At 36.5% G+C, this 68,664-nt stretch overlaps 3 pseudogenes across 1 annotated transcript; all 3 read right to left on the reverse strand.

Annotated features, from left to right (window-relative positions):
• Nucleotides 1-15,400: 15,400 nt before the first annotated feature.
• LOC143649290 (olfactory receptor 9G4-like) lies at nt 15,401-16,338 on the reverse strand (annotated as a pseudogene).
• Nucleotides 16,339-23,095: 6,757 nt separating this feature from the next.
• On the reverse strand, nt 23,096-25,251 carry LOC143649725 (olfactory receptor 9G4-like; annotated as a pseudogene). Its single transcript, XR_013159150.1, has 2 exons — nt 24,209-25,251; nt 23,096-24,105 (listed from the first exon to the last, which is right to left on the reverse strand). The product of XR_013159150.1 is annotated as an olfactory receptor 9G4-like (transcript).
• Nucleotides 25,252-42,431: 17,180 nt separating this feature from the next.
• On the reverse strand, nt 42,432-43,174 carry LOC143649291 (olfactory receptor 9G19-like; annotated as a pseudogene).
• Between the last annotated feature and the right edge of the window lie 25,490 nt (nt 43,175-68,664).

Consider the following 68,664-nt stretch of genomic DNA (forward strand, 5'->3'; position numbering starts at 1 on the left):
ATGAATTTTGGTTTTGATAAAAATGACATGTAAAGGGAAAGAAAATACATGTCCAACATTTATGTTTAACTCTATGGGAAAAAGAAGTTTTGCTTTGGCATAATAGGTAAGATCAGTCCAACCAACTGACAAATGACTGGCTCTGCCTCAAGGAAATTGTGACATATTGAGAATATATGATTAGTCTCTGATACTGGCAATTTGGGCACTCAGCAGTATGGCTACCAGAACAGATTTGATGAACATAGGTTCATGGTCTTTGACTATAAATGGCCTCCAACCCTACTGTCATCATCACTTTGTATGGGATACAATTAAGCAAACACTAGTTTGGATGAGGGAATACTTGACTGAAATTGACAGATGGATCTTGTTGCCTGCATGATTTTTAAATCCTCCTTTTGTGGATTCCTTTTTGTGGGCATTTACAAGGGAGATGAATTGACTTCATAATCTGGGCTTATAAAGAGTGAACTGTTCATAATACCATAATGTCATACATACTGCTTTGCCAGTCTTGCAACTCATTTTTCAATACTTATTTTTTTAAATATCTGACCAGTGAAAAACACATTGCCTACTGGCCATGAACCAGAGCAAAAGTATAGACAAAAACCCAAACTTCCATGAAAAGTAACCATCATAATATTCTATAATATGTGAAAATGATCAATTTCCCACTAGACTATGTGATGACAGAAAACCAAAACTGTGACTTTGATTAAGAGGTGAATGTGACTCCCACTATTTTTGTAAGGAAAGTGGAAGTTTGATATATCCTTAAAAAGAAAGAAAAATTCTTCCATTCTCTCTGTCATTTGAAGTAAAAATCTCCTGGTTACCTTTGCTGTAGGAACTAAAGTGGCAATCCAGCAAACAGACTATTAAGGTACTCCCAGGTATTTGAGGAAACACATTTAGTCTCTGAATCCTAAGCAGGCATAGGTGTGTTGATAAATTCAGTTTGATCAAGTTTTATTGTTCATCCTGCTTGATGATATACTACCACACAAAATTAATCCCATGCATTTTCCCAACTTTGTCAATATATATTGTTGAGGTCCTATAATTCTTCAGTGTAGATATCTTTTAAGTGCAGGTTGAATTTCTTTATCTGTGTTAGTTGATATTTGACTCTCATTGTACAAGCAAAATGGAGTGGTGGTGCTGGCTGCTGAAAGATTTATATAAGCTTATCAGGCAATTTACTAATTGCAGTAATTGAAAGTCTATCCAGAGTAAAGCTAGTTTCCTCAGGTAAGGGAAAGTTAGGGACTGCCTGCACAGGAAGGTTTTTTTGGTTGTTAGTCTTATCCTTGACTGCCAAATACCCTTAGCACATATTTTAAGATCCTAACTCTTCCTTCCACCTATTCTCTCCAACTGCCACACAACCTCTGACAATTTTAGAACTTAGTTGGCATTAAAACTTTGCTTACAATCAAGTCCTGGCTTGAACCAAAATCAAATATCTCCTAAAGGACTACCAGAAATTAGAAATCCCTTAAGTGTTGCAGGTGGAGCATTCCAACTTCCCTTTCAAATTCTCAATAGGATATTATTAATAGATTTCAATCTAAAACACCCCTAATCTATATAATCAATATTATTCATGGCAGTAAGTCTGCACCATAACCAAATGCTGTCTCAGAACCTTGCCCTCTACATACACTTCATGGATTGACATTACTGAAAATAATTTAAATTATCTTATTGCCACTATACGCCATATGCCAAGCATTCCCAGTGTCCTGTTCACCCAACAAGAGAGTTTTCTGCATACTCCTTAAATGTATGAGCAGATTAATCCCCAAAACACCATTGAGGAATTGATTCTAGGGTTATTACAAATACCAATTGCTGTATCTGTCAAAATTCTGTCAGGACACAACAGGCCACTGAAATTGATTAAATACAGGATAATTAGTAAAGGGACCAATTGCAAAGATATGAACAGAGTATGGGAAGACTATACAAATACAACAGTCCTTTGCTACAGAATTTTACTATATCTAGGTCTGAAGGGAAAATAGGTAAAAAGGAGTGACCAGAACTATAGAGATTTTGTAGTGAAGGCAGAAGGAACAAAGCTGAGGCTTTTGTCAAGAGGTGAATGTGGCTTTCAAAATCATATTTTTGCTGGTATTAAGTACTCTGACCATAGACTTTTCTTTAATTTCTATTCCTCCTTACCTTATATAGTACTGTACATACAAGTTCATATTCATGAAGCAGAAAGCAGAATGGAAAAATATAAGGATAGATCTACAAGGGAAAATGGAAAATAACCCTTTAATGATATAGGAATGTCTATGTATTTATTAACAATCAAATGTATATATAAAGATATATGCATACAGTATATGTGTGAATATATTATATTTTCATTTGATGCCATCAAAACTCAACACGTAATGTGAAAAACCATTATAACTAAATGCATCTATGAATTGGGTATCACAGCATCCAAACAAAACCTTTCAAACTTACTAAATAATGTTTCAGTTTGCTAATGCTGTTGGAATGCAATATACCATAAATTGATTGGCTTTCATAAAGGGGATATAATAAGTTACATGTTTACAGTTCTAAGGCCATGAAAATATCTGAAGTAAAGCATCCAGAGAAAGATACTTTGACTCTGAAAGAAGGCTGATGGCATCTGGGCCTTCTCTGTCAACTGGAAAGGCATGTGGCTAATATCTGCTGGTCCTTCTGTCTGGGGTATCATTGCTCTCATCTTCTGATTCCAGTATTTCTCCAAGTATCTGTGGTTCCTCACTTAGCTTCTCTGGAGCAGACTCTGGGTTTCATCTTCTCAGCTTAGCATCTCCAAATATCTGTGTCTTGGTTTCATCTGTCAGCTATGCAAGAATCTCCAAATGTCTGTGTCTGAGTTTTCTCCCAAATGTTTCCTTATGACAGCTCTTTTCAGGAGTCCTGTAAACAAATGGAGACCCACTTTGAATGAGCGGATCACATGTCCATAGGAACAATCTAATCCAAATGTCTGACCCTACAATAGGCCTGCCCTCAGAAGATTTGATTAGGATTAAGAGAAGATGGCTTTTCTCTGGTGCATAACAGTTTCAAACCAGCATAAATAAGATTTTTCCAAGTTTCTCAAAGAATACTTTGGTTTAATTGTCTTTTTAAACCTTGCCCCAAGCTGGAAAACCATGAAGAATTCTTTGAATCTAGTACTCTTGGAATCCAAACTGTTTGAAAACATTCTGCTGCTGTCATTCTAACCATAGTTGATATTGTGGCAGATTGGAGACTCCATGGACAGACCTGATCAACTGAATTCTACCTGTAAGGAACAATGCCCCAGCATTGAACTTTCAGTGATCTATTAGGTGATACTTGATATTTCTGAATTAAATGCAACTGATTTATAAATGTTGCTCATGTTTCAAACCCTTTGCTAAGTAGTTCTAAAACATCATCACCTTTAATATTTACAAAATCTCCATATAGGTATTATAATTATATTCTACTTTTACACACAGGCAGCTGAGGCTTAAAGAGATTAAATAACTGTTATAAGGTCTCACAGGTGTTGAGCAGGGAAACGAACCTTGAAACCATGTCATCTCCTTGACCTGTGCTGTCTCTACTACTACACTGCCATCTCAGGTTTGACTCTCCTCAAAGTATGCAGACATGATTTTTAACTCAAGGTTCTTAATAACTTTTGTACATAAAAAGTAATCTGCTGTTCAATTGAAAACTGCCTCCCTCACAAGCCCATTCTATTAGGACATACAAATTGTTGGTATATTTCAATCATTAGACTACATATTATGTGACTATTTGTCCCTGTTTGTCTGGAACTTGGCTGTGAAGAGCACAAGAGAGCTAAAAAACCTACTTATTATGACTTTTGTAGGGAATAAGTTAAATAGGAAACACTAAGCCAGCACTTGACTCAAAGTGATGAAAATCCTTTGCTGTGATGTTTATAAGGGATGAAATTCTGGGATCATTAAGAGAATCAAAGAATATAAGAATCAGACAGGGTCAAAACTGTGATTGAGTCCAGGTGTTTGTAAACCTCTTCCAGAGGTAACCCCTTTTAGTTATCTTGGATTCCATGCTACCAAAGATGCTCCCAGTTGACAAAAAAGTCATTTTTGTCATTTTCACTAACTGATTCCTTTAAAATAGCCTAAGTGACTTCATAATCTACAAATGAACATGAGATGAAAAGTGAACTCCTGTTTCCCATCTGTGGTAGTTAGATTCAGTTGTCAACTTGGCCAGGTGAAGGCAACTCTTTCTGTTGCTGTAGACATGAGCCAATGGTATGTGAATCTCGTCTGTTGCTGATTACATCTGCAGTCGACTAGGAGTTGTGCCTGCTGCAATGAATGATGTTGGACTTAATTGGCTGGTGCTTAAATGAGAGAGCATGATGTAGCACAGCCCAAGCAGCTTGGCATACCTCATCTCAGCACTTGCAGCTCAGCCCAGGCCTTTGGAGATGCAGAAAGGAATAACCCTGGGGAAAGTTGTAACCCAGAGGCCTGGAGAGAAGGCCAGCAGAGATTACTCTGAGCCTTTCCACATAAGAAAGTACCTCAGATGAAAGTTAGCTGCCTTTCCTCTGAAGAACTAACAAAATAAATCCCCTTTTATTAAAAGCCAATCCATCTCTGGTGTGTTGCATTCCGGCAGCTAGCAAATTAGAACACCATCAAATCCAAATGTGGAAGAACACATTCTCATGAAGATAGGAGAAAAATATATACAGAAATGAAATATTTGTAATATAACAAAATGAGCTATAGTGGAAAAAATAATAAAGTAAGAAAAGGGTAAAAGAAATTAATAGGAGGCCACTTACTATGTGGTATAAAGGGAAGTCCATAGAAGTGGTAAGAAGATACATGACTATAATCTGATAATGTGAAGAACCTATTTATGAGCATACCTTGGATGAGTGTTTCAGAAACACAGAGGGACAACTGCAAAACCGTCAACCTGCTCCTGGTATTCTAGGTAAAGAATGGAGGGGAGCATGGCTGTAATATAGCAAGCACTGAAGGGGAGAACAGTGGTCAGGAGCAGAGAGAGGAAGATCAGGGCATTCAGCGCTTGGACATCTTTGTGATAATTTTGGCTAAGTTTGCTAGCTGTCAGAATGCAAAGTACCAGAAACAGAATGGCTTTTAAAAAGGGGAATTTAATAAGTTGCTAGTTTACAACTATAAGGCCAAGAAAATGTCCTAATTAAAACAAGTCTATAGAAATGTCCATTCAAAGGCATTCATGCAGGGAAAGATACCTTGGTTCAAGAAGGCCAATGGCATTCAGGGTTTCTCTCTCAAGTGAGAAGGCACATGGTGAACACAGTCAGGGCTTCTCTCTAAGATGGAAGGGCACATGGCCAACACAGTGTCGGTCTGCTAGCTTTTTACCCTGGCTTCTGGTTTCATGAAGCTTCCCAGGAGACAGTTTCCTTCTTCATCTCTAAAGGTAGCTGGCTCATGGACTCTCTGCTTCATGGTGCCACAGCATTCTCTTATCTCTCTGAATCTCTTATTCTCCAAAATATTTCCTCTTTTATAGGGCTCCAATAAACCAATAAAGACCCACCCAAATGGGTGGAGACATGCCTCTACTTAATCCAGTCTAACAACCACTCTTGATTAAATCACATCTCCAGGGAGATGATCTGATTATAGTTCAAACATACAGCACTGAATAGGAATTAGAATAAGTGGCTGCCTTCACGAAATGGGATTAAGATTAAAATATAGCTTTTCTAAGGTACATACATCATTTCAAACCAGCACAACTAACTCGAGAAGTCAGTGGAGGGTTCAGAACTGTGGAATAATAGGACTTAAATGGCATTTTAACAGGACTGCTCTGGCTTCCTGTTGAAAACTGAGTTAACTGGGCTGATGACAGTAATGGGAGATCATTCAGAAGCTTCTGTAATAATACAAGTAGAGATGACTGTGGCTTGGTCCAGGGTGGAAACACTTGAACTGGGGAAATCTGGTCAGTTCTGATATACTTTAAAGATAGAGCCAAGAGAATTTTGCTAATTAATCAGATATGATATGAAAGATAAAGAGGACAGATATTAAATGTCATTACATGATTTTCTCTAGACTGGATTAATGCCATTTATTGGAAAAGCAAGTTGGAGTGAAACATGACTGAGAAGGTTTGTCAGGAACTCAGTTTTGCTTGAGATTCCCAGTAGACATCCAGCAAGAGATGCTAAATAGGCATATGGTTGATGGGTCTGGAATTTGGAGGAAAGAAGGGGTCAGCAGATACAAAATTAAGACTCACTCAGAAATAGAGAACATTTAGAAGCTATCAGACCTGACAGATCACCAGAAAGTGAATATAGATGAAAAAAGGATAGAGGTCAAATTGTTGATTTAGGAACACTTCAAAATTCAAAGATTATGGCAATAATGCTGAGAACAAACAGAAAGAGAAATAGAAGGAAAACATGCACGTATGATGATCTAAGAACCAAGGGTAGAAAGTATTTCTAGCAAGAGATAATGATGAACTCTCAATAGCTTCAGATAGATCAAATCAGACAAGGATTCACATCTGATTATTTGTCTTATCTACATGGTGTTCATCGGACCTTGATAAGGCCATCTTTAGGGAGTTGTAGAAGCAAAACTAATTGGACTTATCTACCACTGTTCTATATTTTGATCAGCAAGAAGTACACTTAATAATGCCAATAATGAGATTCTAGATAAGCAGAGCACTTTCTTAGGTCCCAAGAGAATGGGCCTGCCACAGCTAATCATCATATTCACTGAGATTTATGTTTATTTAGCTACAAAATGACTGAGGTTGGTGGACAGTTAGTGTGACTAGAATGGCCCCTTAATTCAATTTTAATTTTGTAGTTTCTAGGTATATCACATCACACATACATCATTTATAATATTTCAATTGTGCTTGCAGATAATCCTAAAGAGGACAGAGAGATTTCTGTTTCAGATGAAATATTGAGTTTCACAATCATATTATAATGCATATATTTTTCTTACATTTTATAATGTAAAATACTTAATAAAATTTTAAAAATAGTAAAAATAAAAGTGATATGTAACATTTAAGAAATGAATTCCAAATTTACATAAATTTAAAAATGTTTTAAAAATTATTTTTATATTATATGTCTATTGTTGAGTATTGGCAAAATACATTTTATCAAATGAAACTTATAAACACATCATTATATATCATCCATCTTTGTACATGCATTTCAAAACTTTATATCTAAACATTTATTATTTCTTATAATATCCTGAATATTTCCTATATATACAGATACTATTTTGAAATATGAATCTAAAATGGTTATATGTATGTATGTATGGTTGTTCCAGAATGTATGTGCACCATAAGAAAAGTATCTGATTTACTAAGAAATATGTTAACAAATACTATGAAGTACAGTATTTAGGGAAAACAAATCACACTTTATCTTAAAAGTCACATACTTAGTGAAAACCAAATCAACATTAGGAAGAGAACCCAAACACAAGAAAATACGAATGACAAGCATCTCATTTAGTTTAATAATCACGTCTAGAAAAAAATCAATGAAATAACTTACAAATTCAGAATGTGCATTTGCAATTTTAAAAACTGAGTGACTGTTGCAAATTTAAAAATGTTAAATAAGTACTTGTATTGACTAATTTCTCTAAACTTCTAGAATTATCAATGATGTGATGTTATTTGTTTATCATATGTTCAGAATATGCAGCATATTGATTCATTATGGACACCAATTTTCCCCCTCTTAGGTGAGATTCTTTGTAGCCAGGGAGATGGGCAATCACACCATGACTCAGTTAATCCTGGTGGGCTTCACCACAGATCCTGTGATGCAGTTGGTACTGTTTGGGGTGCTCCTTGGCATATACTCTGTGATAATGGTAGGAAACACCACTCTAATTTGGTTGTACTGCATTGACTCCAGACTCCACACACACATATATTTTCTCATTGGAAATCTGGCTTTTCTGGATCTCTGGTATACCTCTGTGTGCACCCCAAATATCTTAGTGACCTGCAGCTCTGAAGATAAGAACATCTCCTTTGCTGGCTGTGTAGCAAATTTCCTCTTCTCCACTGAGCTGGCCAATAGTGAGTTTGTTTCCTGTTGGCTGCCGTGCCTTATGACCACTATGTGGCCATCTCAAAGTCACTGCTTTATTTTCTGGCCATGTCTGTGAAGCTATGTGCATTTTTGGTGGCAGCCTCATATCTTTGTGGCTTACTAACTCTGCTGTCATCACAAAAAGAACTTTTGCTTTGAAATTCTGTAGTGACAGCATCATTGATAAATTTTTCTGTGATTTCCTTTGCCTGGTGAAGCTCGGTTGTGGCAGGAGGATGGTTACCAGGTTGCAATGATCTTCCTCCTGACCTCCCCATTATGTTCATCCTGGCCGTCTACCTCTTCATCATCATCATCTTTTTGAGGATCTGCTCCACCCAGGGCCACTTCAAATCCTCCTCCACCTGCTCCTCCCACCTGATCTCTGCCACCTTATACTATGGTTCTATTTTCTACACATACACTCACCCCCAGTCTAGCTATTCCCTGGTTAGGGACAAAATATCTTCTATATTTAACACTGTGGTGTTCCCCATGTGAACCCCATGATCTACAGTCTGAGTAATAAGGATGAAAGAGACTCTGCATAAATTCCTCAAATAAATCCTTTTTCTCTACCACTAAAAATGTGCAAGCAAAAGTTTTGCTCAGATTATTTGAAACTCGAGCAAAAGTCATTTGTACCATCATGAGCCAGGACTCTTTTAAAGTTAAAGAATTTCCCACCCTGACATATGTCATTTCAGTAGATATAAGAAAAGAAAATAAAGGCAACCTCACAGATAAAAATCTAATATAAAACATAACAATTTGGAATGAATTACATGTTATTTACAAACAAACTAAAATAAAAAAGAACTCTCCTTTAAAAACAAAGTAAAAGAACAGTGCATTCTCTTTAACATAAGCAGAATTTTATAGACTAATACACATTATAAATAACTATACAATAACTTCCTAAATATAGGAAAAATAATTTGAATTAATTTATCAAATTTTCCTAGGATTTAAACTAGAGACCATTCTTACTTTCTATTCCCATTGGAGAACTTTAAGAATATTTTTATATGTGGTAATCCCCCTGAGCTTCAACACAGAGATCCATTGGCACCTAGGGATCAACTTGGTGTAAAATCAATTCAGAAAGCATGATCTCACCTATGTATTTATCTCTTACATATGTTTTTCCATTAAAGAAAAATTAGTAAAGCGCATATAGATTTTATTGTTCTGAATCAGTCTATAGGCTTACAGTTTACTTTTTAAAAGTAACTTAATGAATTTTTGTCATTCAAATTGTGATATTTTGAGCACCAAAATACAGTTATTATTATAAAATAGATAATAATTATTATGAAGTAATCAAGGAAAGAAACAAAAGTTTATGTGTACATGTTATTCAAAAGAAAAATGTTCTATAGAGAATGCAAACAGGTAGTGATTTTAAGAGGTTACGTATAATTTTTATTTCTTTTTTAATGTGAGGCAATGTTAATATAATTAATGTTTATAAAGGATAAACATGATCATGTGTCCATCTGTGTAAGCACTGTTAGCTATGTTCATTCTGTTAGCAATGTAATTTCAGAAAAGTAGGAATGCTACACAGAACCAGGAATGACCACTTAGCATGGAACGCCTTATGCATTGCTCTGAACAGTGGTACCTGGAGATGCATAAATTATCAGCTTTTGCCCACATTAAACTATGGGAAATCCAATAGAAGCAGTGGTATTCTAAAATGCTTGATTTATTCAAATGTTCTAAAAAGGAACACTGCTTATGCTGACTCAGGTGTTTTCTAAAACATGAGCGCTCAATAATTCTCATTACTGATATTGAAGTTCTTAGAATAACACATAATTTTTAAGTGTTAAAAAACTAAATAAGTATGCTACGATGACAGAAAAATTATTTAATATTAGCCAAAGTGAAGTAGAAAATACATCAACTGGAGAGAAATGCTGGCTACAAAAATTAAATTGATGTGACAAATTTTTATGTAAGATGTGCTATTATTATTACCCTGAAATTTAACTACAAAAAGGAAGCTCAAACTGATAGCCAGCCACTCTTATTTAATACTTTTAGGAGAAGGAACTAAGTTTCATTTTCCAGACAAAAATCAATATAAATCCAGAGACCAAAACTTTAGCTAAGCTAAATATATACTCTTATTGTTTTGTATCTGGAAAGAACATCTCAACTCTAAAATCACGTCTAAATAGTAACACCAAACCCTAATAAGAAGATAAAGAAAGGTGAGTAATAATCTTAGGGAGCCATAAAAATAAATATTAACTTAATCAGCATTTAATTAAAAATCTTAAATCAATGTCTTAAAATATATATATTTAGCAATAGGTTTTTAATCACTGTTCTGGAAGTAGGCCGTCTATAGTTTATGGCTTTAAAGCATTCAAAAACATCTGGCATATTAAGTTGAAGCTACAATATAAATAATGAGAAAATTTAATTTTTTAAATTATAAATAATAAATTTTAAAAATTAAATGAAATTTGTTTATAAGATATGTCTTTTAGATATGAGTTTTATGAATTAAATGTTACATGAATTAAAAATTTTTATGTGTGTTCATATAAAAATCTCTGGAAACTCAGTCCTTTAGAAGAAAATATGCAACTCTTGATGGTCTTTTAGAGCAGGGCCGTGAGCCAGGAGAATTTCTGGATTACAGTTATAATCCCCCACCATATACTCTGTTTTTTGCATTCACAATCAACGTTGTGTCTGAATAAAAGACAGAAGGAAGTGAAGTAACAAAGATCTATATAACTGATGCACACAAAATTGTAACTATCCAGTAAATAATTGTGTGTAAAAATTATTGTCCATGGGCCTGCTTGGCTGTGATCTATTCATTCTTTCCCAGTCTCAGTTGAATGGGAAAATTTACATGGTTAATATCCCAAACCTTCTTTCATATGAGATGTGAATGTTTAGCAGTCTTGTTTTCATTGGGCTATAGAATGTGTCCTTTCAAAAGGTATATGTTTTTCTTTGAGAGTCCTAAGAGAATATTAAGAGGTACACTGCTAAATATATGGATTACAAATAGAGATTTCCTTGGCCCATTTTGTAGCATTTGCTCATTTCCCTCTGGTGATTGGGATCAAACACACTTCTCAGTAAAGCGATCCCACTCTCAGGGCCTATAGAGTCCTAGATGGTCAGGGGCATTTCAGATTCCAACTGATGATAACATTGATGATGATGCTTTGGTCAAGAACTCTTCCCTTGGGCACATAAGCCTTCCTAATCAGTGAGCTTAAGGCTATATAGAAAGGAAATAAAATTCTAGTAGGCTATTTCATATAATAATAGAGACAGTGCAACCCTGAGTACTCTGAAGAATGAAATGAAAATGTCATTAAGCATGCAAGGATTTTATTAGGGGAAGCAACTGTGGCTGTGCAAGGAAAGTGGGGAGGAGACAGAATGGTCTAGATGTGAGAGAAGAATAAGATGCAAGTCTGACTCTCAAGTGAAGGAGAAAAGGAAGGAAGGATAGGTGAAAGCAACTGGTACCATTTTCAATCTAAGGGAAACACAAAAGTCAGCCAGAAGGCCACAAGCTAAAGACAGCTGCTATAAGAACAGTTTTGGTTTTAACAAACCAGGCCTTCCTTTGTTTTTCTGTCATACTCACTTATTGACTCTCAATATTGTTTAGGGGGAATGACTTTGTGGCAAAGGTAAAAATGAAAGTCAGCGCCCAGCAGGTAGGTCCTTTGGTCAACTTTACTCTCTGAACTTGGAGGTCTGTAAGGCTCATCCTCCTGGCCACTATAGGGATCATGTCTACTTCACACCCTTAGTTTCTTGAGATGTATATTCTTGATAAAGAAAGATGACTTCATATATAGGCTAGCATTTTAAAACATATAGCATATCTTGGAGAACACCTCAACAGTTATGACTGAGCCTTTTTCTAACTATTTCATTATTCCATGAAACCTATTTTTTTCTGGATTATAGGCTGATAATAAAACCAATATTTTCTGTATACAGGAATCTAGTGCATCCTTTCATCCAGTTAATGCGTGGTAGGATACCATTTTGATGAATAAGGCATTATAAAGTATACATCTAGAAATTAAGACAGGAAAAATGAAGAAGAAAATGGATATATAAAGCAAACACAATGAGAAAAATATTCCTGTTCCTAGAGGAAAGAGGAAAATCAATGCCCCAGCATTTTTGGATTAATAGAACTAGTCTAACCTAGTAAGCTTACTTCTTATGGGTCAGCGATCCTCCCAGAAAATGATGGTATATCAGAGGCACAGAGGTGGTGTAGTGCAAAAACCAGGAATTAGGCGGCAGGCCTCTGGGAACATTCTGCAAAATTATAACAGGCCGAGACTAAGGGTCCATAGTTTCAGGAAGCAAGTAATTTATTGGCTCATGTGCATGGAGCTCAGCCAAGTCAACTCAAAAGTCTCGCCCTGAACAAAAGGCAACCTTAGTTTTATAGACAGTATTACATGCTACAGACAAGTTAAACTTAATATGGAGACTAGCAATATTAAAGGAAAAGCAATTGGTCAGTTTAAGGCACAGAGCGGGTTACAGAGCAGATGAGCTGTTAGAGGAGGGGTCTCCATCCCAGGAATGTGTCTTATTTCACTTGCTTGCAGTTTCACCTGTTCCTGTAGATCAGGAGAGGGGGTCTTTATCCCAGGAATGTGTCTTATCTCACTTGTCTGCAGTTTCACCCATTTCTGGAGGTCAGGAGAAGGGGTCTGGGGATTTTCTACAGAAAAGGCAGCTGAATAAGAAAAAGAAGGGGTGAAACTTGTTTGCTACAGTGGCTTACTTTGTAGGAACTTTGGATACTGTGCAGTGGAGGTGACCAAATCAACCTTGATGAGTAGAATCCATGTGGTAGAGTCCATACCAAGATATGGCCATTTTGCATCGGGCCCAGTGAACGTGAACTTTGTGTCTGTGGAAAGAGATTGAATGATATGCATAGAAGATGTCATCCCATCCACCTGATTAGTGGAAACCTCCCTACATATGCACGTGTGGATGGAAGTATGTCCATATATTTGAATACATAATATTTGGGGCATCTTCCAACTCTGTCAATGATTTTGTATATTGAGTAAAATGTGTCAGTCTTTCAGAATCCTCAAGTAAACCAGTAACATCAGCGTGCATTGCTTATCCATCAAAGACTACAACTGCTTAAAGCTAATTTGAGCCTCTTTCAGTTGTAAACTTGTTGTTATTCCACTCAAGTCACACAGAACTATAGCTTCTGCATTATATGATGAATGAGAACATTCTCCCTGTCTGTTGTCTCCTGTACTTGAATACCATCAACATCAGGAAAACAGCTCACCAAATTAAAGGGGATTGCACAAACACATACCAAGTTACTACTGTCAATTCTGTACATATGTATCATTCAATCACGTGTTTGAAGAAAACACTAACCTCTGCACTTCCCTAAGGTTTGATTTTGTTCATTATGTTGGCAAAGTATTTCTAGAGGGAAAAATATTCAGTAATTCCATGTAAACCTTCAGACAAAAATTATCTTCATTCTAGGGTATTTTGATTTAATACAAAGTAGAAGCATATGCAATACATCTGGGTTCCAAATAATTAAATTTTATTGGACTCTCTCTATGATTGTTCAAGTATTCTTCTCACCATGGGATGGGTTTTAAGTGAATGTAAAAAAAAATGAGTTTTTCAGATCTGGCAAATATACCCAAGCCCCCCTTGCCAAGCATTTTGAGGGCTTCTGTAGTGATAGAAGAACAAGTAATAATAAGAATTTTTTTATGAAAATAAGGGGACAGCAGTAAGGTGTTAGAAAATATGTGCAAGTGGAAGTAAAGATCAGAAATATGAATGTTGAAATTCCTATGAATATTTACACTAAAATTTTATTTTTGATCTTTTTGTGAATGTGCATATTACAGAAAAAGCTATTAAGCTCATACTAATAGAAGCTTATTTAGAAGCTTAACTAAATTCCAACTTCTGAGCTTCTAGCTACTCACAATAATCCTTAACATGCAGTGTTATTGGGAGTATTGGACAAAAAATCTACTAAAGATTTGATATATGCCAATATAGAATGGTAACTCTCTTCATAAATTCTTCTGGTAAAATAAAACAATCATTAGGTCTAGAATAAGTGAAGTTTATTTGTTTGTGTGTTTGAAATTACTCCAATTGTTCTTATTTCCCCTAGAGGGGTTATATATGATGCTGTTCCTTGAAAGAGAGTACTGTGGAGTGCCCATTATCTGAGAGAGAGGTCACTTTTTACATTGATACACAGTCCTAAAAGAGTCAGGATATTTTTATAGCATAAGCAACTCTTAAACACTTTGGCAAATATTATGTTAAAGTAAAAGACAGAGTTAAAGAGCTATTTTCTTCATACACAATTTGATCTTTATAAAGGAATTTTGAGGGGATACTGACAGATTGGATTATAAACCTCAGGGAAAAAAAGTTTACTTAGTCATAATCCATTCCTGTTAGTCTGAACCCATTGTAGACAAGTTATTTTTAGAGAAGTTGTGATTCAACTGAAAGAGGTTGGGAATAAACACTAATATGAGAGGCTTTATAAAGAGAAGGCCACTTGGAGGAGTAGAAACTGGAAATCAAAAGAACAGTGAGGACATTGCCATGTAACATAAAGGTCAGGGGACATCAGTGATTACCATCTCTCCAGAATGCTACTGACTGAGGAAGGAGCAAGGCTTTCAGCTCAGAAAATGTCAGAGAGAATTTCATGTTATTTAAGGCAAAACACTATTTTGACATTTAGTTTAGCACCCAGGAAACTAAGACAGACACCTTACTTAAAATAAATATTTTAAAATCCTGATCACATTTTCAGTAGTCTAACCAGTCTATACTTCCTCCAAAAACAATATAGTTTGTTTATCAAACTTCAACATCAAAACAAATACAAAAATTAATCTAATTCCATTTATTTCTCTCTAAGAACTCCCCCAAAAGCAAGAGGGTAAATTTTGAGGCGAGCCTAGTACTGAAAAGAGGCAAAATACCATCAGGGAGAATATCAACAATTCAATATTTTAGGTTTAAATTATTTTGCAGCATGACACAATAATAACAATTAAAGAGTGGTTTACACACTAGTTCATTATTTTCAGTATAATATATTTAATTTAAATATTGTGAGGCTTAAAAATGTACTTCTAAGGCAATAATTTGGAAAGTTCAAAGCGAATGTTCAGCAAGAAGAAAAATGATATTTCATCTCCATACTGTTTTTCTGAAAGCCTCTTTGACATCTTTGTTCCTCACACTGTAGATGAGAGGGTTGAGTAATGGATTCACCACAGTGTAGAACAGGGCAGCCACTTTATCTCTCTGTAGGGAGTAGGTGGAGCTTGGTCTTGAATACATGAAGAGCATGGACCCATAGAGCATGACTGAGATCAGGTGGGAAGCACAGTGGAGAAGGCTTTGCACCTCCCAGAGGCAGAATGGATCCTCAGGATAGCTAGGAGGATGCTGAAGTAGGAAATGAGGATGGCAAGGATGCTGGACAGTACTGTGAAGCCCACCATACCTAGAAGGACTTTTTCATAGATCTGGGTGTCTGAACAGGACATTTTCACCAGTGGTGGGACATCACAGAAGAAGTGATCAATGATATTTTGACCACAGAATTTCAGGCGGAAAGTGTTGGCAGTATGAGCGATGGCATTCAAGAAACCTCCTGTGTAAGCCCCAGCAACAAGGCCAGTACAGAGAGAATTGGTCATGGTACCTAAATAGAGTAAAGGGTTACAAATTGCCACGTAGCGGTCATAAGCCATGACTGCTAGGAGATAGCATTCAGTGTAGGCTACAGCACAGGAGAAGAAGAACTGGGCCCCACATCCTTCCAAAGACATATGTTTATCTTCAGAGACACAAGTGGCCAGGATTCTGGGGGTATACACAGATGTGTACCAGAAGTCCAGGAAAGATAGACTGCCAATGAAAAAATACATGGGTGTGTGCAGGCAAGAATCAATCCAGATTAAGATAACAAGGGTTATGTTCCCTGACAAAGTTAGCAAGTAGAGGATCAGAAATATTCCAAATAGAATCAGCTGCAACTGGGGGTCTGATGTGAAGCCCAGCAAGATGAATTCAGTTAGGAATGTATGATTTCCCACTTCCATGTCTACAGAGAAAAAAGCCTGATTGAGATTACAAGCAAAAAAATGAGTTTATCCATGCAACAGTTAAACAAGGACATCAATTAATTCAACAGTTACAAAGAAGCTTAATTTTTATTGCTCAAAGAATTATAGAAATTTAGTCACTGAAGCTATTGAAAGTTACTAACACATTACTAAAGTTACATGATTGAGTAAAGAAGACATACATGAAAACACCAGCTCCAAATTTGTCATAGTGAGAACTCATAAAATCTCAGCATTGTTCACATAATTTACATTCTTAAGTGCCTGGCACTTCTGATATTTATATAATACCCATATTGTGCTAACACTCCTGCTGTTATTTGTAATGTGGCAAAATTACATATTACTCAAAGGGGCCAGTTACTATTATTTTACTCTTAACCAACTTTATTCATCACCACAACCATTAAGGCAGAAATTATGATTTTCTACTTAATTAATGAAACAGAAAACAGAGAGCTTAAATAACTTTCAAGTTCACTGGTCTGGAAAGAAAACATCACATGTTGGAACTCAGAATTTTCTCAATGAAGAGGTCATGCTTTTTAACTTCTGTTATAAGTGTATAATTTTCTCACTTGTTCTCCTAACAAAGGCAAAGATGTAGCCTTCTATGGTGAAAACCCAAATTTCTTTACTTTTTAAAAACAGCTTTAAAAATATTCATTTTGAGATAAAGTAAGTGGTGTGTTTTTCTTTCCAGTAATTGGTGTGGAATTCATATGCATGGTTAGTGCATTTTTTGCTACCATGCATGCTGAATATTGGGACGAGAACACAAATCCTTCAAAGATTATGTCCTTAAGTCCAAAGCTCCCCAGAGAAGATAAGAGGGTGGCATCCATTTGTAAATATTACCATTAACAAATTAGAGTCATGATCTCAGTAGCCAAGTGACATCCTCTCTGATTATAATGGCAGTAGGAGGAAGCTGAAACCAAGGAAGGATTGAGAGTTGTTTAATGTTTAAAACATTTAACTTTGAGTTGTAGCTAAACTGCCAACAGAAGTCCTTTACTTGAGATGTAGTATAATTGCTTGTTTGGAAGAAACATGTGGGTGTAATTTTTCAAATCAACCTGCAAATGTTCAGAGACATTGCAAGTTGAATAATGGCACTGAGTAAAACAGCCCAAAATCTGGAAGGCCAATCTATTTCTCTGACTCTTAGTATGAGTAATATCTACTCATTAACATAGAATACAGATGCCATAGCAGATACCCAAGGTTCTTTACAAGCTGCTTTCAGCTTACTTTTACAACTTTCTGTTTCACTACTTTTATCTTTATCCACTCAGCATTTCAATGAAACTACATGACACACATTATCAATTTCTCTATAATAATCTCAGACATTTTCGGAGATTCATAGTTAGACACATAGCACCATTCTTTTGTATTCTAAAATATTTTTTTGGAACTCTCCAGCCTCAAATCAGGTTATCTTGACAAAAATTATTCTTTTAAACATCATGTGCTAAATGTGTTATAAAGTCACTGCCTCAATGTTTACTCAGACTGTTCTTTATCACTTATATATTGGTTTTTGCACTCAATGTTTAGACTTAAACATACTGGTGGTGTATCATGTTTTCTACACGGAAAGTCATAGCTGGGACTCATTTAAATTAAATATGATTTGGGCAAAAAATTGGTATATCTGGATAGAACCAACTACTATTCTTCCCTTTTTGTCTCTAAAAAGAGTAACAATGGGTAAAGTACATTTTCTGGATTACTGTTCAGAAAGTCTCCCTGGAATAAGAAACATTAATATGAGATCTGAAATATGAGATGCATTGATCTCTCATTGTAGGAGAGAGGGAAGATCAGACACTTCAGAAGAAAAAGTATTTATCTGTCTTTCATGTGGGAAAACAGCCTGGTAAGCTCAGGGACCTAACAAAGATTAAATAAAAATAAGGTGGTGCAAGGTGTCATTGATGAGCCAGAAGGGACACCAAATCAAGGCATTCATAAGAAGTCATATTGAGGATTTTCATCTTTAAACCAACATGAATGAAGACATTACCATGATGGGGGGGGTGACATTAACAGATATACTTAACTATCTTGTAAAATACATCATAAATATAAGAATAGATAACCTTAAATGTGAAAATATGGTGTTGGAAAACCAATTAATAATACTTTTGTATGCCTATATCTATGCATGCATAGGAAGTTATCACTGTCTTTTTTGAAGTAAACAACTGAATGTATTGAAAACAACAACATTCCTCCTCCTTCAAAATCTGCATACTTACCAGTTGTTTACCTAAAAGTCAATCACTTGAACTTGTGCATATCCTCTAACCTTTGTATTCCTTGACTTTTTATCTTCAAATGTCAATGAATGGCCTTAACAGTTTGGAAATATGGTGCTCTTTAAGAACCTGAAAAAAGCAAAGAAGGTCCCATCAAAATGCACATCTGTATAAACATAGCACTTTAGAGTATTTACAAATTCCCGGAAATATACCCAGGAAATTTCTGCTAAAGATACATTAAAAATCCTACAACTGGAAGATGCCTAAACTTCTTTCCAGTATTAAAATTCTATAATTTTAAGAGATGTGAAACAAATATATCAAAAGCAACATGTTCAAAACTTAATTCCTGCATTTCACTTCCAAAAATTGATCTACTTCCCTACTCAGGTCTCTTTAAAATTCCATGAATTCCTGGCACCCTTATCTTCATAATATATCCTGAATCTAATCAATACTGAGCACCTTCACTGCTACTATTCCATCCAAACACTGTTACTTTTGATAAGCATATTGCAATAATCTCCTAACGACTACACTCTTCTCCCTTTCTACTTCCAGCCTGCAGCCTTTTTTTAAAAATAAAATCAGGTCATATTTCCTGTACTTATAAAAATGGAAAGAGCTCCCATTTTACTGGAAGCTAATACCAAATTCCACAAAATGGCCTTTCATTCCTCCTTTAGTGACCCTCCATTAACCGACCATCCTCATCATCTAACACACTTACCCTCATTCACTCCTCTTCAGACTTGCATGCTTCCTTGCTGTTTCTCAAAAATTCTAACTTCGTCCCAGTATTAGAGATTTTGAACTGTCTCTACCCACTGACTGGCACATTATTTCCCCATATAATGCATGGCTCACTCCCATCTCCTTTAAGATCCTTTCACTGACCATTTTCTCAATTATGCCTATCTTAATCATCTGTTTATATTGTTACATACCCCATCCTTACTATTTTAGTCAGAGGTTGCTGCATTTCCCATTCCCCACACCTATTATCTTTTCCAACTCTTGTTTATAATGTTAATTGCTACTTTTTTCAGACAGGAATGCAAATTCTACAAGGGCAGAATGAAGTATTTTCTTTACTGCTTAACCTCCAGAATAATGAACAGTTTCTTAGTAAATAATTTGTAATCCATAAAAAGTATTGGATGAATAAATGGATAGCTACCTTCATATTTTGAAACTGTTTATCCCAAAACACTTTCCACTTCTAAGCTAGCTCAAAATATTCAGGAAAAAAGTTGTATCCAGGTGGACCTTCTTTATAACATAAGACTTCTAAGAAGAAAGGGTTAAAAAAAGAAAAGGGAGAGAGAAGGTTCATTTCCCAAACCTCAAATCATCTTGAATTTGAAACAATTTCAATTCATTTGGAAATGTGATGAAAGGAGAATAAATATCTGAGTCAATCATGTTAAAGCATCCCATATAAATGGAATCTCAAGATGTGTCTCCCTGTAGCAACACCATTTTTACTAAGAGTAATCTAAATTCTCCTCCTTTGGAAAAAGTAATTGGTCCCACTGGCACATGAAAATAAAGAACAGGGAGTGAAAAGATTATCTACTGCTAACCTGGACAGCCTGGACAGTACAGAATAATCACTGTTAGAGTCAAATTAAGATCCTTGTTTTCTTTTCTGTGGGAGTGAATATATGAGGAACCCAGTGAATTTCCAATTCTAGATGTGGACCAGATACACCATTGGCTTGTACCCTTTTTTTAGGAAGGAGCATATGAGCATGTGAGTGAAGGTGTGTGCATACATGTGCTTGCATGTGTGTGTGTTTGTATATGTGTATGTTCAGCACAGGAGTGATCCTTTGAGGGCAAGACCAGGTTATGCATTCCCATCCCTAATTTCAGCTCAGGGTACAGAGAGCTCAAAATGTTTAGCTACCCCTGATCTTAGGTACCTACCCTTGTTGAGAAAGGCAATGCCCTGGAAATGAATATCTTTTCCCTCTCCTCTGATGTTTTGCCTGCCTTTGCTGCACATGATATGTGTATTTCCCCAAAGGTCCTTTGGGATTCCTTCCAAACAGCCCCCAGAAATATTTACCTCCATCTCCAAAGACTCATTTATAATTCCTCATTCTCCATGGACTTAAATGGAATTCATCTGCAGTTTGGTATGTTATATCAATTAGGATATAATGAAATAAGGGGAATTTTATTAATTTCATGAGTCAAAACATAAATAGGAAGTGTGGCTGTAATAGGAGTTTTCTGAATTTGTACTAGGTAGATATTCTAAAATATGTCATGTACACCAGAAAATTTTTCATTTTATAAACTTTTCTCTGTCCAGGTTAGCCACCTGTTTTTTCCATCAGTAAACTCCAACCCATACTTGGAAATCAGCAATAGGTTCATTTTATATTGGTACAAACTCATTTTTGTATGTAAAACTATTACTACAATTAGGAAATATGCTATATCATACTAAAATTTGTTTTCCAAATTAATCATAACATTAACATATATTAAAATGAGAAAGAAAAGAAAGAAAAACATCCATAAAACCTTAGTTGTTATACATCACTGCTTCACCCAGTAGAAATTTCCAATCTGAATATTCCCTTAGATTTAATATTTTTTAAAAATCTATCTGTCAATCTATGCCATCTATGTCATCTATATGTCTTGCTATATTTTTAACATTGATTCTTTAATTTTGGATTCATGACTTTACCCTTTATTTAATATTGTATTCTTATATTTTGAATCAGAATTATGGTAAAGTAAAAATTATTCATAAAAGCAAAGAGGATTGAAATAAGTAAATTTTAGTTCCCTTCATATTTTAGGGCTGTTCAATGCTGAAGACCCAGAATCAAAAAAACAAGGCTCACTTTTAATTGGCTGCTGCCAAGTTTAAATAAAATCATCTCTAGAAACATACTGCCTCATATGCTTTTATTAATTCAATGAGACTTTTTATAGATGAGAGCACAGATTTGAGAAAGAACTTGGAAAAATTAGGGGTTTAAAACTAAGTATTGCATATCTATGATTTCATACTTTTATCATCTTAGAAATTCCTCCCTCAGATATATTTGCATTAACCCCCAAGGATTTCCAAATGTACCCATATATAATGCCCATTGTTTCTTATTTTATCATATAGAAATTGTCACTCTTAATTGTAATGTTTTTACAGAAGCTATGCAATTGCATTGAAGGTGCCCCCAGAAGAAGAAATAAGAGAGAAAATATATTCAATTAAACAATGGCAGAAAATTCCCAAATTTAATGAATATACACATTTAAGAAGTCCAATGTATTTAAAGAGGAAAAATACTAAGAGACAGATTCCCAGCCAGTAGTCACACTGACAAATGCAAGGACAAGGTTAGAGTTCTGAAAGGTGTAGGAAAAACAACATCATATTCAAAGGTGTCTCAATAAGATTAAGCGCCAATTTTTTATTAGAAAACTTGAAGGCAAGGAGGTTTTGGGATGAAATATTTAAAATCCAGATTGAAAGCAATTGCTAACCAAGAATTTTATATGCTATGTACGTCATTTTAAAATGAGGGAAAGATTAAGATATTCTCAGGCAAACAAAAGACAAGGAAGTTCCTCACCACCAGACCTGACAAATGATCAATGCTTAAGAGAGTTCAGAAGACTGAAAGGAAAGGCACTTAATAGTGGATTGAAGTGGCATAAAGAAATAAAAGCCTTTTGTAAAGTTAACTTTAAGGGTAAATATAAATGACAGTACAATTTTATTACATTTTTTGGTAATTGTACTTTTAACTTCTTATAGATTCTAAAGTGCAAGTGCATAAAAAGTTACGATAAATCAAATATAATTTGTAAGACATACAACAAAAAAGTAGGGGGAAGGTAGGGTATGAAAGTGTATGTGTATGATATTGAAGGTAAGTTATAACAAATTAATGTGATCATTTTAAACTTATGATATTAAAGTTAAGATACATGGTAACCACAATGATAATATATGAAAAATATATACAGAAGAAAATGAGAAGTGTCTATAAATGGTACACTCAAACATCAGATAAATATGGAAGCAAGCATTCATCGAAGAATTAAGGGACAAATCAAAAAGTATAAGAGTTAAAACGTGCTACCAGCCCCAGGAGTACACAAAACTTCCAACCTCTGAAATGGTGAGACATATGTAGTACTTATCATAACAGCTGATAAACTAAGATGAAATCTCATAAAATTAATATTTCTAAAATCAAATTTCCAATATTGAAACAATATCATGTGCTCTTCTTACACAATATAGTTTGATTGCCGAGCTTCAAAATCAAACAACATACAAGCAAAATGATTTTTTATTCCTCTTATCTCTGCCCAATTTCAAAACCCAGTATTTAAGATTTAAAATATTTTACATTAAAACGAAATAAAAACAATGAAAGAGATATTTACTCCATATTTCATTATTTTGTGCATAATTTGCAAATTTAATTGAAATCTTACAATGTTTGCAAATATATCTACAGGTTGAGAATATGGAAAATGCAATAAGAATGCTCAGCAAACAGATCAGTTATGACATTTCATCTTTGTGGTTGCAGAGTCTGTATTGCTTTTCTGAAAGCCTCTTTGATATCCTTGTTCCTCATGGTATAGATGGGAGGGTTGAGCAATGGGTTCAACATGGTGTAGAACAAGGCAGCTCCTTTGTCACCTGCCAAGGAATAAGAAAAGCTAGGTTTTGAATATATGAAAAGCATGGGCCCATAGAAGAGGGTGACAGATGAAGTGGGAAAACAGGTGGCAAAGGCCTTGCACTTTCCAGATGCAAAGTGGATCCTCAGGATAGCCAGGAGAATGTTGAAACAGAAAATCAGGATGGCAAATATGCTGGACAGTACTGTGAAATCCACCAACCCAGGAGGACTTTTTGTAGACCTGGGTATCTGTGTAGGACATTTTTATCAATGGTGGGACTACACATAAGAAATGGTCAATGATATTTTTACCACAAAATTTCAGGTAGAAAGTGTTGACATTCAAGAAACCTCCAAAATGTGAGGCAAAAATGAGGCCAGTACATAGAGACCTGGACATTTTACCTGAATAGAGTAGTGGGCTACAGATTGCAACATGGTGGTCATATGCCATGACTTCTAGGAGATAGCACCCAGTATAAGCTACAACACAGGGAAAGAAGAACTGGGCTCTACATCCAGCCAAGGGCATACGTTTATCTTCAGAGACACAAATGGCCAGGATCTTGCAGGTGTACACAGATGTATACTGGAAATCCAGGAAAGTCAGGTTACCAATGAAAAAGTACATGGGTGTGTAGGCAAGAATCAGTGTGAGTTAAAATTACCATGGTCATGTCTCCTGATAAGGCTACCAAGTAGAAGATCATAAATATTCCAAATAGAATGAGCTGTAACTGGGAATCTGAGGTGAAGCCCAGCAAGATGAATTCAGTCAGGATGGTGCGATTTTCCATGTCCATGTCCTCAGAGGAGAAAACCTGATTGATATCATGAGAAAAAACAATTTGATGATTTATATTGCAAGGGCATCAGTTAAATCAACTAATATTTAGAGGCTTATGAATTTTCATTACTTATTACCTAGAACTGTAGCGCATTCATGGGAGAGGTGACTCATACTGAGGCCTCTTATCTTGCCTATGTGTGCTTTCATCCATCCTTGGGTCCTGGGAGACTTTGCAAAGAGGAAGTGGCCTGAGTAAACAAGTAAGCTTGTCCACACCAATGAGCAGTTGCATCACTTATAGTTCATTTTCTTCTTGTTGCAGGTGTTGGTACTGGTATTTCCATACAGCCAGGACCTTTGCCATGGCTTGTTTTTCCACTAAGCCTGCAACAGAGCATTGCGAACTGCCTACTAGGAGTGGCAGGAGACATGGAATGAAGATGCATATGCCTAGCAGGCCTAGGAAACCACAGTGGTTTTTACCACTTCCCCAGAATAAATAGTGTGGAGACATGCCTGGCCCTGAAGGGGTCATGGGGACAAGGAGCAAACTTATGAGGGTGAGGAACATGATGGCAGTTACAGAGTACCCATGTAGAAAGGATCTCACCAGATTAAAGTCTTGGGGAAGAACTCCAAGCATCCTGCTTCTAAGAGGGCTAAGGCTGCTAAATGAAGAACAAATGCAAAGGACAAGAAAAAGGTAATAAGTGCACAGACCCAGCAGGTCGGGATGTCCATGTGTCAATCCCTCAATCTTTGGCCATGTGTAGATCGGTCAGCTTCGAGGGTGACTAAAGTAGGATTCAGAGGTCTCCTCAAGCTCTGGGCATGCATTGATTAGTTGCTTCCAGTGAGCTACAGCAGGGAAACGATGGTTACAAAGCTCTCAGTCATGGGCTGGTCAACTTATCTTGGCTGCAATGGATAAGGGCATAGTGGCTTCCAGAGAATGATGTATATCAGGTGTTCAGGATGAGGGGTGAACTCCCAGGGGTCATCTGTGTGGCCCTCTTGACTCAAGAGTGGTGAATCCATGGGATGATCTTCACAACTCTGACAGGTGTTTGGGTTGCAAAACAACATGGTAAGGTCCTCTCCATTGAGGCTGGAGGGAAGTTTTTTCCAGTCCTTCATCCATACTAAATCCTTGGGTTCAAATTCATATATGGGAGAGGGTAGGTGCTGAAAGGCTCAGGCACTGCTCCCAATGCTTTCCCTTTCAGCTCACATAGAATCCATCCCAGCTGAACCAAGACCCTGGTGAGGGGTGGTGGCCTTCCATATACCAATTCAAGGGAGATAAATCTATTTTCTTTATTGGGGCAGATCTAATTTTAAACAGAGCTATAGGGAGCACCTGTACTAGGTCTGTTTTGTTTCTTGGCAGATTTTCTTCAATTGTCCACTTAGAATTTGATTCATCAGTTCCACCTTTCCACAGCTTTGAGGTTGATAGGCAGTGTGGAGCTTCCAAATTAACTGCAAGCCTTCTGCTAGCTTTTGGAGGGTCTTGGCTACAAAATCAGGGCCACTGTCAGAGCCAATGGTAAACAATATTCTGTACTGAAGAATGATGTCTTTTAGGAGGGGTCAGACCACCTCTCAGGTTTTTTTCCAAGCAGGTGGGTTATGCTTCTACCCAAAATGAGAAGGTGCAGATGAATACCAGGAGATAGTGATATTCCTGGGCCCATGGCAGCTCTGTGAAATCTACCTGTAAATCTATGAACAGACTTAGATCTGTTAACTGGTTGTTAAGACCTCCATCCTGACACTGGGCTGCTTGGCATTGTTTCTCTGACAGGTGACACACCTCTTACATGCTAGCTTCACCTGAGAGGGGAACTTGGGTATGTAAAGGTGGTGAGTGCCCAAACTAGCAGTGAGGACCTTTTCCCTCAAATGAATTTAATAGAGAACATTTTTTCTATTCTAGGGGCCAGGTTAGGATTTCAGGGATGGCAATATTTCTGTTGTGCAGGATGGACCATTCATCATGACATTTCTTCCCTTTCCTCCCGAGGCACTCACCTTCTTACTTGGAATAGCTTGTCTTTTCTTTCCACCACTGTAATGGGTGGAGGATGAGGAGAACAAAGAGCAGTTTGTGCTCTGAAGGGAACACCAGCTGTCCCGTGTGCCACTTGCTTGGCAGCTGAGTCCACCTTGTGGTTGCTTTTTGCAGTTATGGAGTTTCTCTTCTGGTGGCCATGGCAGTGGATGACAACCACAGCAGACTGCCTCCATTAAGACCAGGATTTCTGGCCCGTGCTTGATATGCTTTCCCCTTGCCATTATTGGCCCTCACTCTTTGTGCACATTTAGTGTTGTGAATGCATATTTTGAGTTAATGTATATATTGGCTTCTTTTCCTGCCACTAACTACAGTCCCTGGGTGAGTGCTATGAGCTAGGCCTTTTGGGCAGATGTTCCTAAGGGTAGGGCCTCTGCTTCTAGTATGCCTACTAGGGTGACAATTGCATACCCAGCATAACATATTCCATCTTTTACCATACTGCTTCTATCGGTGAAGTGTTCAATGCCAGGACATTTTAACAGTTGGTCTTTCAGGTCTGGATGACTGGAGTAGACTTCATCCAGAGTCTCTATGCAGTTGTATTTTGGAGGCCCAGACCTGACTTGTAGCATAGTGGTGAGGTTAAGGGTTTAGCAGGTGCCAAGGTGCAAGTTTGGGGATTCACAGAGTGGCATGGTACTTGGTGAGTCTTGCGTTTGACAACCAGAGGTGTCCCCTTTTGCTACATAAGGCTGGTGACTGAATGGGGAGCCAGCACAGTCAGTTTCTGCCCAAATGTGAGCTTTCCAGCCTCATGAACTAGGAGGGTGGTGGCTCTTAAGCAGGATGACCATCTTAGTGCTACATTGTCCAATTGCCTGGGGAGATAAGCTATAGGCCTTTTCCATGATCCAAGGATCTGCATTAAGATCCCAATAGCTGTCTCTTCCCACTCATGGCTGAACAGGGTGAAGGGCTTTTCTAAGTCCAGAAGGCTTAGACTCAGGGCTTGTGTGAGTGCCATCTTTAGACACTGGAAGATGTGCTCTTGTTCCACCACCCATGGGAATTTGTCTTTGTCACCCCCCCTTTGTGACTTCATAGAGGGGTCTCACTTAGGAGTGCATAGTTCGGGATCCAGGCTCTGCACAACCTGGTTGCCCCAAGAAACTCTCTGACCTGTTTTCTGGAAGTTGGTGTGATGATGTCACAAACTACTCATTTGTGTTCCATTCCCAGGCTCTGGGTCCCTTGCTGTAGGTAGAAACTCAGATATTTGATTTGCTGCTGCAGATTTGGGCCTTCTTCTGAGATACACGGTAACTTCATCCCTCACTCACAGTCACTGAGGGATTCTGCAGCAAGCAGGAGGTCATCTGTGTATTGTAGCAATCACAGGTACTTTCTCTAGCACTTGCCCAAAAATAGTGGGGGAATTATTGAACCACTGAGGACTGTTTTCTGTTTCTCACAGAGGATCTTTCCCATTCAAAGATGAATATTTCCTGGCTGACTGGGGCTACCCAGATGCAGAAGATGGCATCCTTCAAGTCCAAGCATGAGAACCATCTGGCTTTCTCAGGAATCAGGCTGAGGAGGGTATGTGGGTTAGGAACCATGGTGTGAATGGTTTCTGTAGCTGCATTGACTGCCAACAGGTCTTGGACAGGGTGAAATTCCCCTGTTTGAGTATTTTTCATGGGTAGGAGTGGGGTGTTCCACAGGGAGTTGTATGGCCAGATGATCTGGTAGGATTCCCGTTGCACTAAATGGCTTTGGATCCCTTCAAGGGCTTTATGGAGGATCAGGTACTGTCTCAGTGCCACCGGATATCCCATGGACTTCAGGGCAATCATCACCAGGGTGCAGTGTTTTGCTAAGCCCAGCAGGTTGTGCTCAACCTAGACACTTGGAATGTCAGGAAATGGCAGGTTAGGGCAGACCTCCCTTCCTGCTTTAGGCTCTTCATGCAACCCCCACTCTTCACCCACTGATGTGGTTAGAAACAGGATTTTTTGTGGGTCATCAATTTTTAAAGAGGCTTCTCCTTCATGGCCAAAAGCAATCTGTGCATGCAACTTTCTGAGGAAGTTCCTTCCTAGTAGTGACAGTGGGCATTCAGGAATATACAGGAACTGGTATGATGCAGAGTAGCCCCCAATGTTGAACTCTCTGACCTTCAGGAATGGCTTCTTTTGCACTATACTGATGGCACCCACTATGTCTATTGTATGGCTAGAAAATGAGCAAGCATCTCCCAGGGGCTGGGTTATCCCTGAGTGTTCAGCACCAGTATCTACCATGAAGTCCATTGCTTGGCCCCCCAGTTTCACTCTGAACATGGGTTCCAAGGGGCCTAAAAATATAGAACCCAGTCTGTTCTAATCAGAGAGCTCATAGATAACTACAGTGATGGTGTTGGGATCCAGATGAGGACTGGAGCCTGTGTCCCGTTTTCCCCTGAGTGTTGATGAGGCAGTCTTATTGGGACACTTTCCAATGCCACTCTTCCTTACATTAAGCACACTGGTCCCTTCCCAAGGGCACTTGGGCTCACTGAGTTGTGCTCAACCAGGGCCCTTGGTCTTGCTTTTCAAAGGCAGCAGGTATTATTTCTGCTTTTACCCTGAATTCTCATATTTTCCTTGGCCCCCACTTTGTCATGGCTTGGGAAGCTCAGGGATGGCTGGGCTCAGTAGGGCCTCAGGTGATGTCTCTGAGCTGCTGGGGAGGTCTGGGTTTGCTGTGGAGATGCTCAGCAAGGCCAAGGTTGTTGGTGGCATGAAATAAGGTGAAGGGGTTCTCTTCTTCTGGTGTCCTGGATAGAACCAGGACCTTGGGCTTGCTGATCAGTTCCTTGTGAAACCTTTCCACCACTTGGGTGAGAAATGCCTTACACTGCCCATCAAAACAGGTCTTTATCCCCCCAGCTTCTGTTTTGCAACTTCCAGCCAGGCGGCAATGTAAGGAAACTGATCTGGGTGCCCAGGCATCCTTGTCACTCCACTACAAACTGCCTTCACCTTTTCTAACTCAAAAGTTCCTTCAGATGGGCAATCTACCTGAAAGGTGGTCCATTTTAGTTCACACAGCTTCTTAAGTTGGTTGAGTGTCAGCTTGATTCCCCAATCATCAGTAAAAGCCTTCTTAAAGTTGGACATCATACACTGTAATGGTGTCTTACTGACTTGCTCTCCCATATTCGCATCACCAATGATTAGGGAAAGTGCTTACAGATGGACAACAAGGGGTTTTGAACAAACTGTCACTTCATTCAGTCTTGCCTGGCCCTTAGCAGCTTCACAGGAATCACAGGGTCTGAACTCAGTGGTGGTCTGGTGCATGGCTCCTATGGCCCAGGACTTCCTTTCACTCACACAGTCACACACACACACTCCAACACCCCTCCTGCATGGGCCTTCCTGAAACCAAACCTGAAGACTTCCATTTCCCCTGGTCCTCTGGGTGCAGATTTGTACTTGGAGAACCTTGGGAGGTGACTAGTCTCCCCTTCCACTCTAATTTATTAATAGACTCGATATTTCAAGACACAATTGCTTTTATTGTCTTGTTAGTCATTCCCCACTCCATGAAAATCCTGAGGAGTTGCAAGAATCTTGGGATTTAGAAATTTGCATAACAAATCCTATGACAACAGATTTGATCATTCAAGGTTCTGGTGTTCCTCAAAATTTTAGGTAAGTTGCTCACTTCAAATGGAAGAGATAGGTAGAAAATTCTATTTCATGCTGGCAAACTTTCATTAATAGAGTATCAGTGGGGCACAAACCTAATTTTTTGACATAATACATAGACCACCAGAAAAATCATTCTTTTTATTAAATGTATTTCACAGAAAGGAATATATTAAGGGTTACCAACCCAAGTCAAGTGTTACTGCTTACATTTCCCTGCCTCTAATTGTTGCATACCTGACCATAACACATGGTCTTGGATGAGAGGAATACTTAATTTGTTATCTATTGAAACAATTAATTCTTCTCTGCTCCATTTGTAGGTGAGGTCTCTTTAATGATGGACAGAGAGAATCAAATTGTGAATAAACTCATTCTACTGGGCTTCACTATAGGTCCTGTGATACAGTTGACCTTATCAGTGGGTTTCATATACATGTACTCAGTGACTGGGATATACCACACTTATCCTATCAATCTGTAATGATTCCAGGCTACCCACCCCCATGTGTCCTTTTTCATTGGGAATCTGTCTTTCCTGGATCTCTTTATTCCTCTGGCTACAATTCAAAGGTCCTAGTAACCAGCATTTCTGAAGACAACAGCAACTCTTTGCTGGTATGAAGGAATTTTGTAACTCAGAAAATCCATGTCCTTTAATCCTAACTCAATATTGCTGAGTGGAGTATTTTTATTGTTTCCATGGAAATGTGACCCAACCAATTGTAGATGATAGCTTTTGATTAGTTGATTTTCATGGAGATGCATCTCCAGCCATTCAACATGGGATTACTTACTGGAGCCCTTTATGAGGGGACCAATTTGGAAAAAGCTAAGAACAAAAAGAGTCCAAATAGCCAGAGACATTTGGAACAAAATGAACATGCCAACAGGGAAGACTTATGAAATAAGGAGAGGAAAACTAGCAGACATCATCATGTGCTATCCCAGCTGAGAGAAAAACCCCAAACTGCATCAGCCTTTCCTTTGGAATTAAGATATCTTTTCCTCAATGCCTTAATATGGACATTTTCATGGCCTTAGACTGTAAGCTTTAGCAAACTAAAACAATGTCCTTTGCTGGCTCCATAGCTCAATTCTTCTCCTCTGCTAGGGTGGGCTACACTGAGTGTTACTTGTTGACTCCATGGCTTATGAAAATGATTTTGCCATTTCCAACCCTCTGCTTTATGCTCAAGTTATGTCAAAGAAACTCTGCATCTGTGTAGATGTATATTCCTGTGCTGGAGGCTCTGTTAATGCAATAATACTGACCAGCAGCACAGTCATATACGATTTGGGGGTGACAATAGCACAGATTACATTTTCTGTGATTTTGCACACCTAGTGAGGTTAGCATGTGATGTAAAAGACAGCCACCAAGCTATGCACTTCTTCCTCATGAGCTCCAATGTCATCACCCCCACTGGGCTCACACTGGCCTCCTACCTCTTCATCACTGTCACATCATGAGATTCCATTCCACATAGGGCCACCTTAAAGCTTTCTCCATCTCCTGCCCCTTCTTGATTTCTGTCAATTTTTACTGCAGCTCTATTTTTCTCTATCTGCTCTTTCCCAAGTTCTTGCTAATGCCTTCAGAGGAACAAACTGGTTTCTACACGTTGCTGCAGTCTTCCCCATGTTGAACTCCATAATCTACAGTCTGAAGAATGAGAATGTGAAACAGGCTCTGAAAAATCTCTTTAAGTTTACACAATTTAAAGTTTACATTGATGCAATTTTTTTAGGGCAGTTCTAAGATTTAATGGACAATGCTCACTAGATGGTTGGGGAACTAAGGTTAAAAATTATCATTTTTCTATTAAAAGAAATTCAGTGAGAAATACATACCTTCATTGCTTTAGATTCTTTATTTTGCTTTACTGATCTAATTCTAATACGGACTGTAGAATATAGACCATTTTAATCCTACTATAGTTTTTTTTTTAAAGCAGTATTTTGATTTAATATAAAACAGAAGGATATTAATATCTAGGATCCCAATGAATTTAATTTTATTTGACTGTCCCCTATGACTGACAGAATATTTTGTTTTTCTTCTATGATAGGAAGTGAATGTGAAGAAAATTTTAAATATTGTTGAAATTTGTGGAATAAACTCCAAACCCTTACAGTCAAGGACACTCAGAGCTTCTGTTATAATTGAAGAATGGTAAGAGTTTTATGAAGAAAAAAAGAGAGGGTAGTTAAGAATCAGAAAAAAATGCAGATGAAAGGAAAGATCAGAAATATGAGCTAATACAAAATACCTACAATTTAACTTAAATTTTACTTTAGATTAATTTTGTAAAAGTGTTCATTCAAAAAGCACTACAATCTTTCAGAATCCTAGTTCTCAGTACTGAATTTCAAGCTCCTCATTTGTAAAATATAAATAGTAATCTTTAACTTGCAATGTTTTAAATAGTATTAAATAAAATACCTTCAGATAATCTGCCTAGAGCCATCATTTTCAAAAATTTTACAGAGAAATCTTCACACACATATAGTCCATACATGGAATGCAATCAATGGCTCATGGTATCATCACATAGTTATGTGTTAATCAACAGGATCTTTTTTAGAACATTTACATCACTCCAGAAAAAAGAAAAAAATACTCATGCATCCTTTATCTCTTAACTCTCCCTCTCACTGACCACTACTATTTAAGTCTATCCATTTTTTATCCATTACCCCCTCCCTATTTTTTTATTATTTTTTTCCTTATATGTTTTTCTCATCTGTCTATTCCCTGGATAAAAAGAGCATCAGACATAAGGTTTTCACAATCACCTGGTCAAATTGTAAAACCCCTATTGTTACACCATCATCTTCAGGAATCAAGGCTACTGGCACACAGCATAACCATTTCAGGTATTTCTCTCCAGCCACTCCAAAACACCATAAACTCAAAACAGATATTGATATAATACATAGGAATAACCTTCAGGGTGATCTCTTGACCCTGCTTGAAATCCTTCAGCAACTGAAACTTAATTCTGTCTCACTTTCCTTTCCCCCTTTTTGGTCAAGAAATCTTTCTCAATCCCATGATGCCAGTTCCTGGCTCATCCTGGGAGTTCTGTCCCATATTGCCAGGGAGATTTATACCCTGCAGAATAATTTCTACATAGGGTGTAGGGTTGTGAGTCCACCTACCAAGTTGGCTTAGTGAGAAAAGCCACATCTGAGCAACCAAACAGACTCTCTAGGGGTGACTCTTAGGCATAAGTATAAGTAGACTTAGTTACTCATTTGCAGGGATAAGTTTCATAGGGGCAAACCCCAAGATCAAGGGCTCAGCCTATAGAGCTGGTTGTCCCCACTGCTTGCAAGAATATCAGGAGTTCCCTAAATGGAGAACTTGAAAATTTCCTCCTTTCTTTCCCCTTCCTCAAGGGAACTTTGCAAATACTATTTCATTCTCTGCCCGTATTACTCTGGGATATACCGAGGCATCACACTAACCTGTACAAAACAAGATCTCACACCCTATTCAAGATTCCATGTACTTCTGGCATGCAGTTAATTCAAGTCAAATTAGATAATGCATGGAGTGATTTATTGAGCTGCCAATTTTCTTCATATGTGGAGAAAAACAATCATTGTGTGTAAAATACTGTGGGTGTTTGTTTTATTTTATAATGCTTGTTCATATTTTTCCCTGGTGGGTTTATATATGGTGTTGTGCCAGGATAATGAATGTACTGTGACATGCCCTTGTATGAGGGAGAGAGCCCTCTTCAGATTGAAACACAGTACTAAACAAGACATCATTCTGCAGTTTTACAACAATATTTTTATAGTCTAAAAATTCTTAAATTCTTTATTTAATTTGATAATTTAGAAGGCAGAAAGTTTAGGCAGATATATTCTATATAGTCCATTCAAGCTCTAGGAAGGAATTTTGAGAAGACACCTTACTTAAATATTTGCAAAATCTAGAGAAATTTTCCAAAAGGCTAAACACTCTGTTTCTTCTCTTTATCCAATACAGTCTGTGACCCAAACGCTGAAGTTAAAACTCATACTTTAAAAATGCATCCCTAACAATTCCTTTCTTTCCAAAAACTATGAAAGGAAAGCAAGAGGATAAATGTTGAGGAAAATCTAATCCTTGAGAATATTAATAACCAGCATTATAGGTTTAAAATGCTTTACATCACAAAAATAAATATAAACCAAAGAATGTCTTATTCCTTATTTCATTGTTTTATATACAATTTCTTGAATTTAATTGAACTATAACAATGCATATATATAATTTGGGAAGTGCAATGAGAATATTCAGCAAAAAAAAATTGACAACATTTCATCTTATTGGTCATAGCCTATGTTGAACTCTTGAAAGCTTCCTTTACTTCTTTATTTCTCACACTATAGGTAATAGGGTTGCAATATGTTTAACAAGGTAGTGAACTGGTAGCCACTTTGTGTCTCCCCAGGGAATAGATGGAGTGAAGACTTGGTCAGGTGGGAAGTACTTTATTTTCCTCATTTAAAATTTCTAGAGGTGCCCAGAGAGGGAGTTGGGTCCTCCATATTGAGTCCTATGTGAGTCTTTACAAAGTGGCTAATTAATTCCTGAGAGGGATCCTTGGTGATCAGGGTATTTCTCCAGGGTTCAAGGATAAAAAGATTGTGGGTCATTGAGTTAATATTGGTGAAGGTAACCAGTGTGGCCAGGTAGGCCATGGCCAAGGGTTAGAAGTCATCAATATTAGCTGAAGGCACTAGCTTCCTGGGCATTGGGCTGAGACAAAGCCATTGCTTCTGGGTGTAGGGGTGAAGTTCAGTAGCATGGAGATCCAGTGTCCAATCATCATGCCTGGAACAGAATGGGGCTTTCCAATCTTGCTCTACCAGTAGCCCTGGCACAATTGGATGATGAAAACCATGGCCATAAAAATGACCTCATGGATGAAGATGGAGCCTTCCATGGAGCACTTGACTCCCAGTCCAGAGAGGCCATTGTAGTCCAAGATGGCAACAAAGATTAGAACCTAGTTCTCTGTTAAGCATGGATCTGATATTGCACAGGGGTAATTTTGAAAACTTCATCCTCGAGGGGCACGTCTGAGGTCACAGAGCTAATTAAGAACACAAAGCTGGTATTTCAGTGCAGACATTTTTTATTCTAGGGTCCATGCTTTCAACAAATAAGCCATTCTCCCTTCTTAGAAAGGAATGCTTTTCACTCTTGTTCTCTTGGCAAAGGCAATGCTAATAACATTTTGACAACTTGAATTCTCTTTCTATTAAAAACAGCTATACAAATATTTTTGTTAAGAATACTTTTGTTAAGCTTTCCACTGTCATGTAATTTTTTTTTTGAGATTTACAGGAATAGTTGGGGGACTTTTTCATACCGTAAAATGGAGACCATTAAGAAGAACCCACCTTTTTTGTGTCAAGGTCTCGAGAACCAGCGAAACCTTCAAAGTTTATGTTTTGTACCTCCAAAGATTTCAAGAAAAACTGAGAAGGTATCTATGTAAAAATAATTTTCTCAAATTGGAGTTGATGTACTCAGAGCCATTTGACATTCCATCTGTCTATAACAGCAGTGAGAAAGCTGTGACTCCAAGAAAGGACCGTGATTTATTTTAATGATTAAAATATTTACACTTGAGCTCAATAGGAAATACTGTTGAACCTAAAATGCAAACCCAAGTCTCTAAGTTGATTTCTAGTGTTCTGACTTAACAGGTACTGAGATGCTGATAACCTCATTTTTTTCTAATATAATTAGAGAGTTTCCAAAAAATGTAGCTTGAGTGCTGACATGGATAAAAGTGGCCTGGAATACTGAAAAGTATTCCGTTCCTCCAACTGTCTATATATATAAGGGATCTCACCTGAATAGGACATCAAGTGTTAATGCTTTAACCCTACAACCCAGATTTTTATGACCAGGGTTCAACTTCTCTTTACAACCATCTGCCTCACTACCTGTTTATATTCACTCAGGATTTCACCCAAACTAGATCATTCATATGATTGGGTTCCCCATAGTAATATTGCACAACTTAAGCATCTCAAAGTTGGATATACAGCACTGTTCTCTCACCATTTTTACACTAAAATCTTGCCCTGATTGACATAAGCTTGAAATCATATAATCCTGGAAAGAATTTATGATTTTATGCATTATCCAGAACGAGTTGGGTTTTAAAGATGCTGTCTCAATGTTAGCCTGAAATTTCTGTGCCAAGATAGCATATGTTAATATAAGGAAACATATCTGGGACATTTCCATCACCCAGTATTTTAAACACTATAACTTGGGCAAAGCAAAGATGTCTGGACAAAGCCAATTGCTATACTCTCTGTTTTGTCTCTAAAGAAGCAATAAAATAAATTGTGTGGTCTATTACCCAAAATTTTTTCTAATAGGGAGAAATAATTTAATTAGACCTCACAAAATGAGATGAACTGATCCAGATGACAGCTCATTGTAGGAATATGGAGAACACCTCCACCAGGAGTGGCAGAATGTATCACAGCCCTTGCATAGAAATGAGCTGGTGAGTTCAAAGAAATAAAAAAGATTAAATAAAGATGGCATAGAGTGAGGTGTCTGCAGAATTGTCACCTATTCACAAAGCTTGTTTGGAACCATGCTAAGGATGTTGGCCTTTAAACTATCATGAATGGAAATAACTGCATAAAATTTATTCACTCAAATTTCATTCTGGCTACAAGCTAGAAATGAATTGCAATGAAACAAGACTTCCATCGTAATGAGGCATTCTGTGAAATCTTCATTCATCTGTCACCTATTAAGCCTAATTCTTTCATAAAAACAAAGAAAAGAGGCATTATGAAGTTCTAGGAAGAAATATTTATGATTTGCAGAAACAGTGACCTCATCCTAGCATGAAGGACCCATAAATAGTCAGTGTCAACTCTCTGCCAAACAAGAATTTATAATTATGTACTCAGAGTAATGAGAAGGTACCTAAGACAAGTTCCTTTCAAATTATTCATTGGTCACAAAAGCTTATTTCTTTACAGGCCTTGATGTCAAAAGTGGAGACTTTTTTCTTATCCCTTGAAATTGGGATGGCATTTTGGTTTCCTTTGGCTTATAGGTTATACCAAAATCTATCCTTGTGAGTTTCCAGACAACCTGGGTCTCAGAGTATCGAAATGCCTCTTTCTTCACTTTTCAAATCCTACCTCTACCATGTAAACAAAGCAGGGTTAGCTTTCTAGATATCTGGGCAGTGTCTCCATGTTCTTCCAACTGACAGTAAGATGGCACCACAACATGTTAGTGAGACCATAATATATTATCCATCCCAAATGAATGGAGGGCTGAGAACAGATAATTCAGCAAGTCTAGCTGAGAGTGAACAGGTCTGGCAAAGCGAAATGGTATAACAGAAATGACACCTTAGCATATCTTCTACCACTTGGAAGTGCTATAATCTTGGGAGAGAATTTAACAACGTCTCCACCTAAGTTCCTTAAACTTTAAAAAGGTAAGAAAAACACCTATGCAAAAAAAATATAGCAAGGATTAAGGAAAATATAGATGAAATATATGTTCTAATGTCTGATATGAAATGATACTTTAAAAATGGGAGCTAGTTTAAATCTGAGTGAGAGGATTAATACCACACCTATTCATGATAATTGAGATTTAAGAAGAAAAATAGAAGCCCAAATGAGTTTGTCATTCAGAATCTTCCTAAAATAAATGAGTTTATTATTTTTGTAACCTACTCGTTGTCATTTGAGGAAGGAATGTTAGGCTCCAAAGTATGATGTTCACTGGCCTAGAGCTGAGAAGTCTTTTGGTTGAGACTCAGCCCTGATACTAAACGCTTCTGTTATTTTAAGAGCCTCACCATTCCTCCTTAGAACACAATTCATAATATGAAAATTGTATGCTCACAGAAACCACTTTTCTATTATTTCGATTTGTTAACATCTCTTTTGGAATCCATCTTAAAATAAGAATAGAGAAAAAGCTCACTTGTGACAATATGCTGTGGGAGAAGAGATTAGCAATTTTTCATGTGCATGTTTCTTTGCATACATGGGAAGTCATCACCACCATCTTGTTTGAAGGGAGAAACACAATGTACTGAGGAAAACAGCTTTGTTTTTATTTCAAGATATGTATTGTTTAGCAGTTTCACTAAAAATCAGTCATGTGAACTTGTGTACATTCACTAACTCTTGCATTCCTTGACTTCCTTATCTGCAAATAATTAATAGCTCTTAACATTTTGGAATCATGACTTATTTAGGAACTGAATAAAAAAAATAGTCCTACCAAAAGGTACATCTGTATAACCATAAAATATTAAAGGATTACAAATTATCAGAAATCTACCCATAGAATTTCTGGTTATGGCACCCATATGAGCCATTTCATGCTTAAGAAATCTTCTTATGGTGTTAACATTCTATAATTATAAGGGATGAGTAGTATATACATATCAAACTTAGCATGTTTAAAACAGAATTCCTACGTTTAATTTCTCCCAGTCTATCTGCTCATTCCACAACAGTAAATAAAATTCTACACTTCCAGGTTCATGGAACAAAAATCTGGCATTATCCTACTTATTTTCCTCCATTAACCTCTTCAATATTTCCGTTTGTCACCACACCCACTACTACTTGAGCTCAAATATTATTTTTGTGAAACATATTGCAATAATCTCATAACTGGTTCACATTCCTCAAACCCTATTGTCTACAGCCTATAGTCTCTTAATTTATAAATGTGACATCATGTCTCTCCTGTACGCTGAAAGCACTCCCATTTTACTCTAATGTCAAATTCCATACAATGCACTCAAGTTCCTCTATAAGATGGTTTTCCATTAATAAGTATTTTCATCTCCTAATGCTTATACCTTTTATATTCTTCGAACTCCCACTTATTAAATTTATTTTCTTTGTTTCACACCAGGTACAACATCTTGAAGATCAGAGCAATTTATACTTTTAGTGTCATGTGCCTAGCACATTAAACAGTTCTACTAATTAAAAAGTTGGGCCACAAAGGGTAGGAAGCACTATCTTACTTCTAGCTCTTCTCGTGATGCCAGGAACTCCGTCACTGATAAGGAAGTTCTGACACCTCTACCTTGCTCACTGTGGACCATCTCAGCAGAGCACTAAGGTCAGCTCCAGGTGATCTTGCCCAGATTCTTAGAAGAGTATCCAAAACCTGTGGATGGAAATTTCCCACATAGGAGACCAGCCTGATCCCCTGGAGAAGACTGAAACCAATGATTCAGTTCTCAGGAGCTCAGATGCCCAGTTTTGTTCAGAAAACCCCATTTCTCATAAGGCCCACATGGCTCAGAAGAAGCTGACTCTGTCCGCAGTGGCTGATCTGAATGATATAAGCGTGACTGCATCTCCCAAGCCTTGGATTTGTTCATAAATGGGCATATAACCTTTTATGCTAATGAGACCCAAAATGAAGTCTGTGCGTGCTTTTGGAAAAGTTCTTTCTTATTCATCTAGGACCTATGAATATTGCTGTGGGTAGATTAAGTCCTAGGATGGCTTAAGATGTTGTTATTAAATTTTTTCCGAGGATGAACTGTGCATGAAGAAAAGATGGTTGAGCCAAGATGACCTCAGTGTCCAATCAAGAAGACTGTTTACCTCTACATTTCTGGTTTTATGAGCCAACAAATTTCTTTATTGTTTAAGACAGTTTAAGTTGATTATCTGTTAATAATAGATGAAAGCATCTCGACACCTAAGGGAAATCATTTAAAGAATTCATGATGTAGTAGAAAAAATATTAAACAGGATGTCATTTTTATTCTTGTCCATACTGCTGAGCTATTAGCATGACCCGCCTCCTAAAGTAGCAAACTAGGTCATATTAAATCATTCTGGCCTCAGAGGCAGAGGCATACCACTCACTCAGAATATCTAGGACTTATGGGAACACTTTAGATCAGAGGTTTGTAGAGTCTCCGTAATTTTTTCATGTCACAATAGTTCCTCTTTGGATTTTGCGTTGTACTTACTCTCACGACAACAACTGCTGAAAATCCAACTTTGTAAAGATATAACAATATCAAAAGGAATGTAGTGCGCTCTAATATGAAAACTAAACTACCCTGAGCTGGTAGTTTTCATGGTGCTGAACAGATTTCATCATCCCTTAAATTTAAATTATCCTGTAGTGCCCTGTAAATTCACTCCTTGTTGCCTTGGCACACAGTTTGACATTTCTGCCATTACACAATGCGTCTCTAAAACTTAAATAATAACAACCCTCTTCTTTACTATACTTTCCTCTAACATCAGCACAATGCCTAATGTGTAGTAGGCATTGCATACATGAACATGTAACAGGTTCTCTCAATCATTCTATTCTGTTCAAGGAGATTTCAAGAAGAAAATATTTTGAAACTTACACCAGTCTCGGTAGAGGACACTTTGAGTGTTTTAAAGCTTCCCAAAGGGATGAAGCATCCCTTCATCCTTCAATGAATTTTCTGCCAAGTTTAGATGGGTCAGCGTCTTATTACTTCTGAGAGAAGAGAAAAGAGTTTTTACGAGAAGACTTTGTGAGGTCTCAATTCTCCAACCTGTTGAAGAATAACACTCAGATGATACAATTGTAGTCATTCTCATGACTGGGTTTTCCAAATTTTCATTTGGGCTCTCCTTCTGAATGTAAAAGCTTTATTGTACCTCTGTTATTATCTCTTAGGGTTTCCAGGTTTTAGAGGAAAGGGTAGTGTCTTTGATGTGAGCAAGGTAGGACAATGGAATTGGGGATCAGGAAAAGAATTATATAGAGGGCTTAAGCTAGAGAAGGAATAGGTCAGCAAGACCAAAGAATACATAACAATGTGGAATATGACCTAGGTTAGAAAAATAATTCCAAAAGTTAAAAAAAAGAAAGATGGGTTAAATACGTGAACAGGCAATATACTTGAGAGAAACCCAAATGAACAGTAACGTTATGAAAAATATGTCCATTAGTAATTAAAGAAACGCAGATTAAAACAAGATAACATTTCATATTCAACAGAATGGTGAGACAGTAACAAAAATACTGACAGTAACAAGAGTTGAATGAGTATTTGGAGTGATTGCACATTTCAAACACACTGCTAATGGGACTACAAATTGGTGCAAACACTCTGGGAATACACTTGGCAAAACTGAAGACAAATATTCTCCATGGTCAAACAATTCTATTCTTATAATTAGTGTAGAGCTGACAACTAGAAGAAGTCTAAAAAAAAAAATTGGCACTTGGTAAATATTTCCAGGAAGAATAAATTTATAGTTACATTTATATTCAGGAAAAATTACACCCTCAAGTGACCTTTCACAGCTCCATGTGCCATAAGACTAATAAAGAGGAAGATTAAATGAAAGAGAGGACTCATTTCCAAGATCTTAAATCCATCTTGAATTTAAAATAAATTCAATTAATATGTGAGTAAAAGGCAGACATGAGTAGCTTCTCAACATGTTTCTTGCCTGTGACGGCCCTGCTTCCTACTTCTTTCAAAATTCCTTCATGGAATTCTAATGCTCTTGTACATAAAAATTGTGTCAGCAGTTGAAAATGTCATCTTCTGGTAAATTGACAAGCACCATTAAGCATCAAAACACATGATACGCTTTTTGCTCCCCTTGATTTCTCCACTATGAAAATGAATATATGATGGCACTAGTGCAACTAGCAGACTGAATTTCCAACTTGAGATGAGGGCCAGATACATCAATGTATTGTGCCCTACTTAGGAGGCAGCCTGTGAGTGTGTACTAGTGTGTGAGTGGGCATGTGGATGTGTGTGCTTCTCTGGGGGTGTGTTTGGCACAGCAATGATGCTTCGAGAGTCTGGCCAAATTCTGCAGCCCAATTCCTATCTCATCTGAGGGCACAGAGAGGCCAAAATGTTTTGCTACACCTATCCCAGTTCCTCACCCTTTATCAGAAAGGCTATTTCCTGGATATGTCACTCTTTTCCCTCTACTCTCATGTTTAAGATTGCCTTTGCTGGATGTGATACATGTATTTCTTCCACAGGCCTTCCACATTTCCCAACTCATTCTCTCTCCCAACAAGTAGTACATTCCCTTCAAAATGGAATTTCTCATTTTACCCTCCTGACTTTCTCCTATGAATGACAATTCAAAACAGATATCAAAAACATCTTATCCTAACAATGATTCCATAACAAGTTGTGTTATTCCAATTTTCACAGGGGATTAAAACATACATACAAGCTATTTATAAACTGTCAAATGGAAGTAAAAGTAGATGAGCTGTTCTTTTAAATATCCCAAAATAACAGCAGTTAAAAAGAAATAACAGTAGTTTTATGGACTATGTTCCAAACAAACAGATAGCCATTTTTAAAAAGCCACAGCCCTATTTATCCTACAATATTTTGAAAAAAGACTCATGTACATTAGTACACACCTTCAAAATACAAAATCAAACTTATGTTTCTATATATAACTGATGTCTAATGAAATTCAGTTTTCTTGGTTCATTTATTTCTGAGAGTTTCAGACCATAACATGGAAATAGTTTGTTGAAAAAATTAGTACCATTATTTAACAAGTACTCTGATGATACCTTGGTTCTATCCAATATTTTCTTCAGGGCATTTTATTTCTTTATCTATAGATCAAAGGATTTAACATTGGAATCACCACAGTATAGAATACAAGCACCACTTTATTCCATTCCAGGGCATAGCTAGTGCTTTGTCTGGAGTAAATGAAGAGAATTGAACTGTAGTACAAGGCAACAGCTGTCAGGTGTGAGCCACAAGTGGATAAAGCCTTCAGAAATTCTTGGGTAGAGTGGATATTCAAAATGGCCACAATGATGAAGAGATAGTAAGCAAGAATAAGTATGGTGGGAGTGAGGATGTTGTAGGCAAGTATGAAATAGAACACAGCCTGGTAGCTTTTATTCATATCACATGCCAGCTTCCCAAGACGGGGCAGATCACAAAAGAAAGCATCAATGACATTGTTTGCACAGAAGCTCAGGGTAAATGTATTGCTAGTGATGATATTGAGTTAAGAAAGCCACCAAACTATGAAACTGCCACGAGACTGTCACATATCCTCAGGGATATTGCCTGGGCATAAAACAGGGGGTTGGAGATGGCCACAAAGCAGTAATAAGCCATGACAGCCAACAGCTTACTCTTACTAAAAGCCACCCCACCAGAAATGAAAAGCTGAGTCAGGCAGTCAGCAAAGGAGATGCTTTTGTCTTCAGAGATGCAGGTCATCAGGATTTGGGGGACATAGACAGAAACATACCAGAAGTCCAGGAATGAGAGGTTCCCTATAAAAAAATACATGAGTGTGTGGAGTCTAGAATCAGCAGAAATCAGATAACTCATGGTGATATTTTAAGGAGACTGAAGATGTAAATGATGAGAAAGATTAAGAAGAGTACTCTCTGTAACTGCAAGTCAGCTGTGAAACCTAAAAAAAATGAACTTCTTCACTTTGGTGAAATTTTTCTCTTCCATTGATTTTAGATATGTTTAGTCCCTTTCTGGGAAAAGATCAATAATTATGTTGGGACTTAAGATATCATCAACTACCTCTTCCCATCATTGCCATTTTAGATCATTAAAAATCCCAAGTGACACGCACCATCATGGTTCATGATGAGTCAGTCATGTCGAGCTGGGTGTTACTCTTTTCTGGATAGCTGGGGAATCAGTTCTGTGTTGCTGTCTTAAGATCTCTCTTAGCTATGTTGCCCACTATGCAGTGTATATCACTTTATACTTTTAACTTAAGTTTTCTTTATTTCAGGGGGATAGGGAGTAGTTTATCTTCTCTTCTACTTATACATGGATGATTGCAGGCTATGTAAACAATATAATAAATAGAGTTTGAAAGGGCACTCTGATGTCTCTTCCCTTTGTCTGTTTCCAAAGATTTACATGAAGAAGTCAATTTATTCAACTAACTGCATTTGGATCTGGAAGGTCACTGAATTTTACTTTCTTTGAAGTCTGTAACTATATTTAATTCTACATTTTTCTCTATAACCAAGTACAAAGGTTGGAATGAAGAAACAGTGAAATTTCATAATAGATCAGATTCCCTTATATATTTTTATTTGAGATCATTGTTCAAATGAATGTATTATTTGAAATATACCTTCATATATTATGAAGGTATATTTCAAATATACCCTGAGGAAAAGAAGGAAAATATTAATTAATGGTTATTTATGCTAATATTATTGGTTGAATATTCTAAATGATTAAGTGCTAAAAATCACTCACTCAATGAATGGTTTGGTGGTGACAGAACACTGAGAATTCTTTTCCCTTAAAGTAAAAACAGGAAATTGGAATGTTGCCAGCAATGGACGATGCACTATCTCTGCTTCTTTGTGTGATGATGCATATGACACTACAGCTACAGACCAAATCAAAGAGCAAAATGCTGATCACCAGAGTTTTCGATTCACAGAGTGCCTAACATTTATGCTATAAGAGCATGGAATAAAAGCTCTTAATCTAGAAAAAAAATTTCTTAGTTTGACATTACACCAGGCAGAGGACTTAAAATTATACTAGAAAAATAAACAATGCTCTTTTGGAAATGTTCCTATTTGGTGAGAGAGAATTTCTTCCACTAGAATGGTGAGCTTCTATATTATGAGATTTTTTAAAGCAAAACTTTATATCATAACTACATTAAAGTAAAAGTCCTTCCTTATAATTGCAAGAGACTTGGAATGTGTCATTTTATTTACCTTCATTTTTTAGGGCTGTTGAATGCTTGTTCAACAATATCTCATTTAGAATATTCAACAATATCTCATTTTGTCGTGCCAATAGTGGGCACAAGCTACAGAGTTTATGAAAATGAAAACATCTATCAAGATGGCAAGTCATTATCTAATTCACTTTTTCACTGATTGAGGAAATAAGCTCTGAAGAGAGGATATTTGGAACTTAACATCTTCCTCAAATACTATTTTTAGGAAAAAATCCTATTTTATTTCAAAAATAGAATTATATAATAATCTGATTATACTAACGATCTTTTTGTCTTTTGTCTATATTGTGATTTATTGCACTTTTTTCTCTGGTTAATTAATGTAATGCTTAGTGCTATGAATATAAACAGTCACTTTATTTGAATTTGGCTGAAGCCCAGAATTTCCCACCTTACCTTAGACTTCTACTCACACTAACATTCTCTTTCCAATGTTAACAACCTTGGGAAAACATATAAGATTGTGCATTCCTTTGGGATATGTGCTAAATGTAAATAGGATCTTCAACTATTGTTCAGGTGTCAAGTGACCAATTATACAGCTCATATATCATTCTGGAATGAAGTAGGGAGAGATCACTCATCAAGAATATAATTGTTTAAATTAACCTTTACAAAAAAGCCTGTTTAATTTGTGGGTGTCATTTATATAAAAAAGAAACTGGCAGGAAATAATACTCTAACAGGAGCCTGCACACATAGCAGATGCACAGGAATTATCTGTAGCTCATAATGATTATGATAATAATAATAATTAAAAAGCAAAAACCATAGAAATTCAGTCCTGAGACATATTGGCTATCACTTGACAAAATTTTCCCAAATTTACAAACAATGAAATTAACAGTGAATTTGTTGATTACCACAAAGTTATATGGTTAATGCAAACACTATCTACACATCAGACCAGGAGTGCATTTATTCATTCAAAATCTGCAGTATTTATGGAGCAACTCTTATGTACCCAGCACTGAGTAACATATTGAAGGAGATTTTTTAAATGAGGAAAAGTAAGGATATAGGTTATCTTAGTAAGGGTTAAGATTCATGGTCAGAAAAATGTTTGTCTAAGTATGAATCCTAGGTCACCAATTCACTAGTGTGAACAAGAGAAATCTGAAAGCATATGCTTATTACTGTTCTTATAACTATTTTCTATGGTTTAAATTAAGATTTGCTGTTTATTCAGTGAGGCTCCATGGATTAAAAAATGTATTCTATTATAATATATTCTTCCCTTTTATTTTCCTTTTGATTGCATGTGCTTTCATTAATTGTACCAAATATATCACACTAACATGTTAGTATTAAGGTGTTAATAATAGGGTGGTGTATGAGAATTCAGGAATCCTGTATTTTGCACATTATTGTTCTCTAAACCCACAACTCTCTAATAAAAATTTTTAAAAGTTTAGAGTGGCTTGATTGCTGAGAGAAAAATAAAGCAACACTAAATTAGGCAGGTGGAGTATGCAGATTCAGATAAAATATAGACTGACTAGACCCTATTAAAGATTTTGGAGAATATCTTCAATAAGGTATCAATAAATGGTTTTAATCAGCTCCATGACATGTTCAAATAAAATTGAAAACAAAATATCTCTTTTCATTGTGAAAAGTGGAAGTGTGAAGGCAGAGAAAACCAGGTCAATAAGGGCTGATAGTATTGGGATTTAGTGGATAAAAATGGACTTGGTGAGAGATGCATCTGAGAAACATTTGAGAGATAACATGTATAGGAGTTGGTGACTAGAATTTAGAATTTCGACTCCCCAATACTCTTAAAATTTCTGTGTCTGTGAAAGTAGTCCCTTATGCCTTATCTAAGGGAAATGGCTTTACCTAGGAAAAAAAATAAACAAAGCCTTCCATGAAGCCAAAACTTATTTGGCTTGTAAGGGATGTCAGTATCTTCTCAATCCTTATCCTCAACACACCTCTTTGTTCTAGGCCAAAGGAGAGTTACATCCAAATATAACCTGGATGGTGATCATAAGAATTGCTCTGGAAATACATAGCCTGCATACCTTTGAGAGAAGGGTTATTGCTAATTGTCATAAGCAGGGTCCATGAGGATACCTGTGAATGGACTTGAAGGGTGTTGGCCAAAGACGGATGTAAGTATGAAATAGCATCAAGAGAAAATTATAAACAACATGATTGAGATGCAAGACTATCCTTACTTATTATAATGGAAAAAGACCAAAAGCTCAGATAAAAATGTTGCAGTAAATAAAAGTTTCTTCTGCTACTATTACAAAGGAATGTGGATGGGATGGGGGAATCCCATGGGATAACATAACTGTCCATGGTGTGGTCATTTCTGATTACTTTTTTAACACACCTAACACTGAGAAACATTAACAAGTGGTTAGTATATGGAGAGGGAATTTGAATAGAAATTTGTCTGGTAGGAGCAATGCTCTGTGCAAGGGTATAGCCACGTGCTGGTAACCCTGAAAGGAAGTACCAGAAGGTTTTGCATACCTTCTTCACTGTCAGTGACAACACTAGCTAAACCCATTAAGAAGATGGTGAACAAATGAGCTCATTAAAGCAGATAATGCAGCCTAACCTCCTAGAGCAAAGAGGAGAATAGAAAAGAGTAGAGAACAGATTGGAGGGGCAAATATAAGGCAAAAATTTCAGAATTTGTGTGTCTGTATAAGTTAATATGCAGAGGTACTCATAGAGTATATATGTTTTATACATATATATATATACAGATATGTTTTATGCATATAAAGTATATATATGTTTAGTTTCCAGATATCTTTTGTTTAACTTCTTCACAATCCAAAATGGAGTGAGTGAAAAAAAGGACTGAGGATCAAAGTAATCAAAGTCCCCCTCCAAAACTTTTATCCATCCTACTTAATAATATCTGATCTTCAACAATATTTTTAATTGTCTTAATAGTCATTTCCCACAGCTATGAAATCCTGAGGGGCAGAAGGGATATACAATCATCAGGAGCTTTAATTTTATATAAAAATTTCTGCCAGTTCATATTTCTTCCAAATCCACTTTTGATTTTTAATATTATTTAATATTATTTAGTAATGTTTTGCATTTTTATGTATTTGATTATTATGTATAGCTCTCTTTTTCAATGTTTTATGTGAAATATGTATACAAAAAAGCAGTATATTTCCAAGTACATTTTCTTGAGTAGTTATAGAACAGATTTTAAAGTTTGGCATAGGTTACAATTCCATGACTTTTTCATTTTTAATTCTAGCTATTCCAGGACACTGAAGGCCAAAAGAAATATCAGTATCATGATTCAGCAGTCATAGTCATTTGTTTAATTCTATCTTTTCTATTATACTCCACCTTTTTTCTTCTTTTATTGTGAAAAATAACACATACAAAATAGCAACACATTTCAAAGTACATTACAACGATTAGTTGTAGAAGATTTCAGAGTTTGGTATGGGTTACAATTCCACAATTTTATGTTTGTACTTGTAGCAGGTATAAGATAATGGAGACTATAAGAGGTATCAATATAATGATTCAGCAATCATATTCTATGTTGTTAAGCTTGATGGTCTCTGTATAACTCCACCATTGACTTGATCTTTCTCCCATTCTTCAGGGGTATTTGGGCTATGGCCATTCTAAATTTTTCATGTTGGAAGGGGCTGTTAATAAAATGGGATAGGGGAATGGAACTAGTTGATGTTCTGGAGAGGCTAGCCCTTTTATATTGCAGGACTTATCTGGTCCAGGGACCCATCTGGAAGTTGTAGGTTTCTGGAAAGTTATTTTAGTGCATGGAACCTTTGCAGAATCTTATATATTGCCATAGGTGTTCTTTAGGATTGTTTGGAATGGTTTGGTTGGGGGTTGGCAAGTTTTGATAAAGTGTCTAACTGAAGTTTGTGTAAGAATGACCTCCAGAGTAGCCTCCTGACTCTATTTGAACTCTCTCAGACACTGATACCTTATTTGTTAAACTTATTTCCCCCCTATTGGTCAGGATGACATTGTTGACTCCATGATGTCAGGGCCTGTCTCATCCTTGGGAGCCATCTCCCACACTGCCAGGGAGACTTTCACCTCTGTATATCATGTCGCACATAGAGGGTAGGGCAATGATTTCACTTGCAGAATTGGGCTTAGAGAGAGGCCACATCTGAGCAGCAAAATAGGTCCTTCATAAATTACTCTTAGGCATACCTACAGATAAGCTCAGATTCTCTGCTACATGCATAAGCTTCACAAGAACAAGCCTCAAGATTAAGAGCTTGGCTTATTTATTTGGGTGTCACTAATATTTGACACAGTATCAGGAGCTTCCCTGGTGACAAAGATTAACAGGTCCATATTTTTTTCTTCCATCCCTCAAGAGACTTTGCCAATACTTTTTTCTATTATCTGTTTAACATACTCAAAGATGTATCCAGACTTACCTTAAACTATGCAGGATTAAAGGCCCTCATTTTTACTGTGGCCTCCTGTGTTTGGATTAGTCAAATGATCTATCCAGGTCAAGTTAGATCTCATTAGGTTGAGTTAAATTATGTTGATACAGAAAATTTAGGTTCTGGGCAAAATAAACCTTTCTTCCTTTGGTCTCAAAGAGTAGGTGAGATTATCAAATAAAGACAATATCTTCCTTACCACTGTGTTCTGAATTACCTTAATCCTGACCTGATTGTCTTCATTCTCTATCCCTCTTTGACACTAAAAGTCCATGAGATTAAGAGACAATAATATGATTTTCATTTCTGTATCCCTGGACCTATAACAGCACCTGGGTTCAAGAAAAATTGTCTGAAAAATGAATTGACTCCCTGCAGCATTATGAAACCCTGGTATTAAAGAAACTTCAAAAAGAACTGAAACTCAAAGATCTCCCTTCATCTGTCCCAATATGGCAAGATACTTTCTCAGGGTTCCCCTCCCTCTAATTCCTATTGTCTTGGCCACTCACATGGCCCTGTCCCAGAGAATGCAGTCAATTTATCACTATAGGAAGAAGAACACATTCCTCAACTCCTCTTGTGGGTGGAGTATCTTTTAGCCATGGTGATCCAAACAATCACTAGGGGACTGACTATTTCCTGATGGACTTCACCACAGACCTTCTATTGAAGTTGATCTAATTTGCTGTGTTCCTTGGCTTGATCCTGGGGACATATGGGAAACATCTCTCTAATAGTGATCTGCAATAACTCCAGGATCCGCATGCCTATGAATTTTTCCACTTGAAACCTGTCTCTTCTTGATCTCTGACATTTCCTATCTACACCCCAAAGATCTTAGTGGCTTGCTTATCTGAAGAGAAGATCATCTCCTTTGCTGGCTGCACAGCTCAGTTCTTCTTCTCTGCTTGGCTGGCCTCTACTGCATGTTACTTGTTGACTACCACAGTTTAGGACCATTATGTTTCCATTTCCAACCCAATGCATATGCTCAAGCCATATCAAGGAAATCATCTATCTGTTGAGCTATATATTCTTATACTGGAGGCTTCACCAACTCAATGACAGACCTCCAATACATTTGATTTGTGTGATGTCAATGTAATTGGTGACTTTTTCTATCATATCCTGCCCTTGGTGAAGTTAGTACGTGATGTGAAAGAGAGTTACCAGGCTGTGCTCGTCTTCCTCCAATGTCATTACCTGCACTGTGTGCAAATTGGCCTCCAATTGCAGATTTGGTCCACACAGGACCAACTCAGAGCCTTTACTACTTGCTCTTTTCTCCTTATTGATGTCACCATTTACTGTGGATCTATTCTCTTCATCTTCTCTCACCCAATTTCAATTATTACCTTGAATGAGGCAAAATGATTTCTACATTTTTACACTGTTTAATTTTTAAAAAAGTGAGTACACTCTGAATAAACACTTCATGTTAACACAATTTGAAATCTAAATCAATGTAACTTTTTTTAAAATCAGTGCTAATGATAATGAACAATAATTTAGGGAGGCATTGGGAAACTGACATTTTAAAACCTTCCTTTTTCTGTTAAAGGAAGTCAGTGAAAAAGTGTCTTTTCTATCTTTTATTTTGTTTTGTTTTAGTGATAAAGATATAATAAATATTGTTTAATATAGATCTGTACAATATTATTATAGCTTTTAAAAAGCACTATTTTACTTTGATAAAAAGTCATATTTATGTGTAATATGTCTGCAATCCAAAATAGTCATCATTTGGCTCTCTTTTTTTAAGATTGGCTATGTGTTTGCTTTCCATAAATGGAATGGGCACTAGATGACTGTGAATAAAACTTTAACACATTATTGAAATTTGGGAAATATAACCCAAATCCTTTGAGAGACAGGTAGAGAGAAAGAGATAGGCTCTCTCAGATGTTTCCAATTTTACCCAAGTAATTGAATGTAAATCAACCTAGTATGTCCCAGATATAACTTTTCTTGTCTAAATAAGTGATCTAGCACCTATATATATATAAGTTCCAACTGAAAACAGTCACTAATTTATAAGTGATAAAGAAAGTTCAGTGCTATCTTTGAACCAATGATATAACCCCAAATTTTGGATGTCATACATAAAATGATCATAATTCCTGCTACAGTAACAAGATTTCAAGCTGAAGTTTTCAGAAAACGATTTTAGCACAAATGAAAAATGCTATACAACTAACTTTGAATCTCTTTGATTATGTTTGATTTTTTGGGGGAAATTAACAATGTGAGCAATTTAATTAGGTGGCAATCCTGAGTGAGTGAAAAATGTAGTGAGACAGATGATTGAAAAGGTAAGTTGAAGCCAGCTTGTAAAGAACCTTGAGTGTCAGGGTAATGAATCTATACTTTTTGTTTTAAGGAGTTGAGGGATCCTCTATGGGACTAATTAGAGAACTAGAATGGCCTTCAAGCCTCGGAGCTGCTATTATCCATTTCCATCAACCATGTTGTATCTTGCTGAACATTACCAAGTATACTCAAAAAGTAGGCCAAACACATTTCACCTCCTAGCAAGGCAAAACACTAGACCTCAAATTAGAAGATTTAGATTTGCATTCTAGTTACAACATTTACTCTGGCTGAGCTCAAAGGGAAGTATTTGGACATCAATAGTTCACAGATTTTTCTTGGTGTTAGTCTTCTCCTACTGCCATTTTGAACAGGGGGGATATCAGCTGGATGCTGAGAACATCAGCTCTAATACAGTAATGATAATGATTTTACATCGATGCCTTACTCTTTACCTCTCTGGAGAGTTTTAGAGTAACAAGAGTTAGACTTTGAAAATTTTATTATTTCTCAATGACTTCATAACAAAATATGGGATATTCCTAAGATTCAGCATTCACAGTATCATCAAATGTCCCAACCATGCATATCAATTTCAGACCAAAAAATGATATTAGAAAACAAAATATTCTTAAGGTAAATATATTAAATTTGTTTTAAATGGGGAAGAAATTTAGGTGACCAGAAGACTTGAACATTGTCTTTGTGAGGAAAACAAGAGTGAAAAATATTCAACTCTAAGAGAGATACTGGCCTCTCCTTTAAGAGCATGGGTTCTTTTAAAAAGGTGTAATTTTTTTGAGATATAGGCCATATAATCCATATAATCAATCCAAAGTACAAATCAATGGTTCACAGTATCATCGTACAGTTATGCATTCATTACCCCTATCAATTTTAGAATATTTTCACTACTCTAATAAAAAAAAGAAAACCCAAAATATCCCATGCTCCTTTTACTGCCGTTATTATTTTTAACAATTTTATTCACACAGTATACCATTCATCATGAGTGTACAACCAATGGCTCTTGATATAATCACATAGCTATATATTCATCAATATAGTTAGTATGAGGACATCCTCATTTTTTCTGAAGAAAAAAAATTCTATTCCACTTATATCCCCTTATTATTGACATTTAGTTTTGGTATAGTGCATTTGCTACAATTGATGCAAGAATATTACAATGTTACTGTTAACTACAGATTTAGCTTATATTAATAGTATTTGTCCATATATACCACCCTATTATTAATACCTTGTAACAGTGATGTACAATTGCTCTAGTTCACGTAAGGACTTTCTTATATTTATACAAATAATCACCATCATTTTCCACTCTAAATTTTGCTATTACACCAGAGTTATGGTCTAGTTTTCTTTCTCTAGTCTTCCTCTTTCAACCATATTCATACTCAGATTTGTTACATTACACTTACAGTGCTGTGCTTCCCTCACACTATTGTGCTATCCATTTACCAACCTTTAAAATTTGAGCACTCTTTGCTCAAATTGAGCATTTTTGCTCATTTTTTGCTTTTTGAGCATTCATTACTCCTTAAACATTGATTGCCCTCTTTCTATCTCTTAATAACCTATCATTTCCACTTTAGCTCTCAGAGTTTTCTCATTGTAGTTAGTTCATATTAGTGAGACCACACAATATTGGTCCTTTGGATTCTTATTATTTCACTCATTATAATGTACTCAAGGTTCATTCACATCATTGCATTCCTCATGACTTCATTCCTTTCTGCAACCACAAAATATTCCATTGAATGCATACACTAAAGTTTGCCCTACTGCAGGACCATTGGGCTGTCCCCATTCATTTGCAATCGTGAATAATGCACCATATTTATCATTGTACAAATGTCTATTGCATTCCAGTTTTCAGTTCTTTCAAGTATATACCTACAATGGTATTGCTTGACAATATGGTAAATCTATTCTTAATTTCCTGAGGAACTGCCATACTGACTTCCAGAGGGGTGCACAATTTTACTTCTCTACCAGCTGTGAATAGGCATACCTATGTTTACACACCTCATTTAGCAATTGTATTTTTCTGTTTATTATTTAAAACAGTTTTACCAATACACCATACAATCCATCTTAATTGTACAATCAGTGACATCTCAGATTATCACATAGTTATGCCTTCACAATCTATATGTGAACATTCCCATTTCTTCCAAAAAGAAAGAAGGAAAAGAAATCCCATACCCCTCCTGTATTAGTTTGTTAATGCCACCAGAATGCAAAATGCCAGAAATGGAAAAGCTTTTAAAAAGGGAATTTACTAAGTTACAAGTTTACAGTTCTAGGACCATAATAATGCCCAAACTAAGTCATCCAGAGAGAGAGAAACCTTGACTCAAGAAAGGCCAGTGTCGGTACATGGGAAGGCTGTGACTGGCATCTGCTGGTCCTTGGTCTCAGTTCCATTGTTTCCAGCTTCTGGTGTCAGTAGTTTCCTCTCTAAGCATCTGGGTGCATTCACTAAGCTCCTCAGGGGAACAACTCTCAGTTCAGATTTGCTTGGCATCTCATGGGAAAGCACATAGTGATGTCTGCTGAGCTCTGCATCTCCAGACATCCATGTTTGGGCATAGGCTTTCTGTTGGCACCCCAAGTATCTTCAAATGCCTGCAACTCTGTCAGCTCTGAGGCAACTGTTCTCCAAACTGCCTGCAACTGAGGTTCCTCCAAAATATTTCCCCTTTTAAAGGACTCCAGTAAACTAATGAAGACCCACTCTTAATAGGTGTAGTCACATCTAAACAGAAGGTCACACCCACAACTGAATAGGTCAATCTCCATGGTAGAAATCTAATCAAATATTTCCACCCTACACAATAGGTTTGGCCCCACAAGTGTGGATCAGGATTAAAACATGGCTTTTCTGAGGTACATAGCCTCAAACTGGCACACCTCCTTTATTTCCCCATCTTATTTACATTTAGCTTTTGCATATTGCCTTGTTACAATTAAAGGAAGAATATTACAGTGTTACCATTAACTACAGACCTAAGAGGTCATTAATTGTATATACCATCCCATTTTTAACAACATGCAATAGCAACATATATTTGTTCTCATTCATGAAAAATCTTTCTCATATTTGCACAATTAACCACCATCATTACCCACTCTAGATTTCACTAAGTTGTACAGTCCCAGTTTTCATCCTCTAGCTTGGTATACATGACTCTAGCTTTTTTTTTCAACTATTTCTCATACTCGGCTTTGTTAATTACAGTATTTTCTACTCTCACATATTATTGTGCTATCCATTTCCAAACTTTCACAATTAACCTTATTGAATATTTTGTATTTCTTAAGGATGAATTTCCCAATCTTTTCCCTTTTTCTATTACCTGATAATCTGTGCTCTTTAATTTAACTCTCAGTGTTTGCTCATTACACTTAGTTCATATTAATGAGACTCTATAGTATTCATCCTTTTATTTCTGGATAATTTAATTCCATATAATGTGAAGGTTCAGCCATGTTGTTGCATGCATTATGACTTTTTTCTGTCTTGCAACTGCATAATGTATGTATGACAATTTATTTACCCATTCATCAGTTTATGGATATTTGAACTGTTTCTATCTATTAGAAAATATAAATAATTCCACGTGAATATTGGTGGGCAAATGCCTGTTCATGTCCCTGCTTTCAGTTCTTCCAAGTATATACCCAGTAATAGGATTTCTGGGTGGTATTGCAAGTCTATACTTAGATTCCTAAGGACCCACAAAACTCCCTTCCAGAGTGGTTACACCTTCTACATTCCCATTAACAGCAAATAAGAATACCTATTTCTCCACATCTTCTCCAGCACTTGTAGTTTTCTGTTTTTTCTTTGTTGTTGTTGTTTGTTTGTTTTATAATAGCCATTCTAGTAGGTGTAAGATGGTGTCTGACTGCGTTTTGGATTTACATTTCCCTAACACCTAGCAAAGCTGATCATCTTTTCATATGCTTTCAAGCCATTTGAATTTCCTCTTTGGAAACATATCTGTGCATATCTTTTTCCCATTTTTAAATTGGGTTAAGGGTGGTTTTGTCATTGAGTTGTAGGGCCATTTTATATATATGCTGAATATTAAACCCTTATCAGGTATGTGGTTACTAAATATTGTGTCCCATTGAGTAGGATGCATTTTACTTTCACAAAAAAGTCTTTTGAGGCCCCAAATTATTCAAATTTGAGGAGATCCCATTTATCTATTTCTTCTTTCATTATTTGCACTTGTGGTGTATGGTCAGGAAACCATCTCCTATCACAAGATCTTTAAGATAGTTCCTTAAATTTTCTTCTAAGGGTTTTATCCTATTAACTCTCATATTTAGGTTTTTGATCCATTTTGAGTTCATTTTTGTATGAAATGTGAAATAGGGGTTCCCTTTCATTCTTTTGTGTATATATATTCAGTTCTCCCAGCACCATTTGTTGAGGAGACTGTTTTGTCCCAGTTTAGGGGACTTGACCACCTTATCAAAAATCAATTGTCCATAGATGAGAAGGTCTATTTCTGAACTCTTGATTTGATTCCATTGGCTGGTACATCTATCTTTATCCCAGTACTATGCTCTTTTGACAACCATAGCTTTGTAATATGGTTTAAAGTCAGTATATGTATAACACAAACTTCATTTGTTTGAATATGTGTTTAGTTATTCAGGACAGCTTGCCCTTCCAAATAAATTTTATTATTTTTTTCTTCTATTTCTTCAAAGTCAGTTGTTGGGACATTTCTTCCTTTCCAATTTGTATTCCTTTGATTTCTTTTTCTTGTCTACTTGCTCTACCTAGAACTTCCAGCACAATGTTGGATAACAATGGTAAAAGAAGGAAAGAAGATAAAAATTAGAGCTGAAATATATGAGATCAAGGGCATAAAAACAAATTGATTCCCCTTCAGCTAGACTGACAAAGAAAAATATGCAAATAAATAAAATCAGAAATGGGAGGAGCGTCATTACTACTGACCCCACAGAAATAAAATTGGTAACTGAGTTGATGCTATGAGCAACTGTATGTCAACAAACTGGACAACTTAGGCAAAATGGAAAATGTCTACACTGACTGAATAAAATCCGAAGACCTCAATAAAACAGTCATAAGGAAAGAGATTGAATCAGTCATTAAAAATCTCCCAAGAAATAAAAGTCCAGGACCAGATGGTTTCACACATGAATTTTATCTAACCATTCCAAAAAGGGTTAGGATCATTCCTCCTCAAACTCATGAAAATAACTGAAGAGGAGGAAAAGTGACTTAACTCTTTCTATGTAGCCAACATCACTCTAACATCAAAGCCAAACAAAGACACTACAAGAAAATAAAATTACAGACCAATTTCTCTATGAAATAAAGATGCAAAAATCCTCAACACATAGTTGCAAGTTAAACCCAGCAGCACATTAAAAGAATTGTACATCAAGACCAAGTGGCTTTTATTCCAGGTATGCAAGGATGGTTTAATAGAAGAAAGTTAATTAATGTAATATATTCTATTAGTGTGTTAAACTGATGGAATGCAATATACCTAAAATGAAATGCTTTTTAAAATGGCAATTTAATAAGTTACAAATTGACAGATGTAAGCTTATAAAAATGTGCAAACTAAGGTATCCAGGGAAAGATACCCTAATTCAAGAAAGGCCAATACCTCTGTCATCCAGGAAGTCACATGGCTGTTGTCTGCAGATGTCTTGTACCCAGATCCATTGCTTTCAGCCCCTGTTCCTGTGGGGGTTCCTCACTTTGCTTCTCTGGGGCTTGCTTTCATCTCTTGGTTTCTCTTCGTTCACTCCAGGTATGGCCTTCTTAATATCTCATGATGACATCTGGTGGGTTCCAAAGATCCCCAAAAGTCCATGTCTCTGTTCTCTGAAGCATCAGTTCTCCAAGCATCTCTGTTGGTTCTGTCATTTCTACTCTGAGTTTTCTCCAAAATGTTTCCCCATTTTAAAGTACTTCAGTAAACTATTCAAGGCCCACCTTGAAGGAGTAGAGTCACATTTCCATCTAATCAAAAAGTTACACCCAAATTTGAGTGTGTCACATCTCCATGGAGATAATCTATTTAGGATTAAAAGACATGGATGCCCCTACAAGAGGAGATCAGGATTAAGGCATGAGTTTTACAGGGTACATAACAGATTCAAACTGGCACATACAATGTAACAAATCAAAGGGGAAAAACCACATGACCATCTCAATTAGTGCAGAAAAGACATTTGACAAAAGTCAGCACACTTTTCTGTCAAAACCAACTTGGAAGCTAAGAATAGAAAGAAACTTCCTCAACATGATAAAGAACATATATGAAAAACCTCAATATACAAATCCACATTTCAGTTCCTCAATAATTGCTTGCAATTCTGAGTAATAATGATAAAAAGTAAGCAGAAATTTAGTTCAGTAATATATTACTGTCATTTAATGAAATTGTCTTATTTTAAAAACCATTAGGTTTGCAAAACAAGTGAATTTATTGATTATCCCAAAACCATATGGTTAGTGAACACTTTATATGTCATACCATAAGTATGTTTTTCATTAATATTACATAGTACTTCTCAAGCTGTTCCTATGTACCCAATCATTTTTTAAGATAATACAGGGGATACAACAATAAGGCAAAGTAAGAACCTAGAGATGTTTCATAATGATAAAGAAGCAAGGTCAGGACAGAGGTTGCCTGAATTTATACCTAAAGACTACAACTCACAAGCTTTGTTAATATAAGTAATATGCTTTTCCCTCCTGAGCACCTCTGGTGCTAGTACTCCTGTTTGGGGCCTTGAGGAATGACTCTCAAGGAAGTAAGGTGCTGCCTCTATGGAGCCAGGTCTGAGGCCTGGGTGCCTTCTCCATGCCAGATGCAGAGGACATGACCCAGCAATGGCCTGAGGCTTCTATAACCATGATTTTTGGCATTTGAGAATTTGGCAACAGTCTTAAAAACAGCATTCACATTCCCAATGTGGATTTCTGGTACCAGAAGGAGCAGAACAGTCTTTCTTTTCAAAGAATTGTGGTTGGTTGCTTTTATTTGTTTAATGACATTTAAACAAGTCATGCAAAGACATTGTCTGTTTCTTCACCTGACTTGGAAATCTCCTAGGATAAATGTGACAGCCTGAGGGGCATTTTTCAAAAATATTTAAAAGCAAGTATATTAGCCATTGCCACCTAGAGCAAGAAATAACCCTTCAGGCAAACCTGAGATAGCAAATAGCCTGAGAAGAAAGGTTAAGGCTTTAAAAACTTTGAGGGATAAGGGTTCTTCATAGCTCCCCTACTTTACTGTGACTATTAAAGGTAAAATACGTACTTAGAGTGAAACACTAAGAAAAGACCTGGGAAAGCCTCAAGTCCTCACCTTTGATTGACTTTCTGGTACTGTGCAAGCAGCAAGTGAAGGCTAAGGCAAGGTTGTAATCTGCTCAGGGAAGTATTGAAGGAGTGCCTGAAAACACACAGAACCCATTGGCAAAGACTGTGAGGTTTTACTGATGTTGCTGTGATTTTTCAGTTTCAAGCATTTTAAGGAAATTATCAGATCACTAGCTGACTGTTACACTAACCAAACAGAGACTTCAGAGTGTACAGAAATCAGTGTAATATTGACTTTACAATATTAGTTCAGAAAAGCCACTAAACAAATATTAAACCACAACAAGTAACAACAGCAAGCTGAGGAGGTGGAAGACACTGATTCAAGAGTTTAATTACTTGTAATATTATGAAGGTCCAATTTTCAACAAAGATTACAAGGCAGGCATATGGTCAAGTGTGAGTTATACACTGAAAAAAAGTAAAAGAAACTTACTCTGAAAAACTCCAGGCATCAGAACATGGTATCTCGAGTGTTGGATAGGCCAATGCTGTGAATATGCTCAAAGAACTGCGTGAAACAGTGGGAAATGAAATAAAGAAAATGCTAGAAGTTTCAAAGAGTTTAAATCAGACACAGCAGAAGTGGTGAAGGTAAACAAGCCACTAAGAGAAATAATTAATTTCCCAAAGAATATCAACAAATTTGAGCCAAAAAAAAGAACAAACATGATTTTAGAACCACTGCAATTACCCAATCTGAGAATGGAATAGAATGAAGAGAAGTGAAAAGAGCCTAATAAACATGTGGGACATTGTCAAGTATACTAACATATGTATAAGAAGAGTTCCAGAAGGAGAAGGAAAGGGAAACAGGTACAAAACAATATTTGAAGAAATAGTGTTTGAAAATTTCACAAATTTAATGAAAGACATGAATCCACACACTCAAGAAGCTCAACAAATACCAAATAAGATAAACTTAAAGAGATCTACACCAAGACATATTATAATCAAAGTGTCAAAAGTCAAAGAGAGAATTCTTAAAGCAGCAAAAGAGAAACACCTTGGTATGTTCAAGGGACCCTCAATAACATTAACAGTTGATTTCTCATCAAAACTATGGAGGCCAGAAGGCATGGAGTGACATATTCAAAGTTTTTAAAGAAAACAGCTCTCAACCAAGAATACTATGTCCAGCAAGGCTATCCTTCAAAAATGAAGGAGAATTTAATATATTCCCAGAGCAACAAAAGTTGGGAGAGTTTGTTGCTAGTTAAAGCTGACTTCCAAAAAATGCTGAAAGGACTTCCTTCACCTGAAGTGAAAGGACACTAGAGAGTAACTGGACCCCAAAGAAATAAAATGCATTGGTAAAGTTAGCTATATATATATATAAATATAAAAGTCAGCATTAATATATTTCTGGTTAGTACTTCTTTTTTTCCTATATTATGTAAACGTAGCTACATGTTCTAGTTTGCTAGCTGCTGGAAACACCAGAGACGGATTGGCTTTTAATAAAAGGGGATTTATTTTGTTGGTTCTTCAGAGGAAAGGCAGCTAACTTTCCACTGAGGTTCTTTCTTACATGGAAGGCACAAGATGGTCTCTGCTGGTCTTCTCTCCAGGTCCCTGGGTTCCAACAACTTTCCCTGGGGTGACTTCTTTCTGCATCTCCAAAGGCCTGGGCTGAGCTGCTAGTGCTGAGGTGAGGAATGCTGAGCTGCTTAGCAGTGCTATGTTGCAATCTCTCATTTAAGCACCAACCAATTAAGTCAAACATCACTCATTGCAGCAGACACGCCTCCTAGCTGACTGCAGATGTAATTGGCAACAGATGAGGTTCACATACCATTGGCTTATGTCCGCAGCAACAAGACTAGGTATGCTCACCTGGTCAAGTTGACAACTGAATCTAACTAACACACTATGTAAAATAATAATTCAGTGTCAGTGGACATACAACATATAAAGGTGAAATTTTTAACAATAACAGGAAGAGTTGGAAATAGATACATATAGGAAATGTAATGGGAAAGCAGCAATAGAGGAATTGAGCAACAAATTTATGACTGAAGAAACAAATAGGAAATGGCAATAAAATGCCTTCCTTTTCAGTAAATACATTGGATGTAAATAGGTTAAATTCTAAATAAAAGGCAGAGATTGTCAGAACAGATTAAGGAAACCATGAGTCAACTACTGCTGTGTATAAGGGACACGTTTTAGACCCAAAGATAAAATTGTGATGAAAATATAAGAATGAAAAAATAAATTCCATATGAATATTAGCCAAAAGAGAACTGGAGTGATCATATTAATATAAGACAAGATAGACCTTAAGTAAAAAATTGCTATAAGGGATAAAGAAGGACATTATACATTGGTAAAAAGGTCAAACTATCAAGAAGATATAACAAGTACAAGCATATCTATCAGCAGAACTCCAACATATATGAAGCAAATATGATAGGTTAGGGGTCAAAGAGTAGCTGTTGTTGGAGACTTGCTGGTGGATAGAAGAGGGCAGAAGATAAACTAAGAAGGAGAATATTTGAATAACATATAAAGCAGCTATATCTAACATAGACTGCTCCATGCAACCACAGGAGAATGGCATTCTTCTCAAGTGCATGCAGAACATTTTAGATAAACCATTTTACACCAAAAAATCTGTCAATAATTTTAAAAGTTTGAAGTCACACAAAGTATCATCTCTGAACACAGTGGAATGAAGTTAGAAATCAATAGAAGGAAAATTGACAAATACGTGGAAGTTAAATATATATATACCCTTAAGTAGTGCATCAAAGAAGTTAGTAAATGCTTGCAGGTTAATGGAACAAAAACAAGACATATCAAAAAACAAATAGAATTAAGGAAAAGTAATGCTCAGGGAAATGCACAGATATGCCTACATGAAAGAACAATCTCACATCAAAAACCTGACATTCCACATTGATGAACTGGAATGAGAAGGGCAAACCCAAAACTAGCAGAAGGAAGGAAATAAAATTTAAAATGGAGCTAAGTGAAATAGGAAAATGGTAGAATCAATGAAAAAAAATTGTTCTTAGAAAAGATCAACAAAATTGGCAAACTTTTAGCTAGACTGACCAGGAATAAAAGAATGTGCAAATTGCTAAAATCAGCAATAAAGTGGAAACATTACTAGGGCTAGTTACAACAATATAAGAGAAGACTGTTAACAATCATATTCCATTAAATGAGATAACCTAGAGAAAATGGATAAAGTGCTAGAAAGAAAATGCCCAAACTAACTCAAGAAGAATTAGAGAATCTGAATAGATCTATAAAATCTTCCAACAACAAAATAGTCCATGACCAGTTGACTTCACTGGTGAATTCATCATTAAAAAATAATCAGTCTTTCCCAAGCTCTGTCAAAAAGAGGGAAGAGTACCCTAATACAAAAGACAGCACCAGAAAGGAAAATTACCACTGTCCCTAACCAGTAACCATACAAAAATCCTCAACAAAATGCTAGGAAACTCAATCCAGAAGCATATTAAAAAGATTAGAAATTCCAATTTGATATATAAACCCAGGATAATTGAAAACAAAGTTGTGCACAAATATATGTAGCAGCATTTTTCACAATAGCCAGAAAGCAGAAACAACTAAGATGACCAGAACTAATGAATGTATAAATAAAATATGGCACATCCTTACAAAGGGATGTTAATCAGCCATAGAGTGGAATGATTTACTGCTACAAAAGTGAACATTGAAAACATGTTATATGAAAGACACTAACTACAAAAGGCCATATGTTTTAGGATCCCATTTATATGAACTGCACAGAAGAGGTAGTCACTGAATTTAGTAATTCAGATTGCTAAATTATTGGGGCAGATTATTAATTATTAGGGGATGAGGAAATGGGTAATGGGCATGACTGTTTGATGGATATGGGGTTCCTTTTTGAGCTGATGAAAATTTTCTGTTACCAAATAGAGATGGTTAAGAATGTGCTGGAAGTCACTGAAACATACGTTTTAAATAGTGAAAATGGAGATATTGGTTTTAGATGAATTTTACTACAATGAAAATATATTATTCTCAAAAAAGCATTGTATTTAATCTATAAACTCCAGTTTTCTGATCTATGAAAAGGGGAGAATTCTGCTTCCACATGAGGTTATTTTAAAGTTTAACTGTCATTGCATATGCAAATTGTTTCAACAGATATCAAATAAAATCATAGAAAGAAAAAGAAATAATAATATATAATAGATATTAAATTTATTAATATAAGGTGGTAGAAATAGGAAGAAGCAGAGAGAGAAAGAGTATCTGTCCATGTAAAGGTTGCATCATTATGAGGAAAATAAGTAATTATATAAATTTATAAGTATAAATTATGAAAAATGCCAAGGAAGGATATTATCAGATATGATTAGATTGCAATAGAAGGCCTGACATACTGTGTGATCTTGAGAAATATTTGTCTGAGAAAATATTTAGTCTCAAGGATAACAGGAGGAGATCACTAATCAGAGTGGGTGATGAGGCTGCCTGGAAGATAAAGAGCAGTACTGCAAAGGCTATATCAATTGCCAAGTTCCAGGTGAGGAAAGGCTTTGTGTATTCAAAGATATGAAGCTAGTATAGTGTGGCTGATACCAAGAAAAATAAATAAAGCCTAGATAGGTGAAGTGGGCAGGGCCAGACAAATTAGGGACTGGGTAGACCAGTCAGACATTTTGGACTATCACTTAAGTGCTATACGGAGCTACTGAAATGTTATAATAAGAAGCATAGTGTAGTCCAGAGTAGATGACTGTGGTAAATGACTGCAAGTTTCCAAAGAAGGCTTTCAGGAAGATGAGCAGAATACACTTTCGCTTATGGTGCTTCCTCAAAGGTATTGACCACCTTTGCAAACACTAGGTTCTGGGGATGTAAAATGCACTGGAGAAGAGACGCATATTGTGATATCCTACTAGGATCACTTGAGTTACTTTTCAGCCAAGAAAAATGGAATTTCTTTATTTCAAGAAAAACAGCATATGCATTGGTTTCCCATTTATTTAATCCTTTAGGAGCCAATTGATCCAGGACTTGTTCTCATAGATGTCTGCACAAACACACACACACAAACACACACACAAAACTTTGATTACCACTATAGCATTGGCAATTGCTTCTTTATTGCCTGGAAGCATTATGCACTGTCTACTAGGTTTAACCTCTTTGGAATTCAACACCACTGCACTTCTCATCATCTCTAATACACTTGTGGTAACCACAGCAGAGCTACAAAGATGCTAATGACCCCGACAATAATGCATTTCTTAAAGCCTGGGTGAAATTAGCATCCCTGAAGCCCTTGGAAGAACAAGGTGAGGGGTTTGATAGTTATGCTTATGGAGTTGCAGTGAAGGTTACACATCATGGAATATGACAATATCTCAATTGTCTTGCACCTTAGATGTCCCAGATGTTGGCAAAGAAAACCTTTCATTTAGGGCACTCCATTGTTGCCTGTGATGGTGGGAAGGAACTATACTTTGTGGCAAGAAAGTTCATGGAAAATTAGGTTTCAAAGCTTTCAGACTTGTCTTTCTGGGCCCAAAGGTTTCCATGGTAGGTCACAGGATCCCACTACTTCCTAGTTAGTATTGTTAACTTCCTATTACCAAGGTCAACTATTTATTTGGACTACCATTCTGCCACCCTAAAAATCAGACATAGCCTTAGTCTTTAACAATGTCTTCTCTAGGACCACAGGAGATAAAAGACTCCTAAGATATGATTTATGCATACTGGCTGCCTGGTTGTGTTTACAGGGGGATCTATACTTATTTCAATAGTAACCAACTTAATGGTCCATACAGATTTCTAATTTCTATTTTCATGCCTCTTTGCTCTAGGCATTTGGTTTATCAATACCTTGTTCACCACCTGTACTTCATACCAGGAAACCATTATGGTCTTTGCATGCCAGAGGTTTCCAGACTCCCATTTGTAGGAGCCAAGGGTTAATAGAAAACCTTCAGAATCATTGGGAGTGACTGGTTTCAAAGTAGCCTTGGCCTTGAGGAGGTCTGCTGCAAACAGCGAATTCCTGGCCATGAGCCTTATCTGGGGGTGAAGGGAAAGAACATGTTCTGCAAACAGACTTGTTTTGTTCCTACTTTCACACACGAAGTATGGAATGTTCCCATTTTGCTACCCAGATATCCAGGAGGAAAGAGTGAAAGTAACAAGAGAGCAAGGGAGTAATATACTGAAAAGCAGGCTTGGTCAGCAAAAGAGCTATGAGAAAGGATAAAGAATAAAGCAGCTGAAGCTCTTCGGGGCTGCAGTCATCTTGTACGTCTTGTGTGTCTGTGTGTTTCATTCTGCATGGTTGCTGAAAGATTGCAACACCATTCCCCACTCCCAGCAAAGGGCTCACCTATCTATTCATGAAATATGTGAGGATTTTTGATCCATTTGAATATTTGTCACCTGGAGCTACATCTAGGATCAGTATGAGTTCTAAACCTAACAAATAATAGATGTTTCACATAAAGTGTTCAATTTTAAGCAGGTTTAATATAGCATATTTTGCAAGGGAATGAATATGTTATGTGAAAATTGTGTGGAATAGTGAAGTAGTCACAGGGCTAGTCATTTATGAGAACTGTTGCCACATATAACACTGAATAAAGAAGAGTGAGTTGTTAAGCATATGAAGGTAGAGTTTTGTTAAAGGGTTGTCTGGCAGAAGCTATGGTCTCTTTCCAAGGATGCAATGATCTTGTAGCCACCTTGAAGTAACTAGCATCAAATGCTCTGACATCACTTTTGTAACTCCAACTGAACACCAACAGCTAAACCCTTTAAAAGGACCATTACAACAGGTGCTGCACACATCCTAGTCTTCTAGAGCAAAGAGGAAGCTAGAAAAAATTGAAGAATGAAATTGGAGGAATGAAAGGAAAATATCAAGCACTAGATAGACAACCAGAATTTATGTGCAAAACTTTATTAGGGATAGTCTCACATGTAGTTCATATCATATAGGTTTAGTTTATACATATCTTTAGGTTAACTTCTTAACAATCCAAAATGGAATAAGGGCAAAAATAATGACTTATTGCAGTTCCCCAGGAAATCACAAACTCCAAAATACCTTTCTCCAAGCTGTTAAGTTTGAACCAATTTTTCAATGCCTGATTAATTAAATCATCTCCTTAGTCATTCCCCAAGCTGTGAAATCTTTAGGGGCTGTAGGAATCGTCAAGCCTAGGGATCCAGAAACTGAAGTAAAAGATTCTATTAGCAGCAGATTTTGTTATTCAAGATGATGTTGTTACTCACGATGTTAGTTAAGTTGCCCACTTCAAGATTCTATTTCATGCACTAGACATTTTCATGCTAAGTTACATTGAGTGCTAAAAAGGGGCACTTTTTAAATATCTTTGCTATCATAGTACAGCAGTGCCTGAGAAAGCAGAGAGGACAAAAAGTGATGCTTTATTTTTCATGTTTGTGCAGAAAAGGAAAATTGATAATTAGGGAAGAAAAAGGGAGAAAAATTAAAGAAGAACAACAAAACAAGCATCAAGAACTACTTAAAGAAAACCACCCTTGTTGAATATCTCAAGAACAACAGAGGTAGCAAGTGAAGCAGCAGTGACTAAGTGATGAAAGGCATCTAGAAATGTTTAATATTCTATTTTGAGAAAGCAGGAAGGCATTGGATATAAGATGTGCAGAAAATAAGAGTTAAAAGGGATAATGTCAGCTATGCAAGCCCTTCAGTCAACTAATATCCTTGAGTGTATTTTAGAACCAAGGAGATGATTGCCAATTTTATTAGAAGTGAATTAACATTTCTATTGTAATGGAACTGAGAACAGAGTATTTCAGGGCAGAGGGAAAGTAAGGTAAGGGCAAAACACTGGGCTCCATGATTGTAATAAGGTCATTAAAAATCTCTGGGGCAAGGATAGTGGTGATGGAGTAGAGTGTAGAGATACTAGAACAGAGAAGTAAACAAAGCAAGGGGATAGAGGAGCAGTATTAGATGCAAAGTTAGCTAATTGCAATGTTTTATATAAAAAAGCATTATCACTACTACTGTGTAACATCATTAATAACAAATGATAGATAAATGTAAATGTCACACAAGGAACAAAGCACACAAATATACAATATTTATTTTAAATTTTCCTATGTATATATAAATAAATTGTTACTATTCTCATAAACAGGAGAGACAACTAACATGTAGAAAAATTTTGAAAAGTTCCAGGATCACAACAATAGAAATGCTGGCAACAGGAATAAAACTGAGATCTTTTTAAGCTCATCTCTGTAAATATATACATAATGCAACATATTTTACTTTTTTAGCTTCTTGAATATTCAGAGCATTGAAATACAGGAGAGTTAGCATAATAATCAGGTAAACATATAAATAATAATATAATGCTAATTTTTTCCTTATTTCTCAGACATGATTGACAGACAAGCTGAATCTGAACCAGGAGCACTTGTGCTGTTTGAAGAAAAGAAGGTACCTAGGCTGTGCCTACAACACACTAATTTAGGGTTGGAACCAAAGAGATTCTAATTGCCCTGAATATAAGGAGCCCTTGTAACTTGAGTATTGACCATTTTCCAAGTGCTGGGCTCAGCCCTTACACAGGTTTTCTTGATTAACCTTTAAAACAACACTTTGGAGAGAGAAATATGACATTTTACTATAAATAAACCCTAATGCTTATTTCAAGGCCCAGATTCTGTGCAAATGTAGACTACTCGAACCCATGATATTTGCATGATGGTCAAACAATTTTTCTGTGTTACTTCAGCTCCCTCCAGTTGGAGCAGTTATCTCTGATGTCTAAGACATATTTCCTATCCATCAGGTTGTATACCAAACTAACTGTTGCTTTATGAACACCACCTTCTTTATGAACTCACTCCGTCTGGGAAAACAAAGACCTTTTATTTGGTCAGACTGACTATCTCATGGGAAGGCTTTTTTTTTCCTTTCTGTACCTGTTTTATACAAACACAAATAGCCAGAAATTACTTGTGCCAAGCAAACACGAGGGTTACCAAACAATTCTGGAGATTTTAGGGTAACATGGCTTCATCAGAGGCCATGTCTTGCTGGCTTGTTCCTTTCAGAATCAGGGTGATTCATCTATTCATTTATTAATTGCTTCAGCAAATTTTATTGTGTTGTATTCTATACAAGGTACTATGGGGCACAGAGGGGTGTAGTGATGAATAAAACAGACAAAACTCTGCCCTCATGCATTTTCTGTCTCACAGGGCTTACATATTAAATTATTGAGTTTACTAGGACTAGTTTACATCCAAGTATCTCTTCTTGACTGCAATGACCAAAAGAGACCTGAAAAGGAGACTGGAGCATGATTTCATAACAGGTGATGTGACCACTCAGGGATTTCCTCCAGTTGTTTGCTGTTCCTTCACTGAATTCCTAAGAGAATCCTAGAAAGTGTTTGTTACAAAGGAAAATGCAAAACTCTAGAGAAGACATTCTAAATGATGTGGCAAAATTCCCAAAGAAATGTTTTTGAAATTTGGGCTGCAATATTTGCTCATCACAAGGATTGTGGTTGTACTGGAAACTATATTTGTAGAGCACAGGGATAATAGTTGGCCTCCATGCTTGGGAAGCTCACATGCAAAGAAAATTTTCCCAAACTTGACCTCTAATGCTTTGTGAAAAATGACTTTATAATTATGAATTTAAAATCTATTCCACTTCACAAAACAAATATATCTTGATGTATTTTAATATATACCAATTTATCTATGAATACAATGACAACAAAAATTTAAAGAAGATTTTAATTTGTTTGTTTCAAATTTTTACCCACAAATGTTCACTGTGGTAAAAAAAATTTTGCATACAGAAAATATATTTTGGGAAGGTTTTGACATATACTAACATGCATAGAATTTAAAAATTGAAGGAAGATTT

Source organism: Tamandua tetradactyla, chromosome 11 (assembly GCF_023851605.1).
Source record: "Tamandua tetradactyla isolate mTamTet1 chromosome 11, mTamTet1.pri, whole genome shotgun sequence".
Taxonomy (NCBI): Eukaryota; Metazoa; Chordata; class Mammalia; order Pilosa; family Myrmecophagidae; genus Tamandua; species Tamandua tetradactyla.